A 71,722-nucleotide genomic window follows, 5' to 3' on the forward strand; every position below is an offset into this window, starting at 1 on the left:
GAGGGTACATCCTCTTCCTTCCCACAGAGGAGGATACAATATTTGTCCCTGGAATTCCAAGGGCAGAGAACTGTCTCTTATAATACTTCTCAAATATACCAGATTATATTTATTGATATAAGCCTCATTCTTGGGACTAATGACTAATAAGTAATGGGAAACCCTTCACCACCTTATTGTCTACCTGGTGGCCAGGAAAATGCTAAAATTTAGTGCTAAGTTATTTAGTAAGTGTTGGAGATTCTTTGGGTAGAATTAGTGTAACAAAGGGCTACTTTCAATATTTTCCATAATATTTTGAGAATATATTAAGAAGCAATTGCAGAATATCAATGAATTATTTTTCTTACTAATTTTGAATATTTTCCGTAACTTGAGCTATAGTTCTGCTCATTTGGAGTAAAGTTCTTTCTTACACAAAACATAGAAGAGTGTTCCAGTATATCTGGATTAGTCAACCAATTAGGATTGGTTAAGACATGCTGAAATCATAGACTTTGAGAAAGGACATAGAGCTGACATTTATGGGTAAGTAGTAATTAGTTAATAAACTATTAGCTAAAGGCCAGTCATTTAAAACTGCATTTGGTTACATTACATACTTTTTTGATTAACTGTATTTGATTACATTTAATGATGTGATCTTGATCAATAGAGTGTGATGTGATGTCAAGGATAAGGAAAGAATAGTGCAGATTAGTGATTTTCAGACTTTGGATTTAAACAACAGTAAAATTCACATACACTCACAGACATACACACACACACACACAATTAGAGAATGGAGAGGAGATGTAAGTTTGCCAAGCTTTATCTTTCCAAGTATGGGTATTAAATTAAAACAACATAAAATTTCTCATATTCTACCACCACTATTTCACAAAGGAAATAACATTTTAGTATAAAGATGTGAGATAATAATTTCATAAGGGAAACTATTCTTTAAATTAAAAAATATGTGTAGTTTCATGAAAATTTTATTTTGTCATTATTTTCTCAATTTTGCTTTAGGCTAGCAAAAATTTTGTCACAGATATAGGGATCACTGGATTAAAGGATGATTCAATCTTATTTTTATTCAGACTTAAAATTCCCAACCAAATTCCAATTAACTGATAATTAAAAACTAACATCTCCATATCAATTCACTGAATATGAAGTGAGCCATTTGTATTTGGAAAGAACTCTGTAGGCCAATTGAGATTAAGTCGAAGTCTCCAAGAACAAGTTAAGATGAAGAATGGAAATCATTAGGACAGTTATTTCCCTCAAAATGCCAAGAAATATTACAACTCCTTGGATTTAGTCAAAGCTGTAACCCAAGTGCCTAGAAGAATGTCTTATTGAAAAGACCATGATAAATATTTTTAAAAATTAAAACTATGTAGCTGATTTGAACAAGTTACTTCAATTACCTATTTAATATGTAGATTTATATTACTATGGAAGGTTTATTTATAAAGAATTAAACTCTTTTCCAACTTTTTATTATGAGATAATTTTAGACTTACAGAAGAACTATAAAAATAGTAGAGTTCCCGTATATTCTTCATCTAGCTTCCCCTAATGTTAACATCTTATATAACCGAAGTAGAGTTATCAAAATAAGCTTGGTGCAATTCTATTAACTAAACTGCAGACTTTATTGGGATTTCACCAATTTCCCCCTAATGCCCTTTTACTCTTCCAGGATCCAATCCAAGATCCCACAATGTATTTAGTATCAGTCTTCTTAGTCTCCACCATCAACTTTGTATTTCCTTCACTTTTATGGCCTTCAGACCTTTGAAGAGGACTGGTCAGTTATTTCGTAGAATGGTCTTGAATTTAAGATTGTTCTTGTTTTCTTTTTATTAGATTGAGGTAATGCATTATTGGGAAGAAAATCATAGAAATGATGTTTTCTCATTACATTGTAGCAGGGAGTACATGATGTCAATATATCATATTATTGGTAATGTTAAACTTGCTTAAGGTAAAGTCTACCAGGTTTCCCCACTGTACTATTTTTCCCTTTGTAATTAATACATACTTGGGGGGAGATACTTTGAAACTATGCAGATATGTTTCTGCTTAAACTTTTGTCCACTAATATTAGTATCCATTCCTGTGGCAATTATTACTGTAGTATTCTAATGGCAATTTTTTAGTTCCTTCATTCATTTTACAGTTGTTGGAATTATTCTGTAAGGAAGTCTTGTCATTTCACTCCATTTGTTTATTTGTTTATTTAGTAAATTACATATGGATTCATGGATATTTATTTTATTATTTGGGTTATAATCCAATACTATTATTATTTATTTTGTTGTTCAGCAAACCCTATTATTTGAAATGAAGAACAAATTTATAAGAATGTGCTTATCCACATAAAACATATTTTGATCAAAACTAGTATTTCTTTGTAACCCTATATATTAGATTATCTTAAACAAGCATACATTTCTTTAATCTTGTTAAGTTTTATTCACAATAAAGGTTTCAACTTTAAAGAAAATTATGCACACTTGATTTTAAATTTCAATTACGGTTATAAAACTATTAAAGAGGCATTAAGCCATGAAAATTTAAAATTTATTATGTAGACATGTTTATAAACTATGTATAACAGAGAGGTCACTTAAAATAGACTTAAAAGTTGACATAAGAAATGGAATATATCTGTCTGGTTTTATGGCATTCTCCCAAAAATAAATAAATGCATTACCTTCTCTGTCATGTCTGTATTTTGTTTACTTGTTTTGCTTTCTATTTAAAAATGAATGTGTCTCATTTCTGGGAGCAGAATTTATCCATATAATTCTCCCATATAAATGTCTATTTTCTGTAGAGTCGAATATTATTAGTTGGAGTACATGATTGATCAGTTATCAATTCTTCAACCAAATATTCGACTTCATTCCTAAACCTATGAAACGTTTAAAAATTATTGTTAGAGTATTGGTTGCATTTATATAATATTTAAATGAAACGTTTAAAAGTACAAGTGTTTTTCTGGTTGAAAATGGAACAGAGACATAAAATGGTGAAAAGAGCCAAAACCTTGTGATTTCTGAGCTACAGTATGGGAAGCTGGCAATGACTTCCATTCTAGGAAAGGAATATAACCATGGATAGGAAGGAAAAAGAAAACACTTTAAAAAATGCCATTCAAAATAAGACTGTTCAATATGCTCACAGAGATGAATTAAGGTGTTACACCCACAAAAAGGACAATAAATTGTGAAAAAAACAATACAAAAGAGACCAAAATAAAATAAAACTGGTTATGAAGTTAACTAAATAGAAATTTTAGAAATGAAACATACTTTTTTTTGCAATAAAACCTCAGTAGATGGATAAATTGGTATATAGCTAAGGAATTCATCAATAACAGAAAAGATAAAAATTATGATAGTCAAAAAAGATCTTACCGTTATCTATTGTTATGTAACAAACCATCCCCAAACTTAATGGCATAAAACTCCATTTTATTTTGCATATGGACTCTGTGGGCAAGAGATCCAGATAAAGCACAATGGGATGGATTGTCTCTGCTCTATGATGCCTGAGGCCTCAGCTAGACAGACTCAGGGCTGGGGGTAACATGGTGACTATCAGCTAGCAACATCTGGAGGTGACTTCATTCACATGATTAATGTTGGAGGTCAACCAGAACACTTACATGTGGCCTCTCTATGGCCTGTGCTTCTTCACAGCATGGTGGCTGTGGTTCAAGAGCAAATATCAACTTTAACTATACTTTCTATTAGTCAATCAGTCACAGAGGCCAGATTCAAGGGGGGGAAACATAGGTCCTATCTCTTGAGAAGTGGAGCATCAAAGAATTTTGGGACCATATTTTAAAACTGTCACAGAATAAATGGAAGATAGATAGAAAAACTCTAACATAGGCCCAATAGAGGTTCCAGAAGAGAATGGAGGGAATGACAGAGAAGTAAAAAGATAATATAGGTTCTGGTTCTTGCCAAGATAACAAATTAGCCTGGGTTTCACATACCCTGCTCCAAGATCAGTCCTGGAGGAACCGTAGAACAAAATATTATGGACTCTCAGAAATAATGGAGTTAAGAAACTCCTGGGGAGGTGTGTCAGGGCAAATTTCTCACTTTTGACTTTGGACAATCAATGTCTGCCTATTGTTTAGATTGCTGGTGCAGTTGTCACCAGGGGTAAAACTCAAAGCAATGAAGAACTCTGGGTCAAGAATTGCATGAGACAGCTGGAAATTGACTAGTCTTGGGCATTCACACCCTCCCCCCAAAGAAACCCCATAACTGGTAAATTATAATTTATGGTAACTTCTTCATAAAATGAGGTGAGCAGAATGTGGCGTCATGACTTGTAGAGTTCTTGATGAGGAGGCTATCAAATAACAGTGATTAACTAAGATTCTCTGGTACTGGGATTGCCACTCTAGAGCTCATCCTTTTTATTCTCCTTGATCTTATCTTGACTAACAAAGACAGGTCTGACCCATGGCTCTTCCCCATATGCATTAACAGGTAGAATAGCTAATAACAATGGCTCAAAATTTATGTTAGTGTTACTAATTACAAATTCTATGATGTGCTTTCACCCATTTCTATTCATTTCCAAATATTTACCAAAAATTTTTTTACCAATTCTGCAGACTAAACTCCAGCTTTTCATTCTTAATCACACTCTATTCTCTGGCAACTTATATTCTAGCTATTAACTCCATGAGTTTGCTCATTTTATTTAGTTCATAACAGCAAAGACATACAATATTTGTCCTTTTGTGCCTGGCTGATTTCACGCAACATAATGTCCTCCAGATTCATCAAAATTGTCATATGCTTCATGACTTCATTTCTTCTTAGAGCTGAGTAATATTCCATCATGTGTATATACCACAATTTGTTTTTCCATTCGTCATTTGAGGTTGTTTCCTTCTTTGGGCAATTGTGAATAGTGTCACTATGAACTTCGGTGGGCAGATGTCTGTTCGTGTCACTGCTCTCAGTTCTTCGAGTATATACCTAGTAGTGGTATTGCTGGGTCACATGGCAAATCCAAAGCCACCTTCCTTAGGAAACCACCAAAATTCCACAGTGGCTGCACCATCCACATTCCCACCAACAGTGTATAAGTGTTCCTATCTCTCCACATCCTCTTCAACACTTGTAGTTTTCTGTTTTGTTAAGAGTGGCATTCTAGTAGGTATGAAATGATATCTGATTGTAGTTTTGATTTACATTTCCCTAATAGCCAGTGATGTTGAACATTTTTCATGTGTTTTTCTGCCATTTGTATTTCTTTTTTAGAAAAATGTCTATTTGGGTCTTTTGCCCATTTTTTATTTTATTTTATTTTATTTTTTGGTTTTCTTTTTAGTTTTTTTATATAATTTTTTTATTTTTTAAGATACTTAGATTGTATAATTGTTACATAGAATATATAGAGAATTCCCATATGCCCCACACTCCACACCTCTTACATTTTCCTACACTAGCAACATCTTTCATTAGTGTGGTACATTCATTGCAATTGATAAACACATTTTGGAGCATTGCCACTAAGCATGGGTAATAGTTTACATTGTAGTTTATTTACACTCTCTCCCACTCAACTCTTTAAATTATGGCAGGATATATAATGGCCTGTATCTGTCATTGTAATGTCATTCAGGACAGTTCCCCAACTCTCAAAAATGCCACCATTTTACACCTGTTTTTCCCTCTTCCTCTCCCAGCACCTCCAGTGGCCACTGCCTCCATATCAATGATCTTTCTTCCATTGCTAGAATCACAATAAGTCTACAATAGAATAACAGTAAGTCTACTTTATCCACAGTTCGTTTCCCAATCCTGAGGACTCTGTGATGGTGATGGCCACTCCACCCTTGAGGGTGGTCTTTGATACCATATGGCCAATGGATGGGATTCTCTTGCTTGAAGTTGTAGATATACTTGGTTCCTTGGTATGTTGTTTGTCCATCATTTCCTCCTTGTTAGTTGTCCTGGGTAGTCCAATGAACTGGAAAGTAGGTGCTGCAACTCTGTTGAGATTCTGGGCCCAGCTGGCACATGGACAGTCCCAAGATTTAAGTCTCTTGGATGTACACCTACCAACCCTAGCACTAATTGTAGATTCAAATAGAAAGACAAGAAGAGCCATGTGTAGGGAAACCACAGTTGAATCCAACTCTGTCACACTAGGGAGCATAAATTCCAAGTAGCGTCCACTGTCAAGGGACCAAACTCCTGAGCTATCTGCCCTGAATGTCTGGATGTCTCCATAGCCCTCAGGAGACCTCTATTTCGGGTAGTATCTACTTTGGTTGTCAATGAGATCCTGCTGAGATATACATAAGCATTATCTCTGGAATGACCTCCCAACTCACTATGAAGTCTCTTAGCCTTATAAACTCATTTGTCTTTACTTTCACCCTTTTTGGTCAAGGTCTCCCCACCACCACACCACCACCCCTGCTGCATTGCTTGTAGTACTTGGTAGCAATCCCTCAGTGCAAGGAAGGCTCATACCTGGAAGTCATGTCCTATGGTGGGGGGAAGCGATTGCATTTATATGCTGAGTTTGGCTTAAAGAGAGTTTTGCCTATTTTTATTTATTTATTTTTAATTGCATTTTAAAAAAATTTCTCTCCCCTTACCCCCCTCCCCCAGTTGTCTGCTCTTTGTGTCCATTCGCTGTGTGTTCTTCTCTGACTGCTTCTATCCTTATCAGCAGCACTGGGAATCTGTGTTTATTTTTGTTGCGTCATCTTGTTGTGTCAGCTGTGTGTGTGTGCAGCGCCATTCTTGGGCAGGCTGCACTTTCTTTCGCGCTGGGCGGCTCTCCTTACAGGGCGCCCCTTGCGCATGGAGCTCCCCTATACGGGGGACATCCCTGCGTGGCAGGGCACTCCTTGCATGCGTTAGCACTGCGCGTGGGCCAGCTCATCACAGGGGTCAGGAGGTGGGTCAGAAGGTCCTGGGTTTGAAACTTGGACCTCCCGTGTGGTAGGCAGACACCCTATCCATTGGGCCAAATACACTTCCCTCTGTAATAAGTTTTAAAACCTGGAAGTGTAAGCCCTTCAACTTTCTTCTTTTTCAAGATGGGTTTGGTTATTTGGTGTCCTTACTCTTCCATATGAATTTGATGATTGGCTTTTCCATTTCTACAAAGAAAGCTGTGGGAATTTGATTGCAATTGTGTTGAATCCATAAATCATTTTGGGTATAGGATAGTAATTTTAATAATAAAAATAACACTCAAGGCATATACAAAAGGGAATAAAGATCAATAAGATTTAATGATAATGAAAATATATGTACCTAGTATAGGCTCAAAATACATAAAGGAACAACTGACAGATACTGAAATAAATAAATCAGTAGTTAATATGGAGATTTTATTACACTTCTCTGAGAAAAAAGAAAAGATAAAAAATAAAGATAAACAATACCTGAAAAACACAATTAATATGTACCAATATATAAAGAGAAATAAACTCATGACAGCCAGAGAAAATACACATTCTTTTTTAGCATACATGGAATGATCCCCCAAATTGGCTATATGTTAGTTCATAAAAGAAGTCTCAAGAAATTTAGGTGAATCAAAGCATATTGATCAAAATGCAATAACAGGGGGAGCAGACGTGGCTCAAATGGTGGAACACCTGCCTTCCACACGAGAGGTCCTGGGTTCAGTGCCTCTGAAAAAAACAAATGAACAACAAGCAAAACAAATGAAAGAGCCAACTCAGGGAAGCTGATGTGGCTCAGTAGTTGAATTCCAGCTTCTTCCCACATATGAGATCCCAGATTCAATTCCCAGCCCCCAGTACCTAAAAAAAAAAAAATGCAATAACATTCTTTAAGAAATGCAAAAGAATTTCTTTAAACAAATCCAATGCTACTGAAATATAAATAGCATATTATTAAATAATATTTGAATTAAAGAGGAAATCATAAGGAAAAGTTTGATATTCTTGGACCTGAAAAACAATAAAAACATTATAAGCCAATATTTTCGGGTCAGAATTTGAAAAACATATGTCAACAACACACTCTTAAATAGCTATGGGTCAAAGCAGGAATTTCAGGAGAAATTAGTAAATACCTCAAGACAAATGAAAACAAAAACACAACATACAAAAACCTATGAGATGCAGCAAAGGCAGTGCTGAGAGGGAATTTATAGCCCCCAATGCTTACATTAAAAAAGAAGAAAGAGCTAAAATCATTGACCTAACTACACAACTGGAGGAACTAGAAAAAGAACAGTGAACTATTCCCACAGCAAGCAGAAGGAACGAAATAACAAAGATCAGAGCAGAAATAAGTGAAATTGAGAACAAAAGAACTATAGAGAGAATTAACCAAAACAAAAACTGGTTCTTTGAGAAGATCAACAAAATTGACAAACCCTTAGCTAGACTGACAAAGAAAAAAGAGAGAAGATGCAAATAAATAAAATTAGAAATGAGAGGGAGGGACATTACCACTAACCCTGCAGAAATGAGTGATCATAGGAGGACACTATGAACAAACATACATCAACAAACTAGACAATGTAGATGAAATGCAAAAATTCCTAGGAGCATACAAACACCCTACACTGACCCTAGAAGAAATAGGAGACCTCAACAAACTAATCATAAGAGATTGAAACAGTTATCAAACCACTCCCCAAAATGAAAATCCCTGACCCAGAAGGCTTCAGAGGTGAACTCTACCAATCACTCAAAGACAATTTAATACCAGAGTTACTCAAACTCTTCCAAAAAATTGAGAACAAAACTCATTCTATGAAGCCAGCATCCCCCTAATACCAAAGCCAGATAAAGGTATTTAAAAAAAGAAAATTACAGACCCATTTCCCTAATAAATACAGATGCAAAAAATCCTAAACAAAATAGTCACCAATTGAATGCAACAACACATTAAAAGAATTATTCTTCATGATCAGCTGGGTTTTATCCAGGTATGCAAGGGTGGTTCAACATAAGAAAATCAGTTAGTGTAATCTATCACATAAATAAATTGAAGAAAAGAAATTACATGATCTTCTCAATTGAATGCAGAAAAAGCATTTGACAAAATACAGCATCATTTCTTGATAAAAACACTCCAAAAGATAGGAATTGGTGGAAACTTTCTCAATATGATAAAACCCACAGCTAACATTGTACTCAATGGTGAAAGCTTTGCTGCTGAGATTGGGAACAAGACAAGGATGCCCACTGTCACCATTGCTGTCCAGTATAGTGCTAGAGATTCTAACTAAAGCAATCAGGCAAGAAAAAGAAATAAAAGGCATCCAAATTGGAAAGGAAGAAGTAAAACTTTTGCTATTTGCAGATGATATGATCCTATACCCAAAAAGTCCCCAAAAATCTACAACAAAGCTGCTAGGGCTAATAAATTGGTTCAGCAGAATGGCATGATACAAGATTAATACAGAAAAGTCAGTAGTTTCTATACACTAGTAACGAACAATCTAAGGAGGAAGTCAGGAAAAAAATTTCATTTACAATAGTGACTAAAAGAATAAAACATTTAGGGAGAAACTTAACCAAAGACATAAAGGGCCTGCATTCAGAAAACTACAATGTATTGCTAAAAGAAATAAAAGATAACCTAAGTAAATGGAAGAATATTCCATACTCATAGATTGGAAGATAAAATATAATTAAGATGTAAATTCTAACAAAGTTGTTTTACAGATTCAATGAAATCACAATAAACATTCTACCAACCTTTTAAAAAAGAAACTTAAAACCCAATTATCAAATTTCTTTGGAAGGGTAAGGTCCCCCGAATGCCAGAAACATCTTAAAAAGGAAGAACAAAGTTGGAGGACTCTCGCTTTCTAACTTTAAATCATATTACCTAGCTACAAACAGCATGGTACTGGCATAAAAAGATAAATAGACCAATGGAACTGAATTGATTTTTCAGAAATAGACCCTCACATCTATGATCAAGTGATTTTTGACAAGGCTGTCAAGTCTACCCAGCTGGGGTAGAACAGTCTATTCAAAAAATGGTGCTGGGAGAACTGGATATCCATATACAAAAGAAAGAAAGAGGTCTCCTATCTCACACCTTATACAAAAATTAATTCAAAATGGATCAAAGACCTAAATATGAAAGCTAGAATCATAAAAATTCTAGAAGGAAATGTAGGGTAAAATCTTTAAGTCTTGGTGGTAGGTGGTGGTTTCTTACACCCTTACACCCAAAGCATAAGCAATGAAAGAAAAAAATGGATAAATGGAACCTCCTCAAACTTAAAACACTTACATGCTTCAAAGGACTCTGTCAAGAAGGTGAAAAGGCAGCCTACTCAATGGCAGGAAACATTTGGAAACCACATATCTGATAAGGGTTTGATTTCTATGCTATCTAAAGAGATACAACTCAATGAGAAAAGGGCAAACAATCCAATCTAAAAAGGGGCAAAATATGTAGACATTTTTCCAAAGAGGAAGTACAAATGGCCAAAAAGCACATATCACATATCACTACTAGGGAAATGAAAATCAACTACAATTATTTATCATTTCACACCTCATAAAATGGCAATTAAAAAAAAAAACAACAGAAACCTACAAGTGCTGGGGAGGATGTGGAGAAACAGGAACACTCCGTCACTGTTGGTGGGAATGCAGAATGCTTCAGCTTCTTTGGAAGACAGTTCGGCAGTTCCTCAGGAACCTAAATATAGAACTGCCATATGATCTGGGAAACCCTCTGCTAGGAATATAACCAGAAGAACAAAAAACAGGGTCACGAACAGACCTTTGCACACCAATGTTCACTGTGGCATTAATCACAATTGCCAAAAGATGGAAACAACCCAAGTGTCCATTAACCAATGAATGAATAAACACAACGTGGTATATACATATGATGGAATACTATGCTGCTGTAAGAAGAAATGAGATTGGGATACATATGACAACACGGATTAAAGTTGAGGACATTATGCTGAGTGAAATAAGCCAGATACAAGGGCAAGTAATGTATGGTCTCACTAATATGAACTACATATGAAGAATAAACACGTGGAGTTAAAATCCAAAGTAGAGGTTACTAGGACATAGGATGAGGGCTGAGAAGAGGTACCGATGCTTGTGTGTATGTAGCATTTTTTATTGGCTTTATTGTAAAACTGTGGAGATGGATAGAGTTGATGGTAACATTTTAAGTGAGTATAACGAACCCTGCTGATTTATAACTGTGATTGTGGCTGAAAGGGGTAGTCTAGGGACGTAAATGTCAACTGAAAGAAAGCTAAAGAATATTCTAGGGACTATATAACATAGTGAACTCTGTGGTAAATGAGGATTGTGGTTAATATGTTCAAGTACAAAAGTGTTCTACGAACCAGAACTAATGTATGTCACTATTACAAGGTGGTAAGAATATGATGATACATGGGAAAAATACAGTTAATGTAACTTATGTTAACAGCAATATTATAATATTCTTGCATCAACATCAAAGAAGGTGCTATATCAATGCTAATGGTCAATAATAGGGGGGTATGGGAGCTTTTTTCTATTGGACTAAAGAAAACGTTTTAGAATTTAGCAAGGCGATGACAGCACAACTCTGTGATAAAACAGAGTCACTGAGTGTATACTTTAGAAGGATTGTACAAGGCATGGGACTGTGTAACATAGTGAATTGTGTGACAGATAATAGACTGTGGTACACAGTACAAATACGAGTCTTCTCTCATGAACTATAACAAATATACAATACCAATATGGTGTTAAAAATGGGGGTTATGGAAAAAAAACACCATAAATTTATAGAAAAATAAAAATGACAGATTGGTACAAAATGTCTTACAAAGTTTGTATAGGATAAAAATATTAATTCACTAATAAAATTTGAAATGGTCACTACAGACCTGACTTCCCAAAAGACCTGGACCAGATGGTTTTATATAGTTCATCAAACTTTCAATAAACTGTCAATTCCTATCTTATATTAGTTGCTCCAGAAAACGGAAAATGAGGAAAATCTGCTAAATTCATGTCAAGAGGGTTATATTACCTTGATTATCAAATTTGATAAAGAGGGAAATAGAAAAGGAAAATATAGAACTATTTAATTTATGGACATAGATTTAAAAATACTTTTAAAAAGTTAAATGAATCCAAGTCTATATAAAAAAGTAATACATCATGATCAAGTAGATTTTACTTCATGAATACACAGGCTAAAGGAAAACAATGACGAAAGCAGTCACAGAATAATTTTTAATAACGTTTAATATTTATATATAATAGACACATAAGGAAACATATCTATCTTTAAAAACACTGTATACCAAAAACCTACTGCAGACATTATACTTACTGAGGAAATTTTAGAAACATTCCCAATTAAGAGAGCAATTCACTGGTGTTTCCAGTCTTCCTCCCACTCTTCCTTTAATTCTACAGTGTTCTACTGGTCTCCAGAGTTTTGAAATAGTTGAGTCAGACAATTCCCACCTGTTTCATATAGGTGGTGAAAGAACTGATTCCTGGTGCTTCCTACACTGCCATCTTCCTGAAATCCTCCATCCCAATGGATTTTTTTAGGAGGTACAGGGGATTGAATTTAGGACCTCGTACATGGGAAACAAGCACTCAACAACTTGAGCTACATCCGGTTCCCCCAAATGATTTTTTATAAATGTACAAAAGCACTAATGGAGGAAAGATCTTTTCAACAAGTAGTACTGGAGGAACTAGACATCTACAGGCAAAAAACTGAACGTCTAGCCAAGTCTTACACCGTATAAAAAATGAACTCAAAATAGATTACAGACTTACATGTGAAACATAAAACTATTATACTTTTAGAAAAAGTAAGACTTGCTAGCAAAGCCACAATTTATAAAAAGAAAAATTAATAAATTAGAGTTCATCACTATTAAAAAATTTGCCTTGTGAAAGATGGAGAAAAGAAAAGGTACAGAGTGAGAAAAAATATGTGTAAGCCTCGTATCAACAAAGAATTAGTATCTAGCATATATACTTTATTACATCTATATATACACATAATATAGAATATAGTATATAATAGTATATGGTATACATTCACAGAATTTTTATATATTATATATAATACATTATAATTTAATAATGTATAACATAGAATAATATAGTATTTATAAACACTTAATAACAAAACTAAAATATCTAACTAGAGCATGGGCAAAGGACATGAAGAGACAATTCACCAAAGAAGATATACAGAGGGTAAATAAATATATAAAAAGATGTCCATCATCCTTATACATTAGGAAAATGCAAATTAAAACCACAAGATAACTCTACATAACTATCAGAATGGCTAAAATAAAAGATAGTGACAATGCCAAATGCTGGCCTGGATGTAGAGAAACTGGATCACTCATATATTGGGGATGTAAAATTGAAGAGCCACTCTGGAAAAACTGTTTGGTAATCTCTCACCAAACTAAACATGCAATTACTATAAGACTCAGAAAATGCATTCCTGGGTGTTTATCCCAGAGAAATGAAAATTTATATTCACATGAAAACCTGAAGCTTGAGTCGTAATAGCCCAAAACTGGGAACAATCCAGATGTCTCTATGTCTCACAATGGGTGACTGATTAAACAAACTGTGATACATCCATACCATGGAATACTACTCAGCAGTAAAAAGGAAGGAGCTGTTGAAAAGTGCAATGGTCTGGATGAATCTCCAGAAGATTGTTGGGTAAAGAAAGCTCATCTCAAAAACTGCATAGCGCATGATTCCATTTATACAACATTCTCGAGATGACAAAATTATAGAAATGTAGAACAGATTAGCCATCACCATCAGTTAAGGAGGGGTGAGGGTGGGAGAAAAGGAGTAGCTAAAAAAAAGGTACCATGAGGGAAGCGGACTTGGCCCAATGGATAGGGCGTCCGACTACCACATGGGAGGTCCGTGGTTCAAACCCAGGGCCTCCTTGACCTGTGTGGAGCTGGCCCATGCGCAGTGCTGATGCGCGCAAGGAATGCCATGCCATGCAGGGGTCTCCCCCGCATAGGGGAACCCCACGCGCAAGGAGTGTGCCATGTAAGGAGAGCTGCCCAGCGCGAAAGAAAGTGCAGCCTGCCCAAGAATGGCGCAGCACACATGGAGAGCTGACACAATAAGATGACGCAACAAAAAGAAACAGATTCCCGGTGTGGCTCATAAGGATGGAAGCCGTCACAGAACACACAGCGAATGGACACAGAGAGCAGACAACTGGGGGGGGGGGGGGGGGGCGGGCAATGGAAGGGGAGAGAAATAAATAAAAAATAAATCTTTATATACAAAAAAAAAGGCACCATGAGGGAAACTTTTAGTGATGGAACTGTTCTGCATTTTGACTCTATCAATGTCAATATCTTGATTGTGACGTTGTACTATAATTTTGCAAGATGGGGGTAAGTGGGTAAAGGGCATGCGGGGTCTCTATTATTTCTTACAACTGCATGTGAATGTTCAATTATCTCAAAATAATAAGTTTAGGTTTAAAAAAAAAGGCACAAATAACTACTATTAGAATTGAAAAGGGGGCCGCCAGGTACCTTCTGCTGGGTCAGCGGTGTAAGGGACCTGTCGCGGTGCATTATCAGAGCCACCCGACCCTTTGTGTGCCCAGCCGATCAGCTGAGCTCCTGCCTTGTCACCTGGCTGCTCCGGGAGTGTCCGGGCACCGCCTGGACGGCTACCCCACCAGATGTGCAGACTGGGCTGATCCCGCGCTGCAAGCGGGTGGCCTCATGAGGTACCTGCCTTACCTCGGCCCCTGCCAGGTGTTACAGGGCTTTTGCTGCTGCTCCAAGCAGCTGGGCATCCCCACTGCCAACTTTCCTGAGCAGTAGATAATCTTCCAGCAGATATATCCACCGGTATTTATTATGCTTGGGTTAGTTATGGAAATGGAGATGTCCATAAGATGGTGGTCAGCATAGGATGGAATCCATACTACAAGAATAGGAAAAAGTCCATGGAAACTCACACTATACATACCTTCAGAAAGGACTTCTGTGGGAAATCCTCAGTGTGGGCATCTCTGGCTACCTCAGACCAGAAAGAATTTTGATTCCTTAGCCACTTATTTCAGCAATTCAAGGTGATATTGAGGAAGCTAAGAAATGACTAGAATTACCAGAACATTTGAAGCTCAAAGAAGAAAATTTCATCCAGTTTCCTGAAAGGAAAATTATTAATGGCCACTGCTGAAAAATCATTTTATTTATTCATTTGCTGTTTCCTAGTGTTTCACTATTCATTCAGTCTCACGCTGGCTATATTTTAAAAAGCAATCATTTTCCCAAAGCTGTAAATTAGTTTAAACAATACAATGTAATTACTATATTATGCTCCAATTGTTAAGTCCATCATGCCACAGTACTAAAGAGATTCATTTAAAAACCAAGATTCCTTTTTATGGAACATTAGATTAAAACTCGTTTCAGGGAAGAGGACTTGGCCCAAAGGATAGGGCAGCTGCCTACCACATGGGAGGTCTGCGGGTTCAAACCCCAGGCCTCCTTGACCCGTGTGGAGCTGGCCCATGCCCAGTGCTGATGCGCTCAAGGAGTGCCCTGCCACGAAAGGGTGTCCCCTGCTTAGGGGAGCCCCATGCACAAGGAGTGCGCCCCTTAAGGAGAGTCGCCCAGTGCGAAAGAAAGTGCAGCCTGTCCAGGAATGGTGCCGCACACACAGAGAGCTAACAAGATGATGCAACAAAAAGAAACACAGATTCCTAGTGCTGTTGATAAGGATAGAAGCGGCCACAGAACAACACACAGCGAATGGACACAGAGAGCAGACAACTGGGGGAGGGGCGGGGGGACAGGGGAGAGAAATAAAAAAGAAAAACTCTTTCCAGCTTTCTAAAATGTACCACTAGAAAGATCTTAAATGTCTTATAATGGAAATAAAATGTATAAAAGGCACATCACTAGTTTGAGACAAGATGTATGATTCTCATGGCAAAATATCAGTAGGTATGTACTTATATAGTATGGGCCACCAAACAGAGGCGTGTAGAAGTGCGTGCATTAAACAGAAGTTTGGTAGTTTATTATAAACCTAAAAGGGAAAATCCAGACTTTATATTTTTGGTAATTGTGTATTAATTTTTCTGCATTAATATATTTTATTACAGACATGAAGACTTGTGAAATTTCATTTAGGTCATTTCCTTCATGAGGTGAAATCACTGGACTCTGTTCTATTTTTGTATAGACTTTCCTCAATTAAAAATGGCCTTGACTCCCTCTTTCCATTCTTTTGTTTGTATTTGAAGACAAAGAAATATGACTGTTTTTCAAATGTGTAGTCCTCATTTTTGGGTTGGATAATACTTTTCTCCTTTTTAAGAGCAGATATTCTTGTCCTTCAACATTTTTCTTGATTGGTTCTTTTTTATTTTAGATGATTGTCAGTGTCAAGTTTTTTATTTTTATTTTTTCCATTTAGAAGAGCTTACAACTTTATACTTACAGGAGATTGAATCTGCCTTTACCACTCTATCCTTTCACTATATGAACAGTGATTGTCATGCATAACTGCAGTGCACTTTTAGGGGGAAAAAAAACTTCAAGATTTAACTGAACACATAGTGGTTCATTTATATTTAACAGTTTCTTAAAGAGCACAAACTGATTGGGATTCCCCTCCCCTGAAAATATTTAAGAGTGAATTAAACTATGAAAAAAGCTAGAAAGTTTACTTTTCATGTAATTATGTTCCTGAGAAAATCTGAGCTCTGCAGTTGTGTATGTTTATTGCCAGTCTAAAGAATGCCTGTAGCATGGAGGGAAAGCATAACATTATAATAAAGTTCTAGTGAAATAATCTTCATCTCATGCATTTTCCTTCCTGCCAACTATGATTTTTTTTTTTTTTTGCCATTTGAGTCTTTCTGTTTATATTGGCAGGAATTTGAAGTTGATATTTGGGAAATTAAAGTTACAGATTGCTTTGGGCCCCTAAAATAGTACATTGCATCATTGTTTACTTTAGCACCAGATTTTTGCAGGAAAAGAGGGACAAAATATAGAAGGTAATTTTAAAGCTGAAACAACTCATTATAAATCAGTTTTCCCTAATCTGCATAAATGAATTAAAATAAAGTATATATAAAAACAACTCACAGTCACATTGGATTAGATGGAATATGGAGAAATTCAGTTGGCTATATTTTACTTTATGGTATATGGCAAACAAAACAGTTTGACATTTTTCATTTTGTGGCAGTTTGATATTATTTATGAATTCCAAAAAGAGATATTATGTTTGTAAACTGGTCTGTTCCTTTGGGCATGATACCCTTTTGATTGTATTACATTCAGGGGTTTCACTTTTATCTTATTAAATCAAGATTAGGGCTTTGATTCAATCATGTCATAGGGCATACAGGGTTAAGGCTTTGGGTCCTTCGTGGGCTATATAAATGGACACTCATCAAGAACACAGAAGTAGATACACGGTGAACACAGGAAGAAAGACACCTCCATAAACACAACAGAGGCCCCGGGGAAGAGAGATGAGCTTGATAGTCTACACCTGACTTTGTGAAGAGACCAGAGCAGCACAGCTGGGGAAAAAATGAGCCCTCCAGCCTATGGCTGAGATTGGAAGAAGCTGGGTCCATAAAGCCTTAAGAGGAAGAGGAAGAAGAGGAAGGCTGAACCCTCACAGACACAGCCTGCCATCTTGCTTCAACACGTGGCAAAGGAGTTTGGTGAGGAAGTAACTTTGGACTCTTTAGGGCCTTTTAACTATAAGCTTTTACCCCAAATAAATACCCTTTATAAAAGGCAACAAACTTCTGGTACTTTGCATCAGCACCCCTTATAACTAATACACATTTCTTTATAAAAACATTTAGAAAATGTAATTTAATGTTAGAAATAAAATACCTGAACAATAGATGCCTCAATATCAAGCAGAGTTAAGCAAACATGGAAAGTGTGAAAAGAGACTTGCCTTTTTGTTTGAATAGCTTGCTGCTAACTACGTCCTCATAAGTATATGAAAATTCTTTGATATGTTATTGTTGCCTTGTGTTTTTTTTTAAGATTTATTTATTTATTTCTCTGCCCCCCCCACCTGGTTGTCTGTTCTCTGTGTCTATTTGCTGCATCTTCTTTGTCCGCTTCTGTTGTTGTCAGCAGCATGGGAATCTGTGTTTCTTTTTGTTGCGTCATCTTGCTGTGCCAGCTCTCTGTGTGTTTGGCACCATTCCTGGGCAGGCTGCACTTTCTTTCACGCTGGGCGGCTCTCCTTACGGGGTGCACTCCTCACGCGTGGGGCTCCCCTATGTCGGGGACACCCTGGCATGGCAGGGCATTCCTTGCACGCATCAGCACTGCGTATGGGCCAGCTCCACAGGGGTCAAGGAGGCCCGGGGTTTGAACCACGGACCTCCCATGTGGTAGACGGATGCCCTAACCACTGGGCCAAGTCCGCTGCCCCTTGTGTTTTTTTAAATAACCGTTGCTTTTGAAAATCTGATAGTAAACTGTTCTTCAGAGGTTAGGTCATAATACTGACATTTTCAAAGTTTTATATGAAGTTTTTATGTATTTTAAGAAACTACAGCCATACCATTTTGATTAGTCTGCATATTTCCAGGCATTGAAATAAATCTTGACTAAGTGAAAAAAAAAGAATTGAAAGGGCAGGGCCCCAATACAAAACCTGCTGCAGATATCAAAAAGAAAATTAACAGGATATCAGGACAATGTATTCACTAAAATTTAAATCATGCAATTTTCTATATATTAACAGAATACAAGAAAACTTACAATCATCTCAAAAGATGCAGAAAAGCAGTCAATAAAATTTGACATCCATTCATGATTATGGAAAAAAAACTTAGGATATTTTAGATAAAGTGAAATGTCTTAAATTTATAAAGGGGGTCTACAAAATTCCTACAGCAAATATCATAATTAATGACAAAATAGTAAAAAAGCTTTCTTTTTGAGATTAGAAACATATACTATTCAACAATGTCCTGGAGGTTTTAGCTAGGGCAAAAAACATTAAAAATGATATAAGGAAAGACAAGAAAAAATTATCATTCCCTTATGAGGGGACTGTATATATAGAAAAATACAAAATAATTTGCAGATAAATTATTAAAATAAGACAGTTTAGCAAGATTTTTAAAAAATTTCTCTTCCCTTCCCTGCCCCAGTTATCTGCTCCCTGTGTCCATTCGCTGTGTGTTCTTCTATGTCCGCTTGTATTGTCAGCAGCACCTGGAATCTGTCTCTTTTTGTTGCGTCATCTTGCTGCATCAGCTCTCCGTGTGTGCAGTGCCATTCCGGGGCAGGCTGCACTTTTTTCGCACTGGGCGGCTCTCCTTAGGGTGCGCACTCCTTGCGCATGGGGCTCCCCTACGCAGGGGACACCCCTGCGTGGCATGGCACTCCTTGTGCACATCAGCACTGGGCATGGGCCAGCTCATCACATGGGTCAGGAAGCTCTGGGTTTGAACCTTGGGCCTCCCATATGGTAGGTAGATGCCCTATCCATTGGGCCAAATCCGCTTCCCTAGTTTAGCAAGATTTGTGGGGAACAAAATCAATATAGAAAATTCATTATATTTCTGGACATAGTAACACAAAATCAGAAAATGAACTTTTAAAAAGTATAGCACTTGGGGAGCAGATGAGGCTCAAGCAGCTGAGCACCTGCCTCCTACAAAGGAGGTATCAGATTTGGTTCCTGGTGCCTCCTAAAGAAAAAAAAAACAGACATTGAGCAGACAATGAGCAAAAAAACCCCACAAAAACAATCAGCAGTCATGAGCAAACAGATGAGGGAGTCATCTGGGGAGGGGGAAAGTATAGCACTTATTAATGGCATCAAAATACGAAGTACTCTGGGAATAACAATAATAAAAGATATGCATTATCTCCAAAATTAAAACTTGGTTGAGAAAATTTTAAATATCTGAATAAACTGGGAGATAAACCATATGAAAAGATTAGAAGACTTGCTATTAATTCTCCCTGAATTTATCCATGGATACAGTGTAATTTCAGTGCATGTTTTTTTTTTTATTTCTTTATTTTCATTTATTGAAGTATATCACTCATACATAAACATACATAAACAATAAGTGTATAGTAATAGTTGTGAACTTACAAAACAAACATACATAACATCATACAGGGCTCTAATACCTCACCCTACCACCAATGCCTTATATTGTTGTGAAACATTTTTAACTAATACTTAAAGAGCATCCTCAAAATATTACTAGTAACTAAAGTATCTTACATTTGGTGTATTTCTCCAAATGCACCCTATTATTATTATTTTTATATCATTTATACTTGAACATACATAAACAGTAAGTTGAATAGTAAAAGCTATGAACTTACAAAGCAAACGTGCATAACATCATACAGGGGTCCCTTACATCAACCCACCACCAACACCTTACATTGTTATGAGACATTTGTTACAAATTATGAAAGAATATCATCAAAATCTTACTACTAACTATAGTCCTTATCTTACATTTTTCCCCTTAACCTACCCGATTATTTTTAAAATATGTTTTTATGATAGAAGTTGTAAACTTACAAGACAACTATGCACATGTGCAGAATTTCCAAACAACACCTCTCTATCAACACACCACACTGTGGTGGCACATTTGTTACAGATTATGAGATAGTATCACCAGATTATTACCAGGTCCATGGTGTACATTTGACACACTCTTTCCATACTCCCCTAAAATCACCACAGTACATCTTTGGCATAGATGCATGAATATTACATTATTACTGTTAACCACAGTCCATAGGTCATTCCAGTTGTATTTTTCCCATGCTTCTCCGCATTCCCAGTCAGTGTATGTTCTTGTCTAACATATTGCCATCTTCAAAAACACGAAATGTTTCTAAATATTTGGATATGGAAAAGGCCAAGAATAGCAAGCCACTCTTGAATATGAAAACAAAGTGAGAGGAATTGTTATACCAGATATAAAGTATTACTTATATAAGGCTGCAGTGATTAATACAGTGTGTTACTGGTGGAGGGAACAGAATTTAGGGCCCCAAAACATATTCACATATATATATATAGACAGAGAGCAGAATCATGGAGTAAAGGTAGTCTTTCCTTTAAATGGGTTCTGAGAAAATTGAGTATACATATAAAAAATGAAATTGGAGTCCTACTTTATAACATACCAAAAAATCAATTCTAGGTTAATTAGAAATCTAAATATGGAAAGCAAAATATAAACACTTAGAAGATAATATAAGCCATATCTTCATGACTTCAAAGATTATCTTTAACAGGACACAAAAGCACAAACCAAGGAAAAGACTGGTAAATTTTACTACCTTAAATTAAGAAGTACTTACCAAAAAAACACTATAAAGTAAAAAGTAAAGTCTCAGTATGGAAAAAGATATTTGTACCATGTATAAGCAACAAAGTATTAGTATTCAGTGAATAGAGAGTATCTACAATCATTGACAAAAATGCAGTCAATCTAATAAAAAAAGTCAAAGGTCTTTAAGAGGTACTTCTTAAAAGAGGAAATCCAAATGGTTGACAAACACAGGGTCTAAATTACTTAGTAACAGGAAAATACAGATTTAAACTAAAATGAAATACTACTACCCACCCAAAGATTGACAACTACTAAAATAACAAGGGTTACAAAGGACAAGGAACAAAAGGAGCTCCCATACATTGGTATTAGAAGTGTAAATTGACTGGAAAAAACAAAGCAAAACAAAAACAGAAACGGCAAGAACATAGTTTGGCTTCCTCCAATAGAGAAGAAGCACATATTCCTTTATGATGCAGAATTCAACTTACAGGTATAACACTTACTGAAAACTGTGCATGTGTCAAAAAGATGACATGAACGAGGATACTATATCTATACCTGCATAATTCATAGAGCCAAAAACTGGAGGGAAAAAAACCCAAGTGTGCCATCATTAATAAAATAGAAAAAATCATACAGTGTATAGTTCATTAAACAGTAATGAAAATGAATGGGGAAGCGGATTTGGCTCAAAGGATAGAGCATCCACCTACCACATGGGAAGTCCAGGGTTCAAACCCAGTGCCTCCTGACCCGTTTGATGAGCTGGCCCATGCACAGTGCTGATGTGCTCAAAGAGTGCCATGCTACAGGGGTGTCCCCTGTGTAGGGGAGTCCAATGCACAGGGCGTGCACTCCATAAGAAGAGCCACCCAGAGTGAATAAAGCGCAGCCTGCCCAGGAGTGGTGCCGCACACACAGAGAGCTGATGCAGCAAGATGACACAACAAAAAGAGATACAGATTCCCTGTGCCACTGACAAGAATACAAGTGGGCAGAGAAGAACATGCAGTGAATGGACACAGAGCAGACAACTGGGGGTGGGGGTGGGGATGGGGGTAGAAATAAATTTAAAAAATTAATCTTTGAAATAAAAAAAAAATGAATGAACAACAGCTACAGACACTAATGTTGAATCTTACAAATAAAATTTTGAGTGAAGTGAGCAAAAAACAAGAATACATATAGTATATGCAGATATGGGGAGCAGATGTGGCTCAAGCAGTTGAGCATTTGCTTCCCACATGGGAGGTCCTGGGTTCGGTTCCTGGTGTCTCCTAAAAAAACCCAAAAACAAACAAGCAAAACAAATAAAAGACTCAGTGGTTGAGTGCCAGCTTCCCACATACAAGGTCCCAGGTTCAGTCCCCAGCCCCAGTACCTCAAAATTAAAAAAAAAAAAAATTCATTCATTTCTTTATTTATAGTATGATTCTTTTTATATATAGGTCAAAAGACGCAAGAACTAAAGTATATTTTTTCCTATATGCATCCAAACAGGAAAATTGCAAAGAAAAACAAGGAAATCATTTTCACAAAATTTAGAATACAGGTTAGATTTACAGAGGGAAGGGTAAAGTTGTGATTGGGAAGGGATGGAAGGGAGCTTCTTCATTACTGGCAAAGTTCCATTTCTTGACCTATATTATGATTACAGAGGTGTTGATTTCTAGGAATCTGCTAAACTGCATACTTATTTTAAAGCACTTTTTAATAATTATTATATTTTACACTAAAAGTCAAAATATTTGAAATAGAAAAATGGGGAAAATACATGAAAGAGGAAACCTGAATGGCCAATAAACATGAAAAGATATTCAACCTCACCAATTTTCAGGAATATGTAAAATAAAAGTCAAACAAAGTCTGACATATTGCCAAAAATATGAAAAAACTGGCACTCTCATCACTGTTGTAGTGACAATACTGAGTTTTATCTTATCCCTGTGATCCTGGAAGAGAGGGACAATTAATAAATCCCCACCCCATTCACATTCTTTTTGTGTCAGGAAATGGCTTACTGCAAAGAAACACCCTTCCCTGTATGTCTTAAGTAGGACTCAAAGATGTTCCCTTTCTTTACCTATGACAAGGCCAGACACAGTCCCTCCATATTTCCATTCTTTGCCTTATTAATGATTAAACATGCTTGTCAACTAAACTTTAGTTAACTTGTTCTTCTCTCCCCAATCCAGGCACCTGAATTTTGGACCACCCTCAATTTCAGCCAGCATACAACCACTCTTTATCAGCTCTTCCTGGGGATAGGCTGATCTCAAGGTAAAACACTGTCTGATCTATGTTCACACTACCGTTTTGCCTCAAGCAGTGCAGTGCACTGCAGTCGTGGCCGAACAGGGTCTGCACAGTTCCGAGGAGGGGGGAGTGAAAGGATGAAGAAATGAAATAGCAAACAAAATAGCGGGGAACAAGTGGACCATGAGGAGCTTGCAGGAGCTTGTAGCTACTTCAGGCACCCAGTTTAATCATCTACTTTATTTTATACCTTAAGTGACATTAGCACATTTAGCAATTCTCCTGGGAAGATCTTGTTTCTAGGTCACTACAAATACAATAGCTACTCTTCTTTTCATTAGCACTCTGATAATAATTTTCCTGGAAATCTTATCCATACTTAGCATATTTTGTTCAGCACATAATCTTGCCCAGGGGCACCTCCTTCTTTATCTACATTCTTCCTGTGAACCTTGGAGCCTGTTTTGCAGGCTTCCCGGGACCCTGCTTCGGAGGGCTCCCCACACCGTTTCACCCCACTGCCCAACTTTCGTTTCTTTCTGGCCTTATTAATTCCTTCCTATAAAGGAAAAAGCACTTTTACCTAACTCCTGAAACTCTTGCAGATCTCAAGGTCAGCATTCTCTCCATTGTACTAGTCCACCTCCCCCTATTGCAACAACTCCTTCCCTGCCTCCTGCAATAATCCTTTCAAACGAAGTCTCCTCTTACCTAATTGTGATTTTTAAAAATCTGACAGGAAGAACGTGAATTAGAACTCCTCTTAGAGTGTAAGCCCAGTGAGAGCAGGGACTCCATCTGTTTTGTTCAATGTGTATCTCCAGTGCCTAGAACAGGCCCACCATGTAGCAGGCCTTCATGAAGCAATTTGCAGAACTTTGGAACACAATATGATAATATCTAATCTAAATCACATTTACCATCCCTCCTAGCACTTCTACTCATAGATAGTTACCTCTAGAGAAACTCATTTATGTGCCTGGAGAGGCATATACAAGATTATTAACTGCAATATTATATATAATAGCAAAAATTGGAAACAACCCTCATAGAGTAGAATACTGTTCAGCAGTAAGGGTGTGTGAACTAGCGGGAGAATAAAAACAAGTTTGGAATAATACATTCAGTCTGAGATACCATTATATATAAAAGCTAAAAAGATGCAAAAATACTATCATTTAAAAATACATGTGTATAGATTAAAAGGAACTTTAAAACACGCATGAAAATGATGAACATCAAATTAATTTTACCTCTGTAGAGAGAGAGAGAGATAATATCCTCTCAAGGGGCTTTGTTTCATTTCTTACAATAAAATACCGGGAGCAAGTAATGAAAGATGTTAACATTTCAAAAAGCTGGATGGATACTCTATCCATTGCTATAGTAGTTGCTATACATATCCACAAATTTAAAATATTTGAAAAGAGAAACATCTATCAACATAAAGTAAAATAGTTTAAATGACATTTCCATTGAATTGACTGAAATGCACAGGGTTTTTTATATTGCCTACAGGGTTCCATACACCTAGATTTTGTTAAAAAAAACATTTCTTAGTCAAAATGCTTTTCAGTGAAAAAGACTACTTTAAAATAAAACAAATTTAAGTTTGAGATTTTTAAAAATGAATAACTTTAAATGATTTGTGTGTAGTGCCTTTTCAGTAGTGGCTAGTAGATCACCTACTGTTTGCAGGAAATATGGCTTTATGTGTTCAAGTGGATTGATCATAAAATGGATCATTCAGCCTTCAGTCCTACTTAAATCATGCAGTATACCAAAAATAATATTTTTTTAAAAGTATACTTTAAAGAGAATTATTTTAAAACTGTAATACACCTTGCAGCTTATCTATACTATATTGGATTTAGGTACTCTTCCATATTTTCACTGAGAACTCTTCTCCAGGACTGAACAAACTTACTGATAAAGTTTTTTGATGACAAATTAAAATTATACCATATTCAACTATGTCTCTGAACACATTGGTCATGAGTTGCTGAAGAAATTCTTCCATTTGCTTAAGGTTGCAATTTTGATTTAAAGTATGTACTACATGAACTAGCTCACATTTCAATTTCAACGAACTCTCAAGAATTCCTGGAAAGAGAAGTCCATCCATGAACATACTGTACTCCCAATAAATTCTGCATAAACACGCTGACATCTATTAAGTTGCCAAATAGAATTTACGTAATTTTACAAGTCACTTGGGGTCTTAGTTTTAATTAGTCATTACTTGTAAAACATGACAGTTTTAATGTATAACTTTCCCTGCTAACTCATTGAACTGTATGTTTACAGTACAAAATTCATTAACGCCAAGACCTGTAATTGCCATACAATACAGATTTCATTGACCTAACAGGACATAAATATGAATTTGGAAAAAAAAATACCAGTTTTTAAAGTAATATTTACAAATATATACATTCATCCCTGTCAAGCGTCACTAAATTCTTGGGGAATCCTAAAGAAACTTATTTCCCTCCAAAATTAACTTTCCCTGAACTTGCTAATTTATTGAGAGAGAGGAAAAAAAGGAATATATCAACTGGATAGGGTAACTCCTAACTCATCATTTTAATTTCATTCAGAAAAGTGTTTCAATTCAATTTACACAGGCAAGGAGGGCTCAACTTTCAAAAGTATCTATTTTTAAAGATATTTATACAACCTTAAGTTTAATACTATCCACGAGGCTTTTTTTTTTTTTTTTTTTTTTTTTTTTAATACCAAAGCACTGTGGTTCCAGCACATGAAGAGTAATCAGATTGGCTGAAAAGAGAACACTCGAAAATAATGGCAGCCATCCCATCCCAAGAATCTGCCGGAAATCGCAAAGAAATGTTACACCTAAAGGGGGAAGATATCAAAAATAAAATTTTCATAAACCTCTTTCTCTCCTCTCCATATCCTTTCAGTTAGAATTTCTTTATACAAGAAACAGCACCTCCCCTTGCGGAAGTCGAATGGGTTTCAAACAGTTTCTGTCGCAGCCTATTTTCTCACCATCTCTCACGGAATATGGTTCCAAATAGTTCCAATTAGTTCAGAGAAAAGAGCACCTAAACTCGGATGTCAGCTGATTGCGCCGTACCTGATCATCTAACATTCCAGAAACAAAGCAGACCGCAGGTTCGGCGGCTTAAAAACCAACGCAACCGGAAGTAGCTGTGAGAGCTCTCCCGGGATCGGCTCCCAAAGCCATCCTACCAGGAGGAAGCGGAAGTGAGGTTAGCAAACCGCTCAGGTTTCCTGGAGTCGCTGTTAGTAGGCTAGATTAGACCGTACTTTTCAGGTTGGGGTCTAGGATTTGGAAAGTGAAAACTGAGTGGCTCCGGAACAAGGCGTCGGCAACGACAGATATGTCTGGGCGAACAAGAGTGGCAGGTAGTCTTTTAGATTGCCGTTTCTTACAGCAGGCTTTGGAACGAGACGAAAGTCCTTTTATGAATGTGATGCTTTTAGCACTATACATCTTTCCAGTGTAGGGGGAGACTCAAAAAAGCTCCATTACTTTTCCGCAGCTGCGAGGCTGGGAGGTCCCGCCGGTTTGCCGACATCGGACCTCGTCCCCACCCCTTCCTCCACCCCCTAGAAGTCCCGCAATAAAATGGCTTGGCACTAAAAAAAAAAAAAAAAAAAAAAAAAAAAAAGCTCCATTAAAGAAAGAAGGAGGGGGAAACCCATGTCTGGATGCTAATGATAAAGTCCTGTTTTCCTGTTTGTGTAGAAAATTCACACTGCAAGCAGCCACTTCCATCTTCTTGTGCTGTTTTCTATTCCCTCGTTTAGGAAGTTACGAACTTCACCTAAAAATCTGAAAGAAGAAAATATGTGACTTACTTCTGTGTTCAAAGAAATTCACTATGCTGTGCATGCTATTCTTTCTCCATGAGTTGCTGGTTTCTTCCCTCTTTGCCTGTCTATCCTTGTCATGTCCTCATAAAAGCCTTCCTTGACCTGACTAGATTTTTAAAATCTATTTTTATATGCTCTCATAAACACTTAACTACCTATTTGTAACACTTAGCCCAGTTGCTATTTTACATTCACTTATGGGATTATTTGATTAATGCCTTTCTTCCCTGTCAGCCCAAGCACCAACAGAGTAGGAATAATGCCTGGTTTTCCTTACCATTTGTATTCTTCAGAGACTATATCAGTCCCTAATATGGAGTAAGTCCTCAATACAATTTTGTTAAATAAATGGACAGGAAAACATTGAAACTTATTTCTACAGGGATATCAGAGATCAGGGTTTATAGTTTATTGTGAAATCTAAATGGAGTTGAAAATGACCTTGTAAACAAGAATTCAGAGGTAGGAAAGTTACATTCTTTATCAGATCCTTGTGGACTAGATTTCTAGAAATAGAATATAGTTGTCTTTTTCTCAGTCAATATCTAAATCTGAGACTGAATTATGAGATGGGGAATAAGAGAGGGAATAAAAATGAATAAAGAAGAGCCCCTGCCATCTATCTGGGTACTAATAGTCTAGTGGGAGAACATTAATTAGACTACTATATTCAGACACTCTGCCTTTCTCATTCATATTTTTTTGGGGACAAGTGGAATATTGTTCAGGAAATGCTTATCATATCTGTAATAGGAAGCATACTTTATTTTTTATTTTTTGGAGAAAATAAATATGAATCCCACATCACATTTAGTTGTTCAATATGTCTTTATTAAGGAGCAGTTATTCTCCAGGAACTGTACTAGTTACTGAAGAATTGATGAGCTATGCTTTCATGGTGCTTACAGTAATTTGGGAGAGAAAAATATATCAAACAAATATAGAGATAGAGATGAAGAGAAATATAACCTTTTCCAGAGGAGTCAGTGAAGACATACTTGGGGAAAATTGACATTTAATCTAGAATGCAAGGAAAAGCCAAGGGTGACCAACAAGGGGAAACAGAACATCACATGGAAAAAAGTATGTTCGAAGGAGCTTGGAAAGGCTGGTGAAAACATAGGCCAGTGTGGCTGAAACTCATTTATTAAGGAGAGGCATGGCTAAAAAATGAAGCTAGCAAAGAAGACAAGGACTGGGTCATGGTGTATCTTTTAGTCCATACGGAGAATTTCAACCTTTATTACCAAAGCAATGAAAAGGTGCTGCAGGGATTTCAGCAGCAGGAGAGTGACAGCATTTATCAATTTTCACAAGGTTACTCTGCTCTGTGGAAAATTGACTAAGGAGAGGGTAGGGGTGGACGTGAGAAAATCAGGAGATTATTGTAAGAGTCCAGCAGCAAATGAAGATATTCTGGTTGAAGGTGTTGTGAGTGAATGCAAACAGAAGTGGAATGATTTGTCATAATTTGGAGAAATAGACCAAACTTGTTGATGAATTGGAAAAGGTGGTGAAAGAGATGGAAATGTCAAAAATACTTGTTTCCAGTAATAAGACTTTTTCTTCAGAAGCCCAATGATCCTCTTTCATACTTGAGAAACTTCATCATTTTCCCCATATTGTGGGAAGTTATATGAAGTTCATTATGGTACTACAGAAAGGGAATTTGAATGGTGCATACTATAACTTGAAAGACTCTACATTGGACAGGCTTTTTTAAGAAATTCAGTTCTTTGAGAAACTATTCTATGGTCAGCAGTGGGAAAGTGAAAAAGTTTAGAGACTTGTCAGCATACAATATGAATATGACATTCAAGATAAACTTCTTGATGTAAAAGAATTAGGTAGATCTATGACAGAATGGACAGGAGACCAATGTGAAAAAAAATCTTTAAATATTTCTCCCTACACCATTGATCCCATTGCTTCTTCTAAGGCATTATCTATTTTACAAATAAAGAATTTTAGTCTTGAAGGAATTAAGTATTTTTGAATATTAAGAAAACAATGAGAAAACTTAGAGTCAGAGAGGTTAAGAGTTTTGCCATGAGGACACAGCTATTATGTAGCAATCACTATACTATAATTCCATGAGAGAGAAGTTAGAACCAAAAAAGAGAGTGTGGAGTTATAAGAGAAACAGAATTGAGGAACTCCAACATGTAAAAGATAGATGAAGGAGTCCATAGGAGGATTGGAAAGAATCACATAGAAAAAAAATTGTTTTAAGAATGTAGTGTGATCAGCCAGGAGAAGAAACTGTTTCAAGGAGGGGATAAGTAAACTATGTTTAATGTTGTTAAAAGTTCAAATGAGAGAAAGAATGAAATTTATCTCATGGATTTGTCAACCTGAAAGTGAATTGATGACTTTGACAAGAATACTTTTAGTGTGGAATTGTAAAAGATTGAGGAGAAAATGAGGGATTTCAGAAGTATTAGTATGTGTATAAAATTTTAAGAATCTTGTATATATGGGAAATTCATAGAAATGAGGTGGTAGCTGAAGGGAAATGTGTGGTCCAGGTTAAGATTTTTAAGGTGTAAATTAAGATCAAATGATTCAATGTAAAGAGATAGGTTGAATATGAAGGAATTAAAGTAAGTCCTGCTTAAAAATGGTGAAAGGTATAAGTGAAACTTTCAAAATACAGTATATGCTATGCTTAAAGTTTTTATATTTTTACATAAATAAGAATGTGTTTTGTTTTCCAATTAGTTAAGGGGAAAAGATGATAGAATGTAGTGTAGGAGTAGTTCAGATTTATATTTGATTGTAGGAGTAAACCCGACTATCTAGATAAGGTCCTGAATTCACTAATGATAATTAGCATTTATGATGTTCCAGGCACTGGGCTGAGCATCTCATAAGTACTGTTTAATTTAATTCTCCCAACTTCATGAATTGAGTATTAGATATAGCCAAATCTCAAATTGGAACGAAGGACCCATCCTTAGTTTTTTAGTTGTTACTCATAACACTTTATACAAGGTTTTGTTGTTGACTGACTGAAAGAGTGCACCCCATATAGGCTATGCTTTTCCCATCCTTTGAGAAATTTTTTTCAGTGAAATCAGAAATACTTCATCTGCATTAGAAAATCATTTCAATGGTTTTGTATTAAAGTAGGTGCCATAAAATTAAACTTAGTTGAAACCTCACATCTTCTGGGAATACTTCCTGGTAATTCATTTATGCTCATATTTAAATATCCCTCTTCAGTCCTCAAGGTACCTGTGTAAATCTCTATCTTAGCACTTAGCACACCTGCACAGTAATTACTGCCTTATTTGTATGACTCTTCTAGGCTGGAACTTCCTGAGGTATAGGAACCAGGTTTTGTTCAACTTTATGTCCCCAGTGCCTTTCCCACTTTGTGCAATAAACAGTACTGCACTGTGTGCAATAAGCAATAATCTGTGTACAATAAACATTTGCTGATAAATTAATAAATCTAATGAATGTACGGCCCAATGACTGGCCTGACAAATGGAGAAATCCAATTTATGTTACTCTCAAAGGAAATTGTACAGCTGCCATCAGGATAAGAACACGGTATGTTAATTAATAATTGTTTTGTTCACATTAAATAAACCAAAATTGGAGAGGTAATTAAAACTATCAAGAGGTCAGGATTCTGACACAAAAGACGTGAATATGAATAGATTTGAACACTCAGTTTCTACGCAGGAACACGTAGTGCACAGCCAGGTTTTCAATTCGGATTCCCAGTGGCATCACAGGTTTAAAAGGAGGAGGAGGAGCCCTGCATTTGCCACAGACTGGATGTTAGAAAAGACAAAAATCTGAAAGGTACTGGGAATGGAGACGACTTGGAAAACGTCAGCAGCGAGCTCAGATTTTAGAGCTTTCTTCAAACTAATAGGGAGTAGACACAGGAAGATGTTATCCCCCTTAAAGGGCCCGCAATGACTTTTTAAAGACAGTGAACCCTAGTGATATACAGAAAACTCACGTGGTGAGTTTTCATTTTCTTCCTGGGCATAGCGCAGGCAGCCTAGGTTAAAGAAAACGGCTGTTTAAAACTAGCATTTCAAGGAGACGTGGCTGTAGCAGAGTGAAGGGCAAATTGGTTGTAGCTGTAGGACAGTAGGCAGGAGTACGGTGGTTCCCAAGAGATCAAAGAAAATTTTAGGTAAACCCACAGAAGAGCCTTTGCTCCTGAATAAGAACCAAAATGAGAGAAGCTAGGCATTCTAGAATATTAACTGTAAACTTCTTTTTTTGTGTTCCAAGAACATCTGCCAGTCAGAGATGTATCTGCTTCCATTTTCACAATAATGTAGAATGCAATACTGGGGAAAGTAATTTTTCCATTCATGGGGGGAAAAAAACACTGGATGAAGAACAATCAAATGTAAGTAACTTTCACAGAAAGGAATGGTAGTTATCAGCTCTAGTTTGCAACCCTCGTTCCAGATCGTGATAATCAGCAACAACCTTTGAGGAGCATGCCCCTCAACAACTTGGTTGTCGAACTGCTAAAAATTTAGTTCCAATAAAAAATTAAGAGAATGGCTTGCTGGATCTTCTAACCTCCAGAGAGCCTGTGTCAACATTTTAAATACAGCTGATGTCTGTGCCCCATATCTTCCACTACAAAAAAAATTACCAGACAGTTTCAGTGCTTTACTGCAAATACTCAGGCAATTCAAAGTGGGAATATTTTTGGAAATATACTATCTTGTGTCTGTGAAGGATGTTGGATGACAAACCCTTTAGATGACAATTTCATAGAATGGGTGATCTTGACTCTTAGGTGCTTCATTCTTGGGTACTTCATGAAACAGACCACACCTCTTTAAGGATTATAATCTCACCATTAGGGTGGGAGTTAGAGTGTCAAAAGAAACAGTCGTCGTCCTTCCTTCCAGAATTTTCTTTCCACTGATTGTTTAAAATTTTTTTTCCATATTCTGCAGGACTAAAGAGAAGAGAGATAGATGCAACATCACTTTTTTGTCAATGAAATTAGGTTTCTAGAGCTCAAAACAAGACAATAGGTAGAGACAGCTACCATGCTTGGCACTCTTGCTTTGGGAAAACATTCCCTTTCTGAATAACATTATTATTTTATGAATCTTCCTTCAGCAGTGTTTTCTTCTCTTCAGAAACATAGCTTGTTAATTTAAAGTCAACATATATTGATGGCTCAGTTATTTCTATCTATTTATTTACCAGGCAAACTCCTTTGGTTAGAAGCTAGTAGCCTATTTCTTCTTTAAGGTTTAGAACAAAAAAAGGAAAGCAAATTTTTCACTCATGCCTAATTACCTTTGGTCTTCCTCGAAGGTAAGTTGCCTCTATAACTTAATGAATAGTCTATCCTAGCAGATACCCTAAATCTTCAAAGGAAACTCATCCCAACTCAATCTCTAAAATAACTATGAACATATTTCATTGTCTTCAAATTCCCTAGGGAAATTCAGGCTGTTTATTTTTGCTTATCTGATATCTCACAAATTAAGGCTGATCAGTTGTGGTCTCCACCTATTCATTCATCTCATTGAGTAATAATTATTTACTTGGTTAATAGCATCATGTTTTTACTTTTCATTTGAAATAAGTCATTTGATAAGTATTGTTTCAATACAAAATCAAATACAGATATAAAAGTACAGGGAAAAATAGTTGATAGATATCAAGGTCTCTTTTATTAGTTAAGGCATAAATCCACTGAGTTTTTGGGTAACTTATTAAGCCCAATGTTAAATTTATGTTTGCTAATTTTTAGTAAAGTTCTTATTCCTTAGTGATAAAAACTTAATTATTTAGAAATTAACTTCCAGTATCTCCAATACTTTAAAAGGACATGTCATATAAGATGAACTGAAAAAACACTCATCTTTATCCACTTTGTGTCAGTGTTTAACACCGTCCCATATGATTGTAAATAATCAAAGGCAGGGAACAAAAGCATGATACTAAGGTGCCACAATGAGTCCTATTTTTTGAAACTTAGGTGTTTATAATATTTACTGAGAAAATGAAAATTTATATTATTCAATACACTGCATAATAAATACAGTACACAAATATAAAATATGCTATTTCCAGTTGCCTTTCTCAAATATGTTTTTTTTCTGGAGAGTTTGAAACACTAAGGCCATGTAATGGCACTGTAGGCTCAGGGTGTTTAAACCAAGCTACAAAAACAGTAGTGTATGCTTCACACTGCACTTAACATAGGCTCTGAAAGAGTATTGGAAGCCTGAGATTCTAGTGGCATCAGTAATAGAAATAAGATTACTATGATCAAACTTTGCACAGGGCTGTATTTGCTAGACGGAAAAGAACAATGGAAGAAGGAATAATAGAATATTTAAAACTCAGTCTAAGTCAAAGTCTGATTCTTTCTATTTTACTTAATAAATACCATTCATGGTACAGAACTCCTGCAGAATTCTGTTCTAGAGGAACTTTAAATTGGTTCCTTCATTGCCAGTTTAGCAAACTATTAGATTGAGAATGCATTAATAATTTAAAGAACCAGAATAGCTATTGGGTAACTGATGAGGAGGTTCTAGGCATAAGGGTGGGAAATCTGATGGGAGGAGATGTGAGGGGGTAAATCATATTTTTTTAAGATAAAAAACAGTATTTATAAATCAACAGTCATACCCAGGATTTGCTACTAAGTAGAAATTGTATCAGAATTGCTATGCAGACCCAGGGAGACAGGTGTTGAATTTTCAGTTGCTAAAGGAAAATCCTTTGCATTTTTCCAAGTTGAGTTGTGACTTAGATATAAATAACAATTTCCTAGTGTGCTTCTGGATCTCGGAAAGCTGCAAAAACTCCTATAGTATTCCTATAGGGATTAAAGTCCATATAGATAGTGCACACAGCTTGGATATGGACAAGAGTATTCAATGCATTAAATTCCAATTCCCATGTCTATTCTTTCACTTCTCATGACAGTGGTTTGCAGGAAATGGCCTGAACTGGAATAGACAGATTTCTCAGTGGAAATAAATACAACAGATGGAAATAATTTAACCATAATGATATTAGATGATGGGTCACCACACAGGTCCAGATCTGTGCTGATCCTCATCAAAGGTGTGGGTTGTCAGTAATTTTGCTCAGCTGTACAAAGAGATGCTAATCTGGGAAAAATACTTGTCTCCTTATCACCTCCTCTGTCAGAGATTTGGATGTATGATATAATAGAGAAATAGTACTCAAGGATTTTCTGGGATACTGAAGGCTTATGACAGTTTTTTAATAAAACATTTATACTGTTTTTAAAAATCAACTACTAAGTCTCACCAATTTTAAGGCAATTGCAATATATAGTGTGGATTCTGAGGCAATCAGTGACGAAATACTTCCTGGGAAATATACTGCCTTGATGTAAAACACAGTTCATCGAAATAAGCAAGAGGAACTTGTATGCTCTGAGATCCCTGGATTGTAAGGCCCTCCAAATGTCAAATTCCTCATGAGGGAAGCAGATAGGAGCTCTCCAGAGCTGAGCAACATGGTGTTGGTGTGGGTCGTAGTTCTTGATGACAATGTCAATTCACCCATCAGGTCAAATTTCACGCAGAAAGGATATCTGATTTTCAAGGTGGTAGCAGTGGAAGAAAACTAGGTCTGAAAGCCTCATGACCTATCAGTTACTCAAGGAATTGGATCCCATCTCTTTAGCATGTAAGCCCATGACTGGTCAGTGCACATTACCAGGTTTCTGAAAGATAGTAATCTGGCCAATCATAGATGTAAGATTATGGTGAAGGACACCAAGATGCCACCACTGTTCTCCGTGTTAGGACTACACATGCTGCTGGTCATTTATTTCTTTTCATTTCTATTGGCCATATCTTCACAGGATCCAGAAGGTTTAGACTTCTCACTTAGCATTTACTTGGTCATTACTGTGTCTCAGTATCTTAATCTGCCTGCTCCTTTTCTTGAAATTTGTTCAACTTAGTACTCCAATGTGACAATACATATGAATTATTTTCTCATTTTCAAGAATTATTTCCTTGTATTTATTGTACAGCTAATTTGTTATTTCATAATTTGTATTTCATAGAGTCTTAAGTTTATTTTTTACTCGTATAGTCTTTGCCCTCATACACCTTTGGATTTAGTCCTTATTTATTAATTTTCTATATTCTGTTTAATAATGCACAAATAGCCAGATTTTCTCTTCAAAGTGACATTTCATTTGTGGTCTTAGTGAAAATACAGGCATCTTTCAGATTACCTAAATCCAATATGAATCCTTAGCTTAGTTTAAGATAGGAGGGAAGATGTCTGAGATTCATGGGAAATGTCATATATGTTGCCTGAATGAGAGAACCCAAGTATATATAGTCTAATCAAGCCAGGAGCCATGGCAATGCCTGCTCAAGATTTTCTTTTCAGGGGAACAGACCATGATGATTTTTCTTAGGCCAGAAATACGTTGAGATTCTTAGATGAATGTCTTCTTCAAAACCTTAGCTGCGATGCCCAGAGATGTACTTACCAAATGCAATGGATGTGTCATGATGATGGGAGAGAGTGTTGCTGTGGGGGGAGTGGGGGGTGGGGGTGGTGGGGTTGAATGGGACTTCATATTTTTTTAATGTAATATTTAAAAAAAAATGAATTAAAAAAACAAACAAAAAAAACCGTAGCTGCAAGGATGGACATAAGACATGTAAAATTACCCAAAAAATATATAGGGACTGATAGGCTAAAATGTAAATCATAATGTAAAACATAAGATAACTAAAAATTTAGAAAATCGTGTAGTCTAAAATATAAACCACAATGTAAACACAAATGTTACCTTGTTTGAAAGCTATTGTCTCAATATCTGTACGTCAGTTTCAGTAAATATGGTATGAATATGTTAAAAGATTATTGCTGTGGAAGGGAAAAGGTTTTATATTGGATATGTGGGGGTACTGTATATTGTATATATGAATTACTGTGATCTAAAACTCTTGTGAAGATAAGCTTAATAATTAGAAAAAAGAAAAGAAAAAGATAGGATGTAGAATTTTTCCAAATTAATACATATTCTATATCTAACTTTTAAACTCATCGCTATATTCCATTTTACTATTAAGGGAACCTGGCAATATATTGGGCTTCACTTTTCAGGAAATTTTGGATCACAGAGAGGTTTAACAATGGCAACAGAGGAATACTGGTGTGGGATGTTATTGACAGGGGACACATGGTTGGCAGGGAGTTCTACAGGGCATATATCCAGGGTACATAAAAATGTTTGGATATTTTCATAGTGGAAACAATTAAAAACAACAACTAAGGGAGTGCTGAGTTCCTAGCCAGGGGAGCTCTATCACAGTCCCTAAAGGAACAGCAACAATCCCCCAAGCGCAACGGCAAAGACCAAAGAAGAATGAAGGTCCAACAATAAGCCCCTGATACTAATGACTATGCTTGTGAGCCTGTGTACCTGAAATAAGAACAAGGCCTAGAGCAGCAGTGTGCCTAAGAGTTACCTCCTGAGAGCCTCCGTATTGCTCAAATGTGACCAGTCTCAAAGCCAAACTCAGCATGTAAATTCGTTGCCTTCCCCCCAGCATGGGACATGACTCCCGGGGATGAGACTCCCTGGTGCCAAGGGATTACTGCCAAGTACCAGCTGATGATGTAACTAGAAAATGACCTTGAATAAAAGGTTCAACTTGGACCAGCAGAATATCTCTGTCTACATAAAATAACAGGAGTTAAAAATGCTTCTTGACCTAAATCAAGGGGGAAATGGAAAGGACAAATGAGTTTATATGGCTATGAGTCTCTAAAAAAGAGCCACGAGGTTATCAGAGGGGTTGCCCTTATGCACACCTGAGCAGAGTCCCAGAGACAGATGAAGTAGATACAACCCCATGTATTGGCTCTTCTGAGGGCTACAGAGACCCACAGGTTTTTATGGTCATGGCAGATGGAGGTCAGTGCCATGTCAATTGGCCCTTCTTTGGAGTTGGTGTTTCTGTGTAATAAAGCTGGACTCAGATGTGATCTCTTTTCACAAGCCTTTCCTGTTACTTTACCAGAATTGTAGTTGGTGCTGGGGTTTAAGATATACCCAGGGGATCTGAATCTCTGGACTGACCATATGATAGCCAGGCCCTGAGCCTCAACAGACTTCAGCTCCTACACTCTGGTTTATTGGACTTACCTCACTCAGCTAACATGGAGTTGAAGGTCAACCACCACACCATGGAGCCAAGAGTACCTACAACTGAAAGCAGGAGGGTTGCATCCAGCATCCATGTGGAATCTAAGCCCCCTCTTGATATAGATGTGGAGTGGACACAACCAATCCAAGGTCCACAGGATGGAGGAATAGAATATGGATTAGAGTGGACTTACTGATATTCTATTCATGAACTATTGTGATAAGTAATCGAAGAAAATGTGGCATTGGTGTGGAGAAAGTGGCCATGGTGGCTGCTGGGTGTGGGGAATGGGAGGAAGAGATGTGATGTGGGGGCATTTTCGGGGGTTGGAGTTGTCCTGGGTGGTGCTGCAGGGACAATTACCGGACATTGTAGGTCCTCCCATGGCCCACTGGATGGAACGTGGGAGAGTGTGGGTTATGATGTGGGCCATTGACCATGAGGTGCAGCGATGCTCAGAGATGTATTCACAAAATGCAATGAATGTGTCGTGATGATGGAGGAGAATGTTGCTATGGGGGGAGTAGTGGGGTGAGGGGGGTGGGGGATACATGGGGACCTCATATTTTTTGAATGTAATATTTAAAAAATGAATAAAGACCAAAAGTAGATACAAAAAAAAAAAACAAACAAAAACGAAAAACAAACAAACAAAAAAAACCTTAGCTGCATATTTGTAGTGGATTAAGAGAATAAACAACACCTTCATTTCCCTGGCTTGAATCACCTTTATTTGGAAATTCTCCTTGAATGAGTTTTGTGAAATATATGTCTTGGTAGATTGTGGAAAAAGTTTCTTGTTTGCACCCTCAAAAAGGCAAAAGCTCATTGTTTGGATGTCACCACAGGCCCACAATTTCTACTTTAGATAAGGTAATAAAAAGTGCCAGAACACCCCCTTCCAATGCTAAATTCTTTCTCATATATTTCTTGTAGTGTCTGAGTGGTAGGTCATTGGAAAACCTGATTCTCTTTCTTGTGTCATCTGATTGTCAGTGAGTAAAGTCGGCTTGTGGACTTGAAGGCCTTTGTATGGCTGAAGATTTATTTTCTGAAAGGGGGCTAGAAGTAGTATGGATAATATATTTGTTTGGCGTTATCTTTGATAGGAAACATGGTAATATAAAACCATTTGAGTACTCTCTTTCCTGGTTCCTATCTGTATCTCGGGGTAGTCAAAAGAATCAAATCACCTCTAGTCCAGAAAAGAGAGGCAAACCTAATTATGATAGATCCTCAAACAATGTATTTTTATTTACTTTTAAAATGTTTTATAGTGAGATTGTGATGACTTGCTTTCATTTTCTTTAATGTGCTTTTTTAGAAGAGAAAGGAAAACACTTTTATTATGGAATAAGCATTAAACCAGAATGTGATGCATCACAGGCAATCTGCTAAAGAGATTGCCAAGGGAAGCCGACTTGGCCCAGTGGTTAGGGCGTCCATCTACCACATGGGAGGTCCGCGGTTCAAACCCCAGGCCTCCTTGACCTGTGTGCAGCTGGCCCATGGGCAGTGCTGATGCGCACAAGAAATATCCCGTGTAGGGGAGCCCCACGCGCAAGGAGTGCGCCCCATAAGGAGAGCCACCCAGAGCGAAAGAAACCAGCCTGCCCAGGAGTGGCGCCGCACACGGAGAGCTGATACACAAGATGATGCAACGAAAAGAAACACAGATTCCCATGTGGCTGACAACAACAGAAGCAGACAAAGAAGAACACGCAGCAGATAGACACAGAGAACAGACAACTGGGGTGGCAGCGGGGGAACGGGAGAGAAATAAAATTAAATAACTCTTAAAAAAAAGAGAGAGAGATTGCCAAGAAAGAAATATCCTTTTATTTGGCCAAGCATGTTCAACCCATAATGTGTATATCCTCAAGATAAACCATAACATAGTTTATCTTAAATTCACCTTATTTTGGGGATAGATTTTATGTTTGCTCATTGCCTCTATCCAAAGGAATAATATACCTTCTCCTATCTCTAGGACAGATAGTTTCATCTTGGAGCCAGATGGCTACACTAAACCCCCATGGAAATGGGGTGGTAAGGGTGCTAACCTCCTTGATGTTTACATTTCAGAAAGACAGCTCCCAGATTCTTTTTTTTTTTTAAGATTTATTTATTTAATTCCCCCCCTTCCCTCCCCTCCCCTCCCCCGGTTGTCTGCTCTCTGTGTCTATTTGCTACGTCTTGTTTCTTTGTCCGCTTCTGTTGTGGTCAGCGGCACAGGAAGTGTGGGCGGCTCCATTCCTGAGCAGGCTGCGCTTTCCTTCGCGCTGGGTGCCTTTCCTTAAGGGCGCCCTCCTTGCACATGGGGCTCCCTTACGCGGGGGCTCCTTGCATGTGGGGCTCCCCTGTGCGGGAGACACCTTTGCATGGCACACCTTGCACGCATCAGCACTGCGCATGGGCCAGATCCACACATGTCAAGGAGGCCCGGGGTTTGAACCGTGGGCCTCCCATGTGGTAGATGGACGCCCTAACCACTGGGCCAAGTCCGTTTCCCAGCTCCCAGATTTTTGGGAAAGACATTCCTGGTCTGTCTCTTTGATGCGTTTTGAAAATATTTTTCTATTCATATATATATAATTATTCATTTGTATGATAGTTTAATATACTGGGCTTTTATTGAGAATAATCTTCAATATTAGGATATTTTCTCTGATTAGTCTGTATATGAGAAGTAAAGCCAAACATAAGAAATTAAATATAATGTAATAATATAATACACCTCCTAATTATATATTTCCTCATTATAATATAATTGCATATAAAGATATATTTTATTTAGATTTCTAAATATATACATTTTATTTCTAAGATATATTAAATTTCTTATTAAAGGAGGTTAAGAAAATAAGAGAATTTGTAAAGGGTACTAAAGAGGGAATATGAATTCTCATCAAGATTTAAGGAAGTAAATGATTTAAAATAGCATCAAGTATATAATGCATTGAGAACTGGAAACCATATACAAATATAAAATATTGATATTGGTTCTTTCATTTTTTAAAAAGAGAAACTTCCTCTTATTTCTAGATGTAGTAATAGTATTGGAGTAGAAAAAACCTTTTGAATTGTGAGAACACATATGACTCAACATGGGAGATTATAAATTTTTATATAATAAATCCTAATGTGTTCTTGAATGTATTTTTCCTCTGAAACACCTTAGATAGTTCTGTTTTGTTCTTCAGTTTGTGAGATTATGTAATTTTCTTCATCTTACCCACTTGCCTTATGCTATCCCAAATTCACCACAAGTGCTTAGTTCAGAGAACTTATCAAAACCAAATAATCATCTGCTTGGTTAAATATAAGATTTCAAGTAATCTACTGGTTGTCATCTACCTTTATGATGGAAATGATCTTCATTACACCTATTTCTGAACCTAATTAAATTTTGCAGTCTATACAAAGAACTGTACCTGTAGTACACTGTATAAATAATGTCCTGATGTTCAGTTTTTACATTTAGCATTTTCCTTTTTATTAATTTAATTTCCTTTAATTAATTTAATCATAGTAAAATATTATTTGAATTACACTCATTTATTATAATAAAACATTGTCTATATTGTATTAAGTCTTTTTCCATTTAAGTCCTACTCAGAGTTTTAATATCTTGGAGTTGAACTATTTCCTGGAAATAACCTTTTCAATATCTTTATTCACTTGGTTATATTGTTTAATGTTGCATTGTCAATGAATTAAAATTTGAACTCTCACAATATCAGCATAAAAGTAATAATCATGGGGGCGGATTGACTCAAGCAGTTGAGCTTCTACATCCCACAGAGGAAGTCCTGGGTTCGGTTCCCAGTGCCTCCTGCAAAAACAAAAACAAACAACAAGCAAAACAAAACAAAAAAATCAATCCAGGGAAGCCGATGTGGCTTGGTGGTTGAGCACCACCTTCCCACATGGGAGGTTCCAGATTCAATCCCCAGCCCCTGGTACCTAAAAAAAAAAAAAAGTAATAATCATGGAAAGCTAAAAGTAATATCAATAGAATATAAGAAGTTATTTGTTTTCTAAATATTAAGAAAAGGAATCTGTGATTGCCCTAATTTTTACCCAATACAGAAAAGAAATGGGAGCTTTTAAAAATGTTATGCTATTGTTACACTTAATAATCATTCATTCCAGTTTTTTGGAAACAAAGGGGATAGAGGAACAGGTTAAATGACACTGTGAGGAAACAGAGACAAATCCAAATGTAGGACATCCTAAAAGACAGCCCCTGGCCACTTCAGAAAATTCAATGTCATAATAAGAAATAGAGAACTGTTTTAGAGTAAATAGATATAACACCCAAATACAACCATGAAACTTGACTGGATTGTGGTTTAAAAACAAAGATTTACTGACATTGAAGGAAATTGGGGAAGAACAATTAGTGAATTTTAGTAGATAATATAGAATTATTGCTAATTTTCCTAGGTGTGATAGTAACATTATGATTATGTGGAAAAAAGGTCCTTATACTTAGAGGATGCCTGGTGAAATTTTTAGAGGTAGCTACCATGATGTCTGCAAGTTAATGTCTGTTATCTTCAAATGGGTGAGCAAAAAAAGAGTGTGTGTATGAGGAATATATGCATAGAGATGGAGAGAAAGAGACAACAAATATGGCAAAATATAAATAATTGTTTAGGTTGGACAGAGTATATGCATATTAATTGTAGTTTTTAACTTCTATTGTTTCTATGTATTTAAGAGTTTTCATAATGCTAATATTTTCTTAAAAACACAAAAGACAGATACTTTTATTATTTTTTTTTTTTTTTAAAGATTTATTTATTTATTTAATTCCCCCCCCCCCGGTTGTCTGTTCTTGGTGTCTATTTGCTGCGTCTTGTTTCTTTGTCCGCTTCTGTTGTCATCAGCGGATTGGGAAGTGTGGGCAGCGCCATTCCTGGGCAGGCTGCTCCTTCTTTTCACGCTGGGCGGCTCTCCTCACGGGCGCACTCCTTGCGCGTGGGGCTCCCCCACGCGGGGGACACCCTTGCGTGGCACGGCACTCCTTGCGCGCATCAGCACTGCGCATGGCCAGCTCCACACGGGTCAAGGAGGCCCGGGGCTTGAACCGCGGGCCTCCCATATGGTAGACTGACGCCCTAACCACTGGGCCAAAGTCCGTCTCCCGAGACAGATACTTTTAAAACCAACCAACAAACTGCACCATGTACCTAGTTTGGAACCTGATTTAACAAGCCCTGTTAAATACCTTTTTAAAGATAATTGGGGAAATTTCTATGTCTACTGGCTGTTCAGTGGTATTATGAAAATGTCATTAACTTTGCTAGTTGTGACAAATTAATTGAAGTTACATATATTGCTGACTTTATCTCTTAGAAAGGAAAACAAATACTCGACACAGGAAGAAATTATTCAGCTGCTCTTGGAGATTTCCTTGTGGTCCAAACGCATCAAAACTCAAGAAATATACAGTGGGTGCAGTGCAAGAAAGAGTAAGGAAAATGCCATTGTCCATGAGATTATTTTCATTTGAAGTGTGCTTTTCCCAAGTTTCTGTACTTTTTGTTTGGACTTGAGTGTGAGGATAGTAACCTAACCACTACCTAGATGCTCAAATGTCCAAGCTTCGAGTAAAAACTAGAAACTGTCTAGTCAAAGAGTCTTTCTGCTGCATCGTAGGACTGAGGTAGTTCTTTTCCAGTTTCTGGACATTTTTTTTTTCCAGTTAAAAAAGAGACATTTGAGTCTGTGAGGTAACGTGGGGAAAGGAGATTTGTTCATGCTTAGCATGTGGTTATGGAAGCAGTGGAAAGTCCTTGAAATTCAGATAAGGCTTCTGTACTGTGAGAGACACGTCTTGAAAACATTCAATTTATTGGTCTGGAAGAAAGGATGAGTATTTTCTTAAGGTTTTGAAGAAGAGAATCGCTCTGGAAGGACGCAGGGTGGCGCTGCAGCCTCAGAAGTAGAAGAAGGCGACCAGCTAGACGCTCCTTCAGCCGGAGGTGCACTGCTGAAGAAGCAAGCAGGAAGAGGCTTTCTACGGCAGTCACTCGGGGAAGTCGGGGCTCTAGGATTGTCCACGCATCGCAGTTACTGGGAGACGCATTCAGCGTCCAAGAGAGTACAAGCCGGGTCAGGCTGTTTGGACGGTTGAAAGGCGATGGAGACCAGAGAAAGAAAGGAACCCGTTCAGAAACAAAGGCAAGTCCTGATACTCTTTGTTTTGCTGGGCATAGCGCAGGCTAGTTACGCGCCTAGGCAGTATTCAGTGGCCGAGGAAATGGAAAGTGGTTCCTTTGTGGCCAATTTGTTAAAAGACCTGGGGCTGGAGGTGGGCGAGCTAGCTGCGAGAGGGGCTCGGGTCGTGTCCAAGGGGAAAAAATTGCGTTTGCAGTTCGATGGACAGACGGGGGATTTGTTGTTAAGTGAGAAATTGGACCGGGAGGATCTGTGCGGCCGCACCGAGCCCTGTGTACAACCTTTCCAGGTGTTGTTGGAAAATCCCTTGCAGTTTTTTCAGGCTGAGCTACGGATTAGGGACATAAATGATCATTCCCCGATTTTCCTAGACAAGGAAATAGCTTTGAAAATTTCAGAGAGCATCAACCCTGGAACTACTTTCCTAATAGAGAGTGCCCAGGACTTAGATGTAGGAAGCAATAGTCTCCAAAATTATACAATAAGCCCCAATTCCCACTTCCATCTTGAATTACAAGACGGTCCCGATGGCATAATATTGCCACAGTTGGTGCTGGACAAAGCGCTGGATCGCGAGGAACAGCCTGAACTCAGGTTAACTCTGACGGCGCTGGACGGCGGGGCTCCGCCCAGGTCGGGCACCGCCCTGGTCCGCATTGAAGTCTTGGATATCAATGACAACGCCCCTGAGTTTGCAAAGCTCCTCTACGAGGTGCAGGTCCCAGAGAACAGCCCCGTTGGATCCCAGATTGCCACCGTCTCTGCTAGGGACTTAGACATTGGAACCAATGGCGAAATATCTTATGTATTTTCTCAAGCCTCCGAAGACATTCGCAAAACGTTTCGAATAAACACAAAATCTGGAGAACTCCTTTTAACACAGACACTAGATTTTGAATCCATTCAGTCTTATACAGTAAGCATTCAGGCGACAGATGGCGGGGGCCTTTCTGGAAGTTGTGTGGTATTCGTCCAAGTGATGGATTTGAATGACAACCCTCCGGAACTGACCATGTCAACATTTATCAGTCAGATCCCAGAAAACGTGCCCGAGACCATAATTGCTGTATTCAGTGTTTCAGATCCTGACTCCGGAGACAATGGAAGGATGGTTTGCGCCATCCAAGATGACCTTCCTTTCTTCCTGAAACCATCTGTGGAGAATTTTTACACTCTAGTGACGAACACAGCCCTGGACCGAGAGACCAGGTCTGGGTATAATGTCACCATCACCGTCAGCGACCTGGGCACCCCCAGGCTGAAGACCGAGCACGTGATAACCGTGCAGGTCTCCGACGTCAACGACAACGCGCCCGCCTTCACCCGCACCTCCTACACCCTGTTCGTGCGCGAAAACAACAGCCCCGCGCTGCACATCGGCAGCGTCAGCGCCACAGACGCAGACGCGGGCGCCAACGCCCAGGTCACCTACTCGCTGCTGCCGCCCCAGGACGCGCACCTGCCGCTCGCCTCCTTGGTCTCCGTCAACGCCGACAGCGGCCAGCTGTTCGCGCTCAGGGCGCTGGACTTCGAGGCCCTGCAGGCGTTCGAGTTCCGCGTGCGCGCGGCCGACGCGGGCTCCCCGGCGCTGAGCAGCGAGGCGCGCGTGCGCGTGCAGGTGCTGGACGCCAACGACAACGCGCCGTTCGTGCTGTACCCGCTGCAGAACGGCTCTGCGCCCTGCACCGAGCTGGTGCCCAGGGCGGCCGAGGCGGGCTACCTGGTGAGCAAGGTGGTGGCGGTGGACGGCGACGCGGGCCAGAACGCCTGGCTGTCCTACCAGCTGCTCAAGGCCACGGAGCCCGGGCTGTTCGGCGTGTGGGCGCACAACGGCGAGGTGCGCACCGCCAGGCTGCTGAGCGAGCGCGACGCGCCCAAGCACAGGCTGCTGGTGCTGGTCAGGGACAACGGCGAGCCGCCGCTGTCGGCCAGCGTCACGCTGCACGTGCTGCTGGTGGACGGCTTCTCCCAGCCCTACCTGCCGCTGCCCGAGGCGGCCGCCGGCCCTGCGCGGGCCGACGCGCTCACCGGCTACTTGGTGGTGGCCTTGGCCTCGGTGTCGTCGCTCTTCCTCTTCTCGGTGCTGCTGTTCGTCGCGGTGCGGCTGTGCAGGAGGAGCAGGGCGGCCTCGGTGCCCGCGGGGCCCTTTCCGGGCCACTTGGTGGACGTGAGCGGCACCGGGACCCTGTCCCAGAGCTACCAGTACGAGGTGTGTCTCATGGGAGATGCTGCGATAAATGAGTTCAAATTCCTGAAGCCAATTATCCCCAACTTCCTTGCCCAGGGTGCTGAGAGGGTTGATGAGGCAAACGCCAATTTTAGGGATAGCTTTGAATTCAGTTAAATTTATTACAAGTCTATTGAGCCTAGTTTCAGTTAATTTATGGAAAGTCCTTCCCCCCTTCCCCGCCCTTTTTTTCCATTAGGGTTGTCTCTTTTTATTTTGAAAGTAATTATCCTATTTCAACTCTGTGCATTACTGATGTTTCTAAATGTGTTGGTTTGTGGTATAGTAAATGCACATTTTCTTTGTATTGTAATTATTAGTCTCACCATAACATAATTTGTTTAAAGTGCAAAAGTAAAATTTGTACTTTTAGAAATCTTTAATTTTAAGGTAGAGCACCTTTTCCCAAACTCACCTTCTATAGTTTCTAGCTAATTTTACAGTACTACATAGATTTTCTAATATTTACTATTACAATAGGGGTTGTTTTTCTAGCCCAGAATATTTAAGTATGTTTATATCCTCTTACACCAATGTAACTTTTATTCCCTGCCCTCACATTGTCTAAGCCATTAATGTAGGTATATTCTTGAGTAATACAGCACCTTTTCCATATTTTTCTAAATATATACATCTTTAAAGTGTCAACACCTTAAAATTATGACTCTGGAGATTTTGAGAAACTTAACTCTTGGATTCTATAAACCACTCGTAGTGTAAGTCCTCAAAAAGTGTTTGTCAAACAGTACAAATATTCTAAAATGTATTAAAGAGCAAATGTCCATAGATTTTCAATAATGTGCCAATTCTTCATGTATTACAAATAGTTTTAAAAACCCTCTGCTAATTTCAATCCTTCATTTTAATAAAGCCTGTTTTACTGTTAAAAACCTTCTACTAACTATAAGCACTTCATTAAAATTCAGAAGACTTGAAGGAACATATCTTTGTCCTTGACCAACTTTTTGAGATTTCAACATAGCTTGGCATTGCAGTTTTCAAAATTTCTGAAGTACTTGGAATACAATTAGTAATAGGCCTATGAAAAGATTTGTATTTAGGTTTACTCATTTTATTTTTCTGCACTGACTACTACTTTCCCCCTTTCAGTTCCCTAAGCTTTCAGTGCTTTTATTAGGCGCTTGAGTTATTTTTCTCAGTAGTTCCCAACTTTATTGCATGATTTGCATAGTCACTGGAATACTGTCTGCTCTCAATAAAATGTTTGAATGACTGACTGAAAGGGGTGTCTTTATTTTACCTTTGATGTATTGATGTTTAAATATAATAAAATACTTAAAGAACAAAATTTTGTTGGAATTATAGACTCTCTTACATGAAACGAATTACGTAATTTTTATTGACCCAATATCTATCATTCAAACATGTGCAATTATCTGTCCCTGATGTCTCTTTCCTTCCATTTATTTTTCTTTTTATTCCTTTCTGCTTAATATGAGTTTCTTCTCCTGTCCACTGGCTTAAGGAATGTATTTGGGGATATTGTGCCTTTCAATTTTATAATTTAAATTTCCTTTTATAGCCCTTAAATGATACATCCAATTTTCTTCATTTCTAACAGTTTAATTTCTGATCATACATTAAAATAATATTTTAATTATTAGTATTCTTCATCTTATTTTAAAATTTTTTGTCATTTTATGTATATTCAAATTAATGCATGACTTTTAAAGATGTCATTTTGAGATTAGCAGTGGTGTAGAGCACTAGCTTGGTATCAAATGTATCTGATCAACCAAATTACTACCTGCAGGATTTTGGGTAAATCGTGTAATTTCTGCCTGGCAAAGGAATAATAATAGCTACTTCAATATCTTGCAATTATGATCAAATAGGATAATACAAAGATATGGAAATGTAATTGCTGTTATATTTGGTATCACTAACATTAGAGTAAACTCAGTAGATGAGCATGCATATAATGCTCCTGATAATTGTGTAGAAATACAAAAGAAGTTTGATTGAACATATGGTATTTGCATTGTTTCACTTCTATGCTTAAAACCTTGCAATAGCTTCCTTTAGTTCTTAGAATAAAATCCAAACACCCATAGTCTGGCCCCAGTTTACTTCTCCAGCCTCATTTTCTCCCTCACTCTTAAGACACTAGGTTTCAGGTTCATTCACTCTTATCAAGAGCATCTATGTTTTACCATCCCAGGGAATGTGAAAATCAGTTCCTCATATATGAAGTCTTCCCATTCTATAGTCTTTGCTTGATAGACTTCTCTTCCTTCATGTTCCAGTTTAAATGGTATGTCCTTGGGAGGGGGGGGGGAAATCTCTCAAACCCCTAGCTTAAGTTGGGTTTCTCTATTGTACACTTTAAGTATACTCAGTACGTTTCCTATTTAGCATTTTCCACACTGTTTGAACATTTGTTTAAAGTCTGCACACCCATTTGGAGAGAAGACTGTAAAGCTGCATGGACATTGTCTTGTTACTACTACATGACCAACTTCTACTACAAACTCAATAAATATATGTGGAAATAAGTTAATACAGATGGAAACAATAACTGTGACACTGCTGTGAAATAAGAATAAGTAGAAAGCACTCTTAAGTGCTCATTGAGTGGATGTGAAAAAGTGGGACCAATTAGGCATTTGTGCTTTCTGGATCTGCCCCCTGACTTGATCTCCTGTAATTTTTTTTATCAGCTTGCGATTTTCTGACTATTAATGCAACTCAGGAACACTTTACAAAATTTGGAAAATAAAAACACAAATAAGAGAGTGAAGCATGTCATTACTTAAAGCAAAATCTAATGTATGTGTTACTCAAATTCTTAATACATACCTGAGGAAAAAAGCAGTTGCATACTTCCACAAACCGTATAAAAGATTCTCCCAGGAACAGTTGTTCCTTTTAGTTAAGGGGGCATTTTCTTTCCTTAGGTTGGTTTTCACTAATGTGATACAAGAAACCTTTCCAGTTTTGTCAGTTGGGTCTGATAAAGGGGGCTAAGCATTTAAACAAAACAAAATAGAACAAAACTTTAAAGGATTTGAAACTGCCAGCGAACGCATGGTGGCGCTGTTGACTAAGAAGGCGAATTAAACCACAGCCACGAGTGCAGAGCCTGAAACGCACGGATCCCTGGGGCTAACTAAGCCAGGATTTTTGTGAGCCTAGGAAGGTTTGTAAGCAAGCAAACCAGAGCCTCTTGAGAGGATTCTTCGCTGGGCTGTCTCCCAAGGTTGGGAACAAAAGACTTTGTGTTTCCCAGAGCTATCAGAGGTTGAGCTTGGCGACATTTGCTGGAGGAACATGGCGGAAAGTGCGGTGGAGGCCGGTGGGGAGCGCTTTCTCAGACAAAGGCAAGTCCTGTTTCTCTTTGTTTTCCTTGGTGGGTCTCTAGCTGGGTCTGAGTCGAGAAGTTATTCTGTGGTTGAGGAAAAAGAGAGGGGTTTTTTAATAGCCAACCTAGCAAAGGATCTGGGGCTGAGTGTCGGGGAACTGGCTGCGAGAGGGGCCCAAATTGTATCTAAAGGGAACAAACAGTATTTTCAGCTCAACCATCAGACCGGCGATTTGACCCTGAATGAGAAATTGGACCGGGAGAAGCTGTGCGGCCACACAGAGCCATGTATACTGCATTTTCAGATATTACTGCAAAACCCTCTGCAGTTAATTACAAATGTGCTCCAGGTCATAGACGTAAATGACCATTCTCCTGTATTCCTTGAAAATGAAATGCAGTTGAAAATTTTAGAAAGCAGTCCACCAGGAACAATAATTCCTTTGGAAATTGCTGAGGACTTGGATGTGGGAAGAAATAGTATCCAAAACTACACGATCATTCCCAGTACCCATTTCCACGTTCTCACACGCGGTCGTAGAGACGGAGGGAAATACCCAGAACTGGTGCTGGACAGAGCTCTGGACCGCGAGGAGCTGCCGGAGCTCATTTTAACGCTCACCGCGCTGGATGGCGGGTCTCCGCCCCGGTCGGGTACAGCCCAGATCCACATCCTGGTGGTAGACATAAATGACAATGCCCCAGAATTTACACAGTCGCTCTACGAGGTGCAAATTCCAGAGAACAGCCCCCTTAACTCGGTCATCGTCACTGTGTCCGCTACTGATTCAGATACAGGAAATTTTGGGACAATATCATATACCTTTCAACATGCTTCTGAAGAAATTCGCAAAACTTTTAAACTAAATCCAGTTACGGGTGATATTCAACTAGTCAAATATTTGAATTTCGAGACTGTCGATACTTATGAAGTCGATATAGAAGCCAAGGATGGCGGCGGCCTTTCGGGAAAATCGACAGTCATAGTTCAGGTGGTGGATGTGAACGACAACGCACCAGAATTGACCTTGTCGTCAGTTAACAGCCCCATCCCAGAGAACTCGCCGGAGACTGTAGTGGCTGTTTTCAGCATTTCCGATCTAGACTCTGGGGACAATGGGAGGATGCTGTGTTCTATCCAGAACAATCTCCCTTTTGTCCTGAAACCATCTGTAGAGAATTTTTACACTCTGGTGTCAGAAGGTGCACTGGACAGAGAGAGCAGAGCCGAGTACAACGTCACCATCACAGTCACCGACCTGGGCACCCCCAGGCTGAAAACTGAGCACGTGATAACCGTGCAGGTCTCCGACGTCAACGACAACGCGCCCGCCTTCACCCGCACCTCCTACACCCTGCTGGTCCGCGAGAACAACAGCCCCGCGCTGCACATCGGCAGCGTCAGCGCCACAGACGCAGACGCGGGCGCCAACGCCCAGGTCACCTACTCGCTGCTGCCGCCCCAGGACGCGCACCTGCCGCTCGCCTCCTTGGTCTCCGTCAACGCCGACAGCGGCCAGCTGTTCGCGCTCAGGGCGCTGGACTTCGAGGCCCTGCAGGCGTTCGAGTTCCGCGTGCGCGCGGCCGACGCGGGCTCCCCGGCGCTGAGCAGCGAGGCGCGCGTGCGCGTGCAGGTGCTGGACGCCAACGACAACGCGCCGTTCGTGCTGTACCCGCTGCAGAACGGCTCTGCGCCCTGCACCGAGCTGGTGCCCAGGGCGGCCGAGGCGGGCTACCTGGTGAGCAAGGTGGTGGCGGTGGACGGCGACGCGGGCCAGAACGCCTGGCTGTCCTACCAGCTGCTCAAGGCCACGGAGCCCGGGCTGTTCGGCGTGTGGGCGCACAACGGCGAGGTGCGCACCGCCAGGCTGCTGAGCGAGCGCGACGCGCCCAAGCACAGGCTGCTGGTGCTGGTCAGGGACAACGGCGAGCCGCCGCTGTCGGCCAGCGTCACGCTGCACGTGCTGCTGGTGGACGGCTTCTCCCAGCCCTACCTGCCGCTGCCCGAGGCGGCCGCCGGCCCTGCGCGGGCCGACGCGCTCACCGGCTACTTGGTGGTGGCCTTGGCCTCGGTGTCGTCGCTCTTCCTCTTCTCGGTGCTGCTGTTCGTCGCGGTGCGGCTGTGCAGGAGGAGCAGGGCGGCCTCGGTGCCCGCGGGGCCCTTTCCGGGCCACTTGGTGGATGCTGGTGGCACCGGGACCCTGTCCCAGAGCTACCAGTACGAGGTGTGTCTGACAGGAGACTTTGGGATAAATGAGTTCAAGTTCCTGAAACCAATTATCCCCAATAGTGTTGTTCAAGACATTGAGCGGGACTAGAGCAAAACTCTAACTGAAGGGATAGTTTAGGTTTCCAATAACAGAAGCATAAAAAGTTGTTGTTCAGCATGCTGTCTGTGGATATTTTATTTTTAACTGAAGTGTCTTTATTTGAAATAACAATTTGTTTATATATTGGTTTTACTTTCAATGTAGTTTGTTAATCCAGGCATATTATTCCTTTTTCTTCTGCTTCTTGTCTTACTAATATAATACTAATTGCTCTTTTTCCCCCTAATGCCTTGGCAAAAATAAATTAATTTTCTTATGAGTTGTGATTTCAAATAGGTTTATTCAAAATAATTGGTTTCAAATTCTATATTCCAAAGCAATGTAGAGAGAGTTCCAAATCAACAATTTTGCACTTAATGGTGTTGAATCTATCCATGTAATGGTCCTAAAGCAGTTTTGTCTATGTTTAATGAAGTTTGAGCATAGATAAGGATGTGTTTTCTCTTATATATATTGGTGTACCATTTTTTTAGGGGTGTAAGACTTAAATGAAAGTAATACATTTTATTCACTTTCTGTATTTGTAACTAATATTTCAATATTGCACATGTTTATATTGGCCATAAGTGGACAAAAATTAATGAACTATATGACAACTTACTGTTAGGTTTTCCTAAAGTGTATGTATGATAACTGAAAAATAAATTCAAATTAAGCCATTTTAAACATCTAATTGAGGTTTTCCATGTGGCAGAATACATTCTTCAGTGAGGCATCTGGTGGATTGACAATTCAGTTTGTAAATTCAGATATGAAATATTATCAACCTCAGGGACATTTATTTTTTCATTCAAGAAAGTGTATGTATATATGTTCTCTAAGTGCTTTTTGGTAAAAGTAGTGTCTCATCCAATAGTACTCTATTATTAATACCTAGTGCCCTTTATGTGGTGATAGATGATGTAAATATTTTCTGATTCAGGATTTTATATGATACTTCTGGGATAAACACTGTCCATCTATATCAACATGCTACTTCCTACAGTGTAATCAAGAGAAGTACAAGAATTGGGAGTTCTAAGGAAGGAACAATATTATTATGAAAGTCAAAATTAGCTGTGAATAAGAATAAAATCTGGAAGCAACCAAAACAACAAATTTTCATGGCTATTTTTTAGTGAAATAAGAAAAGTTAGTTTTTAAGTAACAAAAGATTTAGAGTCTAAATAGAGAAACTTATCAGGAAACAATTTTCTTTTCATAGGCATTATCTCATCCAGAGAGACAGAACTTTCTAGGAATTGTATACTAATGACCAGAAGAGAACTAAGGTTCTTAAAGATTTTGGAAATTCCGAAAAAGGAAAAACAATTTAAGATTTACATGCCTTCAATTGTACATTAAAGTCTTGTTATGATCACACTAAATAGTATCATTTTATATAGCTGATACTCAAATTCAAATTCATGAATCCTTAATAATCTATAGAAAGAATATTTCCTTTCACTAATTATATACTTTATAGAGATGTTTGAATCCAGCTCTTATAGTTTTTTTTTTCCTTCTTATTTCCAAACTAAGCTGAGTTTCCATCAAGATCAGTAAGAAGGCAGAGAATTCTGATCAAGACTTCTCTTTATTTGTCTGGCTTAGTCCCAGGTTATTCAGAGCCAAGGAGCTATTCAATGGTGGAAAGTGTAGTTCTTTTTAAAATTATTATTATTATTATATTAATGGCAGTTGTAGGTTTATAGAACCATCAGGCAGGAAGGACAGCATTCACACAGGCACAGTTTTCCCTATTAGTAACATTATACATTAACGTGGTAACTTTGTTACAATTAATGAAACAATATTATTATAATTATGCTTTAGCACCCTGTTTCCCTTGTGGAGTACAAATATATGGGTTTGTGTGTGTATATTTGTGTATGTGGTAGCTTAGATACAACCTAAAATCTCTCCCCCTGCCTTTGGGGTAGTTCTTTATCAACAAATGTAGTAAATGATCTGGGACTAAAGTTGGAGGAGCTATGTGCTGAGGAGTGATTTAGTCCCTGAAGATATAATGATGAGTGTAATTAGTAACTCAGTTGGTAGATGGACTGGATTTATACATTGTTGAGAAAGTGAACAGAGTTTAGCAAAACCGGAAAAAATAATCTGGACTAAATTCGAAGATGGGAAGCAATTACACTTTAGTCTTGGGTCAAAATTGCTTTTATTTCTGGGAACTCAAAACTTTGTACCCTTTTATTTGAGGACAACTTCCAAAAATTTCTTTATTTAGATATTTCACTAACTATAGTTACCATATGTATAGTTCTAACTATTGATGATACATTTTGGGCTGAAAGTCTGGTACAAGGTGAAAGGATGCCTTTCTGTTAATAGTTTTCTAGAATTTTTGTCTTCTAAGAAAACTCTGCATAACTCCATTATTGCAATTTATTTCCAAATTGACCTATCACTGATATTCAAATTTTTTAAAAGTAAGAGATAATGAAGAAAATACCTGCCCCCCGCACACACAAATACCCTAGATGACCTCACTGGACTCTAAGGAATTTGAAAGTAGAATATGTTTTTGTCTTATTCAGAGCTTTATCTTCAGCACATAGCCCAATGCCTTGTACATAGCAAATATGTAATCAATATTTGCTGAATAAATAATTTTAAAAATATTTGGGAAATCAATGAACTTCCCAAGGATTTGTTGACTTGGAACTGAGCTCCACACCGTAATTTGAAAGAACTGTCTGTGTTCAGGAATGGATGAGAATAATCCAAATCTCAATAGTGCCGTATTAGTCAGCCAAAGGAGTGCTGATGCAAAATACCAGGAATCGGTTGGTTTTTATAAAGGATGTTTATTTGGGGTAGAAGCTTACAATTACCAGGCTATAAAGTGTAAGTTACTTCCCTCATCAAAGTCTATTTGCCACCTGTTGGAGCAAGATGGCTGCCGACATCTGCTAGGGTCAAGCTTCCTGGGTTCCTTTCTTCCTGGGGCTCATTTGTCTCTGGGCTCAGCTCCTCTGTTTTCTCCACAAGGTCAGCAGTAGACTATGAGGCTCTCTAGGCTTTGCCTCTCTCTACAAGACCAGCTATAGGCTATCAGGCAATGGGCTCTGTCTCTCTCCCTGGGGCTTGATTCTCTCTGGGCTCAGCTGCTCTGCTCTGTGTGTTCACTTCCTGGGCTCCAGCTCAAAACTCCCAACTTTGTCCTTTGCCCTGCCTTTTCTCAAAAGAGGTAGGGACTCAAGGCCTTACTGACAGTGGCCCAGTCAAAGTCCTAATCATAATTTAGTCAATTAAAAGTGATACCTCTGACAGACCAGTTTATGAACATAATCCAATAACTATTTTTGGAATTCATAAACAATGCCAAACTGCTGCAAGTGCCAATTTATTATTTAATGGATTCCTTTGGCTTGTTGGGATTTCTGGAAACTCAGGGAACTTTAATGTATTAATCTCCAATTGGGTTCCAACATGAATTTTGCTCTCATCTTTAAATCCAAAGACAGAAAGAATTGAAACACATATAACTTACAAAATGAATGGCAAATTCCAAGACTTTTCTGTTAAAATTAACAATCTGAAATCCATGTTTAAATTTCCTGGCCTCTAATAGACACTGGTTGGTCTTCATGCTATCTGAAATAAATGAGAGGGAGCGGAAGTAGGTCAAGTAGTTGGGCATTCATTTGCCTCCCACACGAGAGGTCCCAGGTTGGGTTCTGGTGCCTCCTAAAGAGGATGAGCCGGGAAACGGACTTGGCCCAGTGGTTAGGGCGTCCGTCTACCACATGGGAGGTCCGTGGTTCAAACCCGGGTCCTCCTTGACCCGTGTGGAGCTGGCCCATGCGCAGCGCTGATGCGCGCAAGGAGTGCCCTGCCACGCAGGGGTGTCCCCCGCGTAGGGGAGCCCCACACGCAAGGAGTGTGCCCCGTCAGGAGAGCCGCCCAGTGCAAAAGAAAGTGCAGCCTGCCCAGGAATGGCGCTGCCCACACTTCCCGTGCCCCTGACGACAACAAAAGCGGACAAAGAAACAAGATGCAGCAAATAGACACAGAGAACAGACAACCGGGGGGAATTAAATAAATAAATAAAATCTTTAAAAATAAAAAAGTAAAGAGGATGAGCAGACAGACAAGAGAGCCATATGGAGGGTGGGGGTGGGGGTGGGGATAAAAATAATATTTATTTTAAAAAAATAAATGAGAAGGGAATGGGTGTAGGTCAAGTGGTGGAGCACCTGCTTCCAATGTATGAAGTCCTGAGTTCAATCCCTAGTACCTCCTAAAAACTAACAAATGAAAAAATCAACTCTTGTTGGGGAGCGGCTGTAGCTCAATGTTGAGCACCTGCTTCCCATGTATGAGGTCCTGGGTTCAATCCCTCGTACCTCCTAAAAAATAATAAATAAATAAATAGATTTGCAAGACCCAGAAGGCTTTAAAATTTTTAAAAAAATAATCAGTCATAATTCTCCAACATAATTCTGGATAGTGTATTCTTTTCCGTTTTTTCTCTCTGTAAATATATCAAATCATAAATATTTCCTTGGCATTAACAATCCTGTGTTTAACACTGAAAAAAGAGGGTGTGTGTGAAAATGTTTTAAAAAATGATGTGGGGGTTTTAAAAGGCTAAAGTATTTAAATATCATTAATCAAAACTAATGAAGTATTTTGGTAATAATGCACAACTCTGTGATTATATTAAAAGTCATTGATTGTACACTTTGGATGGACTGTATGACGTGAATATATCTCAATAAAACTGGTTTTTAAAAAGAGGAAAGGTTCTATCTACAAGAAGAGTAAAAATGGTATGAAATAGCTGCTAAGGGGAATTAGCTCAAGATTCAACGAGAGATGAATTTTATAACATCAAGAAATCAGGACCCAAATGATACTTTGACTATAAAATTTTAAAAATACCTTTGTGATAAGATAATCTTTTTAGTAACTGAACACTTTCTGATGAATTATGTACTCAAGAAATAAATCCCTTTCCCATAAAAAAAGTAGTGAAGTAATTCACCATACTTTTCATAAATCTCCCTTAATTCTTAAATGCTGTTTCCTTGAAAATGAGGACATTAAAAATGTCAGCTTTTGAATGCATCCTACTTTATTTTAGGGCTATTTTTTCTTCTTGGAGTAGATTCTTTTGTTTTTAATCCAGGAATTTATTAGTCATAATCAGACTAATGTGTCTAATGCTCATATCCTTCACCAGTAGTTTGGCTGATCATAGATTTTTAAATTTAAACAAAATTTTCTTCCGTTCTTTGATTTTTGGTATCCAACACTGCTGATGGAATGTCTGGTGTAGGTCTTGTTCTCATTCTTTGGTAAACTTCTTCTTTTAGATTTTTTTCTTGATTCCTGATGTTCTGTTATTTACCAGAGACAGTCACCCAATATACTGATTTCTTTTGTTTCAACTTTCTGTTTCATAATTTCCTGTTCTTGTTCTGCAATTTAATTTCCTCTTTTCTCTGTTTAAGGATGTTAAATATTTTTTCTTTTAGCTTTCCCCCCTATTTTCTGTGTCTCTATTTTTAAGTTATACATTCTTACATTTGTTGAGTCTATTTTTCATGGTGTTTGTATTCCTCAAGTGCTTGGTGATATTTTATTGAGAACTCATCTCCTATTAGAAGTTTCCCTCATACTGATACTGGTTTTAAGAGTTTTGGGGAAGAGAGGAAAGAGAGGTTAAATCTCCAGGTTGTTTTGGCCCCAGTTTCTTAAGTTAAGAAGCTTAACTCACTTTGCCACATACTGGTAGAAATCTGGGCAATCCTTTCAGAGGTGTTTGAGCCCAGCCCAAGGCTGCCTTTGGTAGTGCTGCTCTGCATTTTCTCCATGAGACAAAAATTTCAGAGAATGTAATTTCTTGGTTGTCATTGTATCTGCTAAGACTTTAGACTTGGGAGCTAACAGAGAAATTTCTAATATTTTCATTTTCAGAGAAAGCAAGCTAATTTTTTGGGAAATTGAGTCTCATGATTGTAACTAAAGTAATTGATGCATGGGGACCACTTACTAGAAAAATCAGGGTCTTAGTTTTGACAATGCCCAGGAACAGAAAATATAAATGCAAGATACCTCCCCTGAAATAGTGGTTGAAATTTTTTTTTTAGAAAATGGGATAGAATTCTAGTGCTAATGAAAAATTGACTTGTTACACCCAAGATACTGTCCCCCTCATTATGAAAATATTTGTCAAGAATTATTATATTCTGTTAACAGAGAAGTCAGAGATGAATACCATCTCTGTCACCAGGGTGGGGGTCCTCCAGGCAGAAATACAGAACAACCTAACTGTACTGGTCTTTGACATTGATGATAATTCATTTGTCTTTATCCAAACCCCATTCACTTTATTAGCCCACAATAAAAGCACACATACCCTGCTCATTGGTAGCATCAGTGCCAAAAATAGAGGCTACCTGGGGATAGACTTCTCACTGTTGCCCCAGGACATTTACTTCAACCTTTTAGTATCCATCAGCATAAACAATGGAAACCTGTTGGCTTTGAAGTTCCTGGGTTTTGAGGCCCTTGAAGAGCTTAAATATTATAATAGTTTGGGGCTCCCTGGGGTTCTTACAGGTGGTGGTTTTGGATTTCACGCACAATTTGCAGGATGACAGAGAAACTCCACCATAAAGCAATGCTGCATTTTGTACTGTGATGGTGCCAGGACTGCTGTGACAGGCTACCTGGAACAAGGTGGTAGCGCTGATGGCATATTGGGCTAGAATTTGTGAATATTTTACCAGTGACTCAAAGACTCACAGTCCTATGGGACCATAACCAACCTGAAACTATGATGTATGTGAAGCACATCTAAGTGACAGAGACATAACCAGACACAATCTGGCATTGTTATTAAGGAAAACTTGGTCTGACATGGTCATCCTACACATTGTTCAGGATCTCCCCCAGACTTACTTTCCATTCCTTGAACCATCCATAGAAGCATACTCAAGCTAACAGTTTGAGTCAGCTTTTTCATTATTGACTTGGCTCAGTAGTCTTTCAATTTTCTGTGTTCCTGTTCAATGCTGCCAAGTTGTGGAGGATGAACAGAGAACTTTTTGTGGACTAATGCTCATAAGAAGGTCTCTTTCCAAGCATTTTGGGGATATCAGTATCACTATGACTTAATTCCAGAGCCTAAGTTTGAGAGTTTTCTGACTGTCATATCAGGTATAAGGGTTAAAGTTTCTAAAGTTGGATTTGTGGGAAGATGGAGGAGGAGGGATATCCAAGACTCACTCCTTCCACCAAAGCAACTGTTAAATGGGCAGGAACTGTCTGAAACAAGTATTTTGAAACTCTGGATGCCAGAACATTGTCCAGCATCCAGGAAAGTGCAGGAGGAAGAGGCTGATGAATTATGGTAAATAACAGTAAATTGGGTGGCTACCAGCACCCATCCATCATTCTTGTAGCAGGCTGCCATGGGGTCCAGCAAGGGACATAAAAATCCTCTTTCCCCAAGTCCTGGGCTGTAAACATGGCTGATCTCTGATTACAGATTTTGATTAGCGATTTTGCATCACTGAGGGCCCAGCTTTGAGAGGGGACAAAGACAGCAGCAGCCATTGTTTTAACCTATCCTGGCCAGGGCAGAGGAGACTTAAAGATACTACACTTCCTCAGGGATGTGGGAGACAGTCAGTTGAAGGGATGCATTTGCTGGGCAGGCCAAGAAAGCTCAGCTTTGGAGAGCTGAAGTAGAAGTGCTGTTCCTGATTCCTTCCCCAGGGCATTTTGGAGTTGGTCTACCCCCACTTCATGGGTCCCTGAGCCTATTTCAGGTTGGAAATACTGACTTAGGAAAGTTCTCTCAGATGTACCCTTCCTCCCAGAATTTTCCCTCCAAGCAAAAGCAGCTTGAGACAACAAAAGGAGTATAAAAAACCACAGAGGCAAACTGTCTGGGGCAAAGGCTTTCCAGACCACAAAAACTGAAATTTTAAAAATGTCCAGGAGTGTTTCAAGAGCAGATTGAGCTGGCAGGAGAAAGAATCAGTGAACTTGAAGACAAGATAATTGAAATGAGTCAGGTTGAAGAACATAAAGGAGAAATATTAAAAGTGAAAATAGCCTAAGACAGCTATGGAACACCATCAAGTGCACGAATATACACATTATGGGAGTCCCAGATGGAGAAGAAAATGAAAAAGGGACAGAAGAAATAGTCAAAGAAATAATGACAGAGAACTTCCCAAACTTAGCAAAAGATGTGACTATGTACATCAAAGAAGCTCAGAGAACTCCTAACAGGATAAACATGAAGAAAAATGTATCCAGTCAATTATTGGTTACACTATTGAATGCAAAGGACAAGGAGAGTATTCTGAAAGCTGCAAGAGAAAAACAATGTATTACATACAGTGGAGTCCCAATTAGATTGTGTGCCGATTTCTCATCAGAAACCATGGGCAAAAAGGCAATGGGTTGAAATACTTAAAGTGCTGAAGAAATTTATATTCAGTAAGATTTTTTTAAAAATGAGGTTGAAATTAAGACATCCTCAGATAAACGAACACTGAAGAAGTTCACCACTAGATTTTCCCTACAAACAATGCTAAAGGCAGTTCTTTAGACTGAAAGGAAAGGACACTAGTAATTCAAAGCAGCATAAGAAATAAAGAACTGTGGTAAAAGTAATCATTTAGGTAATTATAAATACCGGTTTTATTAGTGTATTGCTTGGTATGTAACTCCACTCTTACTTCCTACAGATGCTAAAATGCAAATTAATAAAAAGTAATGATAAATCTAGGTTTTTTGACATACAATATAAAAAGATATATGTGGTAACAAATATGGAAAAAAGGTGGGGAACAGAGAGTTATAGGAAAAGTATATGTGTATGCTATTGAAGTTAGTTGGTATCAACCCAAATATAATTCTAATATATTTAGCTTGTTAAATTTTAACCCCATGGTAACCACAAGGAAAATAGATGAAAAATATATACAGATAGAAAATAGAAGGCACTCAATATGGTAAAACAAAAAAAATCAATGAATATAAAAGTAGGCATTAACAGAAGAATTGAGGGACAAAAAAGGTATAAAATATACAAAGGCTAAATAGCAAAATGGCAGAAGAAACCCCTAAATTATCAGTAGTAATTTTAAATGTAAATAGATTAAACTCTCCAGTAGAAAAGGCAGAGCGTGACATAATGGATAAAGAGAAAAAAATTATCCAACTATATGCTGTCTGTGAGAGTCACCTTAAATTCAAAGGTAGAAGTAGGTTGAAAGTGAAAAGATGGAAAAAATATAGCATGCAAGTTGTAAACAAAAGAGAGCTGAGATGGCTATACTAATATTAGATAAGATAGACTTTAAGTAGTCAAAAACAGTAGGGACAAAGATGGTCATTATATACTGATAAAGGGGGCAATTCAACAAGAATATGTAGCAATTATAAATATATATTAAAAATATGCATGCACATAGGCAGAGCCCCAAAATATATTAAGCAAATACTGACAGATTTGTAGTGAGTAATTGATAGTTCTACATTACTAGTAGGAGACTTCTATATACCACTTGCAATAATGGATAGAACATCTAGTCAGAATATCAATAAGGAAATACAAGACTTGAACATATTCTAAACCAACTAGCAGAGATATATATAACAGTATACTAAACAAAATCAGAATACATTCTTCTCAAGTGCACATGGATCATTATCCAGGATAGACCATGTGTTAGGACATAAAACAAGTCTCAATCAATTAAAAAATATTGAAATCACACAATGTATATTCTCTGACCAGAACAGAATGAAGCTTGATGTCAGTAACGGAGAGAGAAATGAAAAACACAAATATGTGGAAATTAAACAACATTCTCTTAAACAACCAATAAATTAAATAGGAAATTATGAGCTGTGTTGCTTTGAGACTTTTGTGGACCCCAGAAAATTATGTTCTTAAATCAAACCTAATGTGAACCTTTTATTAGATTATGTCAGTTACCCATTTGATTAGATTGCTCCACTAGGAAATAGCCTGGGGTGGGTCTTAATCTAGTTAATGGAAACCTTTATAAATTGAGGAATAAAAACTGCAGAAACTGAGAAAAGTCATAGTGACAGAAATAAGCCTCCAGAAGTTGAAATCAATGAACCTAGGAGAGAAAGAAGCCATAGACGGAGCAGCCCAAAGTTGAAACTACAAGGCCAGGAGAAGCTGGGAGCGATGAGCAGACACTGCCATGTGCCTGATCACCCACAGCTGATCTCAGGGAGGAATTGAGCCTGGAGGAGAAGGCAGAGACCAGCAGAGCCCACCACTGTGCCTTGCCACATGGCAGGAACCCACGATCACCAGCAGCCAACCTTTGGGGAGAAAGTTTTGCCTGATACCTTGATTTGGATAGCCTTGGAACTGTACACTTATAAATTAATCAATCCCATTATAGAAGCCAACTCATTTCTAGTATATTGCTTTGGCATCATTTAGCTAACTAAAATACAAGTGAAATTAGGAAATATCTTGAGGTGAATGAAAATGAAAATACAATATCCTAAAACTTATGGGATGCTGTGAAGGCAGTGCAGAGAGAGAAATTTATAGCTCTAAATACTTACATTGAAAAAGAAGAAAGACTTCAAATCAGGGACATAATTTCAAAACTGGAAGAACATGAAAAATAAGAGCAAACTAAACCCAAAGTGAGTAGAAAGAAGGAAATAACAAAGATTAGAGCAGAGATAAATGAAGGAGAAAACAAAAAAAAAAAAAGCCGGGAGGTTATCAGAGGGGTTGCCCTTATGCACACCTCAGCAGAGTCCCAGAGACAGATAAAGTAGATACAACCCCAGGAATTGGTTCTTCTGAGGGCTACAGAGACCCACAGGTTCTGTGGTCATGGCAGATGGAGTTCAGTGCCATGTCAGTTGGCCCTACTTTAGAGTTTGTGTTTCTGTGTGATGGAGCTGGACTCAGATGTGATCTTTGTCCACAAGCCTCTCCTGTTACTTTTAACGGCTCTGTAGTTGGTGCTAGGGTTTCGTGTATACCCAGGGGACCTGAATCTCTGGACTGACCATGTGATAGCCAGGCCCTGAGCCTCAACAGACTTGCAACTCCTTTACTCTGGTTTACTGGACTTACTCCACTCAGCTAACATGGAGGTGAAGAAGGTCAACCACCACACCAGAGAGCCAAGAGTGCCTACAGCTGAAAGCAGGAGAATTGCATCCAGCATCCATGTGGAATCTAAGCCCCCTCTTGGCATAGATGTGGAATGGACACAACCATTCTAAGGTCCACAGGATGGAGGAATAGAGTATGGATTAGAGTGGACTTACTGATATTCTCTTCATGAACTATTGTGATTAGTAATCGAAGAAAATGTGGCATCGGTGTGGAGAAAATGGCCATGGTGGCTGCTGGGTGTGGGGAATGGGAGGAAGAGATGTGATGTGGGGGCATTTTGGGGGTTGGAGTTGTCCTGGGTGGTGCTGCAGGGACAGTTATCAGACATTGTATGTCCTCCCATGGCCCACTGGGTGGACTGTGGGAAAGTGTGGGTTAGGGTGTGGACCATTGTCCATGAGGTGCAGCAGTGCTCAGAGATGTATTCACCAAGTGCAATGAATGTCTCATGATGATGGAGGTGATTGTTGTTATGGGGGGAGGAGTGGGGTGAGGGGGATGGGCAGTATATGGGGACCTCATATTTTTTAATGTAACATTAAAAAATAAATAAAGACAAAAAAAAGAATCATATCCATAAACTTGTTTGTAACATTTAAAAAAGCAGTTGTCTTAGAAATAAATAAATAAATAAATGAAGGAGAAAACAACAACAACAAAACAATAGAAGCAACAAAACCGAACATTGGTTCTTCGAAAATATCAATAAAATTGACAAACTTTTAGCTAGACCAACGACAACAACAACAAAAAAGAAATTAGAGAGAGAGAGAGAGAGGATACAACAGAAATCAGAAATGAAAAGGGGTACATTACTAGTGATCCTGCTTAAACTAAAAGGACACTTAGGGGATGCTATGAACTATTTGCCAATAGTTGAAATGGACAAATCTTAGAAAGACATAAGCTACCCACATGGACTTGAGAAGAAATAGAAGATCTCAACAAACCAATTATTAGTAAGGAGATTGAGTAGTAATAAAAAACCTCCAAACAAAGAAAATCCCAGGACCAGATGGTTCACAGGGGAATTCCACCAAACATTCCAAGAATACTTAATTCCAATTCTGTTCAAACTCTTTCAAAAAAGTGAAAAGGTGTGAACACTCCCTAATTCATTCTATGATGCTGACTTACCCTCATAACAAAGCCAGATAAAGATACCACAAGAAAAGGAAACTACAGACCAATATCTCTTATGGATATAGATGCAAAAATCCTCAGCAAAATACTATTAACAAAATAGCAAACAAAATCCAGCAGCATATTATTAGAATTATACACCATGATCAAGTTCGATTTATTCCTCGTATGCAAGCTTGGTTGAACATAAAAACAAAATCAATGTAATACACATTAACAGAATGAAAGGGGGGAAAACACACAATCATCTCAATTGATGCAGAAAAGACACTTGACAAAAATCCATCACCCCTTCTTAGTAAAAACACTAAGAACATTAGGAATAGAAAGAAACTTCCTCAATGTAATAAAGGGCATATATGAAAAGCCCACAGCTAAAATCCTACTTAATGGTGAAAGACTGAAAGCTTTCCCTCTAAGATCAGGAACAAGACAAAGATGCCCAAAGTCACCACTGCTATTCAACATTGTACTGGAAGTTCTTGCCAGAGCAGTTAGGCAAGAAAAAATAAATAAAAGGCATCCAAACTGGAAAGGAAGAAGTAAAAATTTTTCTATTTGCAGATAATATGATCCTATATACAGAAAATCCTGGAAAAGCCACAAGAAAGCTCCTAGAGCTAATAAGTGAATTCAACAAAGTAGTGGGGTACAAGATCAACACCCCAAAATCAGCAGTGTTAATATACATATGCAATGAGAAATCAGAAGTAAAAATGAAGGGAAAAAACCCACTCACAATAGTAACTAAAATAATCAAATATCTGGAAATAAATCCAGCCAAAGATGTAAAGGACTTGTACACAGCAAACTGTGAAGTATTGAGATAAGAAATCAAAGAAGACCTAAATAAATGGAAGGACATTCCATGTTCATGAATTGGAAGGCGAAATATCATTAAGATGTCAATCCTACCAAAGGCAATTTATAGATTCAATGCAATCTCAATAAAAATTCCAACAACCTTCTTTGCAGAAATAGAAAAGCCAATCATCAAATTTATAGGAAAGGTAAGGGGCCTCAAATAGTTAAAGCCATCTTGAAAAAGAAGAATGAAGTTGGGAGACTCGCACTTCTTGATACTAAACTTCTTATAAAGCCACAAAACAGCACAAGGACAGGCATATAGGCCAACGGACTCCAATTGAGAGCTCAGAAATCAGCCCTCACGTTTATGACCAACTAATTTTTAACAAAGGGATAAAGACCACACAATTGGGATAGAATAGTCTCTTTAACACATGGTGCTGGGAAAACTGGATCTCCATTTGCAAAAAAAAAAAAAAAAAAAAAAGGAGGATCCCTACCTCACACCTTATACAAAAATCAACTCAAAATGAATCAAACACATACATGTAAGAGCTAAAACTATCATGCTCCTAGAATAAAATATAAGGAAGCATCTTTAGGATGTTGTGTTAGGCAATGATTTCTTCAACTACACCTAAAGCACAAGCAACAAAATAAAAAATAGATAAATAGGACCACATAAAATTAAAAATTCTTTTGTGTCTCAAAGGACTCTATCATGAAAGTAAAATGACAACCTCCATATATATCTAATAATGGTTTAATATTCAGAATATATAAAGAAATCCTTCAACTTAATAAAAAGGCAACCAGTCCAATTAAAAAGTGGGCAAAATCTGAGTTACCTCCTGAGAGCCTCCGTGTTGCTCAAATGTGGCCAGTCTCGAAGCCAAACTCAGCATGTAAATTCGTTGCCTTCCCCCAGTGTGGGTCATGACTCCCAGAGATGAGCCTCCCTGGCACCGAGGGATCAATACCAAGTACCAGCTGATGACGTAACTAGAAAATGACCTTGAATAAAAGGTTCAACTCGGACCAGCAGAATATCTCTGACTACATATAATAACAGCAGTTATTATATCAAAGGGGAAATGGAAAGGACAAATGAGTTTATATGGCTATGAGTCTCTAAAATAGAGCCGCGAGGTTATCAGAAGGGTTGCCCTTATGCACATCTCAGCAGAGTCCCAGAGACAGATAAAGTAGATACAACCCCAGGTACTGGTTCTTCTGAGGGCTTCAGAGACCCACAGGTTTTATGGTCATGGCAGATGGAGTTCAGTGCCATGTCAGTTGGCCCTTCTTTGGAGTTGGTGTTTCTGTGTGATGGAGATGGACTCAGATGTGATCTCTTTTCACAAGCCTTTCCTGTTACTTTACCAGAATTGTAGTTGGTGCTGGGGTTTAAGATATACCCAGGGGATCTGAATCTCTGGACTGACCATATGATAGCCAGGTCCTGAGCCTCAACATACTTCAGTTCCTACACTCTGGTTTATTGGACTTACCTCACTCAGCTAACATGGAGTTGAAGAAGGTCAACTACCACACCATGGAGCCAAGAGTGCCTATAACTGAAAGCAGGAGGATTGCATCCAGCATCCATGTGGAATCTAAGTCCCCTCTTGACATAGATGTGGAATGGACACAACCAATCCAAGATCCACAGGATGGAGGAATAGAATGTGGATTAGAGTGGCCCTGCTGATATTCTGTTCATGAACTATTGATTAGTAATCGAAGAAAATGTGGCATTGGTGTGGAGAAAGTGGCCATGGTGGCTGCTGGGTGTGGGGAATGGGAGGAAGAGATGAGATGTGGAGGCGTTTTTGGGACTTGGAGTTGTCCTGGGTGGTGCTGCAGGGACAATTACTGGACATTGTAGGTCCTCCCATGGCCCGCTGGATGGAACGTGGGAGAGTGTGGGCTATAATGTGGACCATTGACCATGAGGTACAGTGATGCTCAGAGATGTATTCACCAAATGCAATGAATGTGTCATGATGATGATGGAGAATGTTGCTATGGGGGGAGTAGTGGGGTGAGGGGGGTAGGGGATACATGGGGACCTCATATTTTTTGAATGTAATATTTTAAAAAATGAATTAAAAATAAATAAATAAATAAATAAATAAGTGGGCAAAATATTTGAATTGACATTTCTCCAAAGAAGATATACAGATGGCCAAATACATGAAAAGGTGTTCACATCATTAGCCATCAGGGAAATGCAAATCAAAATCACAAGATATCATTTCACACCCATTTTTATTAAAAAATCAGAAAACAACAAGTGTTGGAGAGGATATGGGGAAATAGGAACACTCATTCATTACTGGTAACAATGTAAAATGGTGCCGTTGCTGTGGAAGACAGTTTAGTAGTCCCTCAGAAAAATAACTATAGAACTACTGTATGATCTGGCCATCCCACTACTAAGTATATACCCAAAATAACTGAAAGCAGGGACTCCAAGAAATATTTGCACACCAATGTCTATAGTGGGATTTTATTCACAATTGCCAAGAGATGGAAGTAACACAAGTGTCCATCAACTGATGAATGGATAAACAAAATGTGGTATATACATACAGTGGAATATTATCCAGCCATAAAAAAGAATGAAGTCAAGATACACGAGACAGCATGGATGAACCTTGAAAACATCATGTTGAGTGAAATAAGAAGGCACAAAAGAAGAAATTTCAAATTTCACTGATTTGAAGTCATTAGAATAAGCAAACTCATAAAGTCAGATTCTAGAATATAGGTTACTAGGGGATGGGGTGGGAATAGGGAATGGGAAGTTAAGGCTTAAAATGTACAGGGTTTTTTTTTGGAATGATGGAAATTTTTGGTAAGGGATGGTGGTGGTGGTAGCACAACATTGTGAACATAATTAACAGCACTGAAATATATACTAAATGTGATTAAAAGGGGAAATGTTAGAGTGTATATGTGGTAACGGAATAAAATTAAATCCATGGAACTACACTATACAAGCAGTGAACCCTAAGTTAAGCCATGGACTATAGTTAATAATATAATTATAAAAATGTGCTATTATGAATTGTAACAAATGTTCCACACCAAAGCAAGGTGTTAATAGTTGGGTGATACATGGGGATCCTGTATTTCATGCATGATTATTTTGTAAATGCACAACTTCCCTAATAAAGGAAAAACTTTCTGAAGTCGATTGTTTCCAATAAGTATGGGATATTCATAAGGAAAGATATTGGAGTAGAAATCAACTTCTAGAACAATTTCTGGAGTTTATAAAAAATTGAAATAGATTGCTCTAAATAGTGTCATTTGGATTTTTTTTTTTTGCTTTGAATTCTTTACTTCTGTGGACTTGGAGTTCTTCATTTTAAATGTCTCATCCTTTTCAGTTTTAAGTAGGTAACTGTCAGTGTTGAAGTTTTATTACCCAGGTTTGGGATTATAAATAATATATTCTGGATATCAGCAAAAAGGGCATGGAAAAGATATCTGAAAAATCTCTCCTCCATAAAAACAATGAGGAAGTAAGCAAAATTTGTTGGAATCCAACTTTTTCAGAACTCGGAAATTCACTAAAGGTTTACAGCAATCCGGGAAGTATTTAATGAAGAAAACAAAACAGTGGGGTTTGTGACATTTAATTTGCTCTATTTCCATACCCCTCTTCAACTTGCAGTGTTCTTAAAAACCAACAGCTTCTACAGTGTCTAGATGGAAGTAGGAGTACGTTGGAGTTGTCTTTATGGGGGTTGTATTAGTTTTAACTGTCCTGTAAATTTGAAAGTATTTCAAAATAAAAAGTTAAAGAAAAGAAGAGAAGAGCTCACAATCACAATGAGAACTAGCAGCTTGGCAGCCACCAGAAGAGGCAGAACAAGGTTGGAACTACTTCAAAGCCTCATTCCTAAAGAATTACCATTGTTTGACCTGTCTGGTGGTTCTCTGGCAGATCCCACTTGCAAAGATTTATTTTACCTAACTTAGAGCTTGTCCAGCACAAAGTCTTTCTCAAGGGCCATCTTTTTATTGTTTAACTTCATGGCTCCCTGATTTGGTGGATAATAGTTGGGGAAAACACCAGGCTAACCAAAAAGCACAAATGGAAAAATCTTTGGAATGAGATATCCATAGATGGTTTGGAAAGGTCTAACATGTTCCTGGAACTCTAAAAGCACACATGCATGTAGGGTTGTGTGTATGCCCAGGGCTGTGCACATGCTCAGGAAAGAGCTGAGGTTGTTGTAAGCTCTCATCTCCTCCTAACCTTGAAGATCTGAAAAATCAGGAAGTGAAGGCTAAGGCAGGGTTGCCAACTGTCTAGCTGAGTATTGGAAGGGTACCACAACATGCGCATGGAGACTCTTGGCAAAGACTGAGATAGCTGTTGGTTCCAGGCAAGTAAGGACATCTCTGTCCATTCATTAACTTGCCACTAAGCTAACTGAGCAGAGAATTCAGTAGCCACACACTAAAGAACATGAACATCACAGAATTAGTTTTTAAAAGTTGCAAAGGAAAGAACAACAACAACAAGCAACAACAACAGCAAACCCTGAATAGGGGAAAATATCTGATTTTCAGTGTTTTCACATTATGTTATTTAAAATGTACTCTTTTCAACAACAAAAGACATACAAAGAAACAGGAGAGTATGGTGCCTACAAGGAAAAAAGCAATCAATAGAAACTGTCCTGGGAAATGGACTTGGCCCAGTGCTTAGGGCGTCCACCTACCACATGGGAGGTCCACGGTTCAAACCCCAGGCCTCCTTGACTCATGTGGAGCTGGCCCATGCGCAGTGCTGATGAGTGCAAGGAGTGCCATGCCACGCAGGGGTGTCCCCCGCGTGGGGGAGCCCCACGCGCAAGGAGTGCACCCCATAAGGAGAGCTGCCCAGCGCGAAAGAAAGTGCAGCCTGCCCAGGAATGGCGCTGCCCACACTTCCCATGACGACAACAGAAGTGGACAAAGAAACAAGACGCAGCAAATAGACACAGAGAACAGACAACTGGAGGAGGAGGGGGCGGGGGGGGGGAATTAAATAAGTAAATAAAATCTAAAAAAAAAATAAAGAAAAAAGAAACTGTCCCCATAAAAGCCCAGCTATTGGCCTTACTAAACAAAACTTTAAAGCAGCTGTTTTAAATATGTTCAAATAAGTAAGGGAAATAATGTCTAAAAACTAAAGAAAAGTATGAGAACAATGTCTCACCAAGTAGAGAATATCAATAAAGAGGTGGAATTATTTTAAAAATTAGAAATACTGGAGTTGAAAAGTACAATAACTGAAAAGAAAAAAATTATTAGAGGACCTCAATAGCGTATCTGGGCACTCAGAATAAGGAAGTTAGATCCATTGAGATTATCAAGTGTGAAGAACAGAAATACGAAAGAATGAGGAGAAATGAAAAAGAATGAAGAGAAGTGAACAGAGCTTCAAAGACCTGTGGGACACCATCCAGCACACTAATGTACACATCACAGGAGTCCTACAAGGAGAGGAGAGAGAAAGGGGCCAAAAGAATAGTAGAAGAAATAATGGTTGGAAACTTCCCAAATTTCTTGAAAAACATAAATCTGCATATCCAAGAAGCTCAATGAACACTAACTAGAATAAAATCACAGAGATCTGGGCATTGAACCACCATGATCAAACTGTTGAAAATCAAAGGGAAAGAATCTTGAAAGCAGGAAGAGAGAAGCAACTCATCACACACAAGGGATCCTCAGTTAGATGAACATTTAATTTCTTATCAGAAATCGTAGATGCCCAAAGGTGGTAGGATGACATTTTCAAAGTGCTGAAATAAAAAGACTACCAACCAAAACTTCTATATCTGACAAAACTATCTTTCAAAATGGTTCAAAAATGAAAGTGAAATTCATATATTCCCAGAGAAATAAAACCTATCTGTTGTTAGCAAACCTACTCTACAAGAAATCCTAAAGGCAGTCCTTTGGTCCAAAATGCAAGGACACTAGACAGTAACTCAAATCCACTTAACAAGCACCAGTAAAGGTAACTACTTTGTTTGTAAAAGACAGTGTAAAACTGGGATTCTTAACCTTTTTTTGTTCCATGGACCCCTTTGCCAGTCAGGTGAAAAACACGGACCCCTTCTCAGAATGTAGCAGCAGATAGAGTTATGACACTCAATTCGCATGAAGTCTAACAACTACCATAGTTTCAAAGTATGGGGATGACCATAAGAGATTTTCCAAGATAATGTAACAACTGTAATGTGATATGAAATGAATACTACTATAATTTATTGCATACATTCATAAGTGAAGGAAATGCTAGATTTCAGTTAGAGGGCAGAGAAAATAAAGATAATTTGTTTTTTTTCAATTCAAGTTCACGGCCCTCCTGAAATCTTCACCCCCAGTTAAGAATCCCTGGTAAAAATGCATCTTTGTTTGTAATTTCTTTCTCCTATCTGATTAAAAGACAACTACATCAAACAATAATTAAACTTTGTTGATGGATATGCAATGTATAAAGATGCCATTTTTAAAAAGCATACCAGCACAAAGACAGGGAGAGGGAATGAGCTGTATACAAACTTTTTGTATACTATGTAAGTTAAGTTGTTATTCATCCAAACTAGATTGTTATAAATTAAGATGTTAATTATTATTCCTAGGGCAACCAAGAAGAAAATGACAAAAAAGAGTTAAATAAATGACAAGGGAATTAAAATGGTACTCAATAAAAAATAAACAAAGTAATGAAGGAATAGAAGAACAAAAATAATACCCTATAAGAGATATAAAAATCAAATAGCAACATGGCAGGATAAATTCTATCTTATCGATAACTGTTAAATGTAAATACATTATCCACTCCAATTAAAAGACATAGATT

The 71,722-nt window shown here is 38.2% G+C and overlaps 2 protein-coding genes across 2 annotated transcripts; both read left to right on the forward strand.

Moving 5' to 3' along the window:
• Positions 1-26,918: 26,918 nt before the first annotated feature.
• On the forward strand, positions 26,919-47,394 carry LOC101443009 (protocadherin beta-2). The gene is made up of 2 exons (XM_004452568.4): positions 26,919-27,026; positions 43,034-47,394. Exon 2 carries the CDS (start codon positions 43,821-43,823, stop codon positions 46,200-46,202), a length of 2,382 nt encoding a protein of 793 aa, XP_004452625.2. The 5' UTR covers positions 26,919-27,026; positions 43,034-43,820; the 3' UTR covers positions 46,203-47,394.
• A 92-nt stretch (positions 47,395-47,486) lies between these two features.
• On the forward strand, positions 47,487-52,403 carry PCDHB3 (protocadherin beta 3). The gene has a single exon (XM_058285889.2). The coding sequence runs from the start codon at positions 49,377-49,379 to the stop codon at positions 51,723-51,725; it is 2,349 nt and encodes a 782-aa protein (XP_058141872.1). The 5' UTR covers positions 47,487-49,376; the 3' UTR covers positions 51,726-52,403.
• The last annotated feature ends 19,319 nt before the right edge of the window (positions 52,404-71,722 follow it).

This window comes from Dasypus novemcinctus, chromosome 2, assembly GCF_030445035.2.
Source record: "Dasypus novemcinctus isolate mDasNov1 chromosome 2, mDasNov1.1.hap2, whole genome shotgun sequence".
Classification (NCBI taxonomy): Eukaryota; Metazoa; Chordata; class Mammalia; order Cingulata; family Dasypodidae; genus Dasypus; species Dasypus novemcinctus.

Excerpts from the sequence above, each read along its gene's own strand:
- LOC101443009 (XM_004452568.4), top strand. The coding sequence starts at position 43,821 with ATGGAGACCAGAGAAAGAAAGGAACCCGTTCAGAAACAAAGGCAAGTC.
- PCDHB3 (XM_058285889.2), top strand. The coding sequence starts at position 49,377 with ATGGCGGAAAGTGCGGTGGAGGCCGGTGGGGAGCGCTTTCTCAGACAA.